The sequence below is a fragment of the Gavia stellata genome, chromosome 13 (assembly GCF_030936135.1).
Source record: "Gavia stellata isolate bGavSte3 chromosome 13, bGavSte3.hap2, whole genome shotgun sequence".
NCBI classification, from domain to species: domain Eukaryota; kingdom Metazoa; phylum Chordata; class Aves; order Gaviiformes; family Gaviidae; genus Gavia; species Gavia stellata.
The window spans coordinates 10,726,494-10,797,425 of record NC_082606.1 but is presented as its reverse complement, the minus strand read 5'-3'; the positions used below and the strand labels follow the sequence as shown (position 1 = coordinate 10,797,425).

Here is a 70,932-nt window from a genome sequence, read left to right as displayed (position 1 = left end):
AATATTGTGAATGAAATACACAGTAAACATTAAAAATGCCAAAGGAGTAGCTATGATTATTGATGTTTACTGTGTGGTAGTTTAAGTATAATTTGTCATTGAAAGAAGACAAAAATAGGAAAAAACATTAAGTTCAGTCAGGACGTAGTGTTCAGAAATATAGGCAGGAAATGAGGTTTAACAATAACTACCAGTGAAGAGCTGCATATTTTCAGTCATTTGTTTTTTATCTGGGGAGACAGTTTGAAGCAATACTTTTTCACTCACTTTTGGCAAAGGAGCGGGCATTACAGTATACTTGTATTTCAATGCATAAAAAGACAGGGTTAAAAATGTCTAAAATACTCATGTTAGCTGTACTGATGCCAGGGAAGCTTAAGGAAAATACGTGTTGCTTGAGATACCCTGTCCTGAACAGTATTTTCAACATGTATAAATACAGAATCACAATTAGAGGGTTGTTCTAAATTATAATCTGTATTTTCCAAAAATAAACCCTACCCTAACCTCTCCCATGATGGCTTCACTTGCAGGCCTCTCCTTGGCAGTGGCTCCCTTGACTTCACTTAACTCTGGCTGGCTGTGAGCTCGGTTCCAGATTCTTTTCAATCCAGTCAAGAAAATTTGAAATAAGAGAACAGTGTTAGAGTACAGTTATGCTAACTTATTCAGGACCAGAAAAACTGAAAAATTAATAGCAAAGGATATAAAAAAGCATGAGGAATAAAAAAATACATTATGGAGAAACAGCCCTTTTCCCGTTGCTGCTCTGAAGTCATACGCGTGCACGTTTTTGCACTAAAACACCTTAAAACCACTGACTTTTCCACCTTTTCAGATTTGGATTTGTCATCAGGTGTTTGCAGATTACACGGAGCACAAGCCTTCTAAACAGCCTCTTTTGGTTTATATACATTAATTGCTCCTGCTGTCAGCCAGAGGGAGATGTATCACCAGTAGGATAATATATAAAGTTAAGTGCTTTCTTGCCAGGGAGTGTAGAATAATATTCTAATTTTTATAGCACCTTTTCCCTAAGGCCCACAAGGCACTTTACAAGTAAGATTGAATTAAGCTTGTCAGCACTCTGTATGGGAAGTAAATATTTCTTTCTCTATGTTGGAGAAGGGAAACGGAGGCATTAATATTAAGTCCCCAGCAAAGCATTTGGCTGCATGCTTTCAAGCCCTTTAAACTTCTCACATGATTTAATTAAGCACATACTCAAGTGTTTTGCTGGAATACTGCCTAAGAAAGATGCTACAGCCAAGCTGCCAATTTAGTCTGCAGCTGGGAAAACACGACAGGGTCCCCATCACTCACACTTTAACAAGAACTTTTTTTTAATCCACTGTTTTCCCTAGAAATAAGATCACATCTTTCAAGTCTCACCTGTGTTGTACGTTGTCACCTGAGCCTGGATGAGTCCTGGGAGGTGATGTCCCGGCAGGAAACCTGGTCTGCAGGACTACACAGGGCACCGGCCTCTGCGACTCTGCTGCCTGTCAGCATGCTGTGGTGGAGAAACCCGGTTTACTGTTGGACAGTTTGGTGTTCAAAGTGCCAGGTTGCGTTGTTTTGATTAAGCACATCGATATGAAATTCTTCAACACTTCGGTATGGAGCGGTATTTCTGGTCTGTGAACATTTTTGATGATTCAGGTTTCTGTCTCTGGTTAAAACCCTGTGCAGCAGGGCTCTGAACACAGCTCAGCTCTGTTTAGATCTAATCACAAACCTGCCCTGCCTTCCTACCGCAGCTCAGAGGCAGCCATTGCGTCTCAGACCTGCTCTTTGCTGTCTCTCTTCCATCCTGTTTTTCTCAGGTCTGCCTGGCTTACCTCTGATCACACAGATGTGCATTTCCATCTCCAGTTTGGAGCCCAGAAGGCTCACGGCAGCTCTCTGAGGGGCGACATACCCTCTCCATAAAGGTGCTTCTGGGCTGAAATCCTTAACAAACTGGCAGTAAACCTCCATGCAGGTACCATGTATGTTCTATTTGCTCTCTCTTTACTAAGGTGTCTGATGGCTATTTGCAGGCAGCCTGGTGGGACCATGGAGATGCTGCTGTTCACAGCTGTGTATTAATGGAGACTGGAATGGGCTCTGGTTTTTTGTTACTACACCAGGCTATGAACAGCACAGACTCAGGAGTGGCTACACTTGGATGGGAAGGAGATAACTGCTGGTCTGTTCAGGTCATGAGTGGGAGTCCTAAGGCTCTCTGACTGGGGGACACAGCGGCCACTGGTGTCACCACCCCTGCGGCCCAGTTCACCAGTCAGTGTCCAGGAGGTTCTCAGTAGACACTGGCTGTCAGACCCTCCTCCAGATGTGCCCTTGAATAACCATATTATTGCAATTCTGAACACATGTGCCCAGGCAGCCTCTCAGAGCACAGCAGGCTGCAAACCCCTCCGGGGTGCCCAGCTGTGTCAGTGCAGGCAGCAAGGACAGGGCCACCCCCTTCTTGCACCCCTGGGCTGTGCACACTGCCCCAGGCACCCAGCACCCCCACAGCACCCAGCCTGTGCCAAGGGCTAGGGGACTCTTTCGGGAGAGCCCAGAAGGGTTGGCTTTTCAGACAGGCCTTCTGGAGGCAGCCAGATTCAGCTTCCAGCATAACGTTGCTCTTGTCCTAGAAATACCTAGAAACCTCTGCCCAAGCTGGGGATTTATTCCGCTGGCACACGCAGGGCTGCCCCAGCCCCAGAGAAGCGCCTGTCTGGGAGGCACCTCCCAAAGGACCTGCACTCCCCCAGCGGGGCCTGCCTGGACCAGAGGCAGCATTTTTCTTGCCAGATGCGGTGAGGCTACAGCAAACGATGTGTGAGCAATCCCTGTGCTCCCAAATCAATACTGAGCTCGAGAAAAAAGGACCACATGCTAAAGTGATGCCAGCAGAGGAATACATGAGCACATGTTCCTGAGCTGAGGGAGCCTATCCCTAGGTGAAAGCCAAGGGTCCCCTCCAGCATTTCAGATGCTGTCATTCTCATCTTCATCATGCCAATGACCGTACTAACAGCCAAGTAAAGTGAACTTGTTTCTGTCCTTATTGCACATGACTTCCTGCAATTTAGTGTTTGCCAAGTGAGGCGCAATGTAAAAAAATAAGTGAAACATAAGAAAGGAGCAATCTAAAGCACTTCTAAGGTCAAGTGCTTTGAAAAAGCAGGGCTGTACAACTCTTCAGGGATTTTAAATCTCTTTTTAATGCATATCCTCATACTGATGACCCTACATAAGCAAGCCTGACATCGAAACAACCCTTTTAAATTAATATATAGATAATACAGCATTACTAACATTATATATACACTGTAATTAAAAAGATAAGGAACATGCAATTTCTATTAGTTGTGAATGACACTTCTCATGAGCTAATTGCTCTAGGTAGGCCTCCTTTAAAAGCAAGTGGAGCTGAAAAAGCCACCAACACCCAGCTGCTGCAAGGCCCACTAAAGTTAGTTGAAAGCCTAATTGTTCACAGTCAGCCTTGCACTGGCCACTAATTTCCCCCTCCAGAGGTGCATGCAAACCTCCACTGACTTGAGAAAACTATTACTAATCCCAAATGTTAAGATCATGAAGTAAACCCTCAAAACTCATGGCACTGATTTTCAATTAATAAGAATTACAGCTGATATAATTTGGCATGTCTTATACGCCTTCTGTTTCTGAAGTTTTTAGGGATTACCATCATAACATTTTCCGATTTTCACAATAAACACGACAGCTCGAAGCATCCTGCCAAGTGAAAGTTACAGTTCTCACTTATGTGCTTCTAGCCGGTGAGGCTTTAGGGAAAGGCTATTTTTCAGGGGACTTCTGATAAAACTGGGACCAGGCACTCACATAAATCTGAAGGCAAGCTATTCCTGTGGGCATCCAAAAAGGTCTTCCATGGAGCAGGACAGGTCTGGGAACAGACGAGGGGCTGGGGTCAGCCCAGCACCTCATAAGGTTGCTTTTCAGCCAGGCTTGTACTTTAGTCTTTAAAACCCCTATAAATAAAATATATGCTCATCGTTAGGGATCTAAACTCATTGCAAAAGTTTCCATATCTGAATCAGAGGAGTTTGGATCATACCAGCTGTACTAAGAGAAGCCTGCTAAAACATCTGATCCCCACCCAACTCCTTTTCTGAGCTTGCTGGCAGAGCTGGGGCTGTGGGTGCAGCCCATCCCTTGCATCTTCCACTTGTGAATCACCACCTATTCAAGCCGTTCTCGGAGGGATGCTGCCCTAGCTGCACTCCAGACCCAGCAGAGCCATCTCCTCCATGCAGCCCTTTGCCTTCCCAGGAGGAGCCAGCGTCCGGCTGGGAAGCAAGGCTGGTAGGTGGACCTGCTCCTGGGACAGGGGGCCAGGACCGCTTCAGCCTCCAGGGCAGCTGCTGAGCTGGCATCCCCCTTGGCATCCCCAAGCACAGAAGCCTTTCCTGCTTGGAGACTGCTGTTTGCAGCCGTGTAGCAGCCTTCCAAGCAGGGGGCCTGGCTCCCACCCACTCCCAGCGTGCTTATTTCCTTTCCTGAGAAATGGCTTTAAGGCTTAGTCATCTCCAGCCTGGCTGCAAGGGGCAGACAGGAGCTGGGTGCTTGCATGTCCTTTCCCGTGTGCCAAGGGCCTGATCCACAGCCCAGCAAAGCCGTGGGAGCTCCTCTGTGGGTGCAGAGACCCAGGCTCCTTCTGCAGTCCTTCTGCCTAACTCCAGTGTGAATCAGGCTCCAAAGTGTCTCACTTCGCCCCCGTACTCCAAGTATTTGTGCTTTCCCCATGATGCCTTTGCTGTTTCTACCTCCCTCATTGCCTGCACCTCCTCATCTGCGTATTCCTATTCAAAATAAATATGCAAAGTCTCCCTGCGCCTTTGCAAAGCACAGGGGCGAGGTCTGCACAAAAAGAAAAGACGATGGCTTTTCCTTCTTGTGTAAAGGAACATTTTCAGCCACACTTTTCCTTTGGGCTTTCATCCAGAATATTTCCTAAGCAGATTTCTTATCTTGTTTACTCACTTTGGGGCTCCAGTGATCCAGGCAAGTTGGGTAATGAGAAATCAGTCCTGCTGGGAACTCCACACTGCCTTACCACAGCGTGTAATCCTCCAAGGACAAGGGGACAGGTCACCAGAAACCACTTGTACATCAGGCAACCCAAGCCTGGCTCTCAGGGAAGTCCTGAGAAGCCCCCCAGGTTGTGATGCCCTGAGGATGAACCAGGGGCTTGGGGTGATGACTCCATATACTTTTCAGCGTGACACTAACCCCCACATGCATTATTTGGGGGCCACGCTCTTCTGCAAAAATCCAGATACTTTTACTTTGTATATCCACTCCTTACCAGGAGCGCCCGGGCCCCGGCGCTGGGGTGCGTGCTGGGCAGAGCAGCAGACAGGGCTGTGGAGGGTTGCCCCCAGGCACCTCAAGCCCTCTCCAGCAGGGCCGCCACATGCACCCCGGGGTGCCTGCCCACTCCCAGGCTCTGCCAGGGCTTCGCCCTGTCCAGGCTGCTGAGCTCGGCAGCGGAAACAACTGGTGTTTTCCTATGTGAATCACAACAGCTCATTTTCTATTTTCAGTGACTGCTAAGAATATGACAAATTTTCTCTTATTCCTGCAAAGCCAGCAACCACACTGTCTTTCACTACCATGAACAGTAAAGAAATGTCTAATCCAGGATTTAAATTAGATCCAGGAAACCTCTGCTGTTTTTTCCTGTATGAAAGAGGTTTTTTAAATAAAAGGCAGTTTGAACATGGCTTTACAGTCCCAAACTGCAGCCCTAGGTCTGTCATTAGGAGAAGTGTCAAATATCATGGAGGTTTGTTTAAAAGAGAATTACTGAAGCTACTACTTACACATTTTATAAGGAGTTAGAGGTCAAAGTGTAGACAAACGGAGACCTACATGGAGCCAGGATTTGTCCCAGTGGGTCAAAGTGAAAGGGTTGCAGCGAGGCAGGAGAGGGGTCCCTCTGGGCTGCAGGCAGAGCTCTGCCCTGCCTGCCTCGGCTGCTGCCCGAGGGAACAGCAGGGGATTGAGAAGAGAAGATGAGGGCTTGGGGGTTCGGTAATACAGGTGGAAGGTTTTGCCGCTGGCTGAGGCTCATCCTCACTCATCTGGTTTGAGCCCTTCACTTTATGTAATTTGGAGAGCCTTCCCTCAGCAGATTTTGACCTGTACACTTTGCAATAAGGCTGGGAGGTGCGATGCATATTGGGGCGGTCTAGCAATACCACCCCCCAGTCTCAAGGCTTGAGGTTCTGGTCTTTTTCCTCCCTTTCCCCTGACACCCTGGGATGTTTCCCGGTGTGTGGCACACTGGGATGGCGTTGCTGTTCATCCTGTGTGGCACGCTTAAGAGTGCGCTGAACTGCTGAGGTGGCTATACTCTGAATTCAGCACAGAAAAGCCCCCCAAATCCACATGGACAATGTTTCCAGAAGGCTGAAGGAGAGGAGGACTCAGCAAGCAACCTGCAACAAACCAAAGATCCTTGATAACCATCAGAGACACCTCCTTCCTACCTGTTAGGGGCAGGACTGCTCCCAGGGGCTGAGCCCACATCCTCTGTGGCTGCAGGGCAGGCAGACAAGGTTGAAAGAAGCCAACAAGGTAGCATCAAGGGCATCCTGGCTGCAGAGGAAATGGAAGAGCATGAAGAGACCACACAGCAGAAATGGCCCTGGACACATCAGAGTTGGAGGGAATAAAAGGTGCTTTGGGTAAGACCCGTGAACTTACCTAGAGAATGCAGCAGCAAAGCTGCAGCTCCTACCAGTCAGTGTTAAAAACCCAGAGCTAGGAGCAATGCAGTTGCGGTAATGGAGAATCTTGCACACAGTGGGATGCTTACATGTAAGTATGCCATAATCAAGGCCTCCGTATCTGTACTTCCCAGGTGTAATCGGAGATTAAGTCCATCCAGGGGAAAAAGTTAAGAAACTGCAACTAGTAATATATCAGAGGTCAGAGCTCACTTGACAGTATTTGGAAAAAGGATTGGCGTTAGTACATAGCAGTGGTGAGCAGGAGTGGATGCACGTCAAGCATATAATGAGTGTTCCCTCCGCAATGCTGTCACACCAGCACTTGGAAAAAAGGCAGACTTGATTTTCTTCCAACCTTAGTAAGGGAAAGATTGTGAAAATAGTCCAGGGAGTGCGGGCAATGAGCATGGCTGCAGCCAGCCTGGGAAAGGAAGCATAGGCGACAAGAGCCCAACCTTACCGTTTCACTAAGAGCTATTCAGAAGTGTAACAGGGACTAACGCAGGACCCAGGTACAGCATGGTGCGGGCAGGGACACCTAACCTCAGGGGCTGCATGAAGTGAAAACCACTTTTGGGCACAGCCCTATTTGGTGTCCAGTCTTGTCCGTCTGGGTAGGAAAGAGCTGTGGGGCAGCAAGACAGTTCTGCTGGCTGGCTGCTACTTCATCTTCCTCTTAATATGTAATTTCTTTCTGTTGGTGATGTGTAAACATTTTTCTGAGAGGAAAAACAGAAGATGGTCAGTGAGCTGGGGAACGTTCAAGACTTCTCCTTCCCACTACACTGGCAAGCTCCTTCACAGTTCGCTTGGCAGAAAAAACTGCTTTGCCTAAATAGATGCTGCTTTACCCCTAGCTTGGAAAACTGGGGACTTCTGCAGGCTTACACTTGCTAAACCTGAGCCTGAAATAATACTGCAGCTTGTTGTGGCTGCTTTCATGTTCCTGCAAATGATTTAATATTTTGCCAACGCAGTAAATCAGAAAACCTTACTATTGTGCATGTTCATCTGATCTAGTGCTCACCTGACAGCAGCACTTGTTCTCATTCTTAAACCTTTGCAAACCAATGATTTTGCTTGTAACATTTTTCCAATACACTCCGAGATATTTTAATTACTTTATTTGATACTAAAACTGTTCGACAAGTGATTGGGAAAGAAGAATTCAGCAACAGCATCCAAAATCTATATTAAAATAGCAAACTCCCTTGTAGTCTCTAAAGCACTTGGAGACAATCTAAGGTTTCCGGAGCCTGCATAGTAGCATGTGCTTGTTCTTACATGGAATTTCCATAATTCCTCAATCAATTACCTGGAAAAAGCAGCTATTTTAGTCAAAACCCTAAGGGTAGATGAAATCATGAGAAAACACAAGCTTTATTGCAATGGATATTGACTGTAACTCATTAAGATGTTAAGGTATTGACATCCCATTTGATGAGAAAAATGTCTGATAGCAAGTGTACATAACTGTGTTACAGAGGATGCCAGTATCAACACATCATAATGAGTAACTAATGATGTCTGTGGCCTAACGAGGTGATTAAAGCAGTATCCTTTGATCTATGTCACTGACTTGATTTAATGCCATGCCAAGATTGAATCTCTGTGCACCACTGGGGAGATTCAAGTAATTTGAGTAATTCACTAGCCTTGTCCCCACATCACTGGGGCTATTTGCAATGAACACAGTTGCTTCCATAGCCAAGTCACCCAGGGGCAGCACACGCTGTCAGGGCAGAAGCCGCTGCTCCCTGCCTGCCTGCAGCCCCTTGTAGGAGTCTCACCGCTGCAGGGCAGGGGTCTCGCACAGCCTCCTGCCGCAGCCACGAGCCTTCCTTTTGCCTTATAGTCCCCACTCCTTACAGGCCAACACCACTGGCAAGTTTTGGAAGCATCCTCTGCCAAGAGAAGCTCATAGGAAAATGCCTTGCTACCTGTCACCCAAACCCTTCGTGCCAAGCACAGCAGGGGAGAGTCACACTACACTGAACCACGGGGCTTTGTGCCTGTCATGCACTAAGCATTTGTTCAAACCACTGTGCTCATCCAGCAGGAAAAAAGCTTAAGTGCCAGTTCTCTGGGACAGCAACAAGAGTGCCAGGAGCCCCAGCCTGCAGGTGACACCAGAGATGTAAAAGCTTTGGCCACGGTCACGTAAAGTGATGTAGCCTGGCCACTGGCTACTAGCTTGTATCCTGCTTCCACTTTCAAACATCCAAAAACCTTTTCACCCTTACCAGGGGAGGGCTTGTTAACCCTTTCATATACATCACAGCAGCTCTTTCAAGCAGCCCTGCCTACCTGTGCAGACAGACCTTGCCTAAGCAGTGTTGCTCTGGGGGCACAGTTGCCAAGTTTCGGGTTGTATTTTGTTCATAAGGGTACCAGAACATAAGTAACAGTGCCCTGGCTCCCAGATGCATGGGTGTGATACTGCTGTCCTCATCCAAGCAGCAATCATCTCACAGGGAGAATAACAGCCCAGCTGCCTCAGCACCCACCAGCCCCCTCTCCCCCCAGCAGTGCTCATAGTGACCTAACGGGGAGCAAGTGGCTCAGGGCTGTCCCTCTCTCCAGGCAGCCCCAGCACAGCCACCCCTCCGTACCTGCCGCCGACCTCCCTGCCCCTGCCATAGAGGTGCCCTGCCGCGGGTCCCAGCCCTGCGGCAGCGCATCCCTCCACCCCTGTCCCCCACCTCGCTAGCCCTCCCCCATGCCCCCGCTTTAGGCTTTCAGCACTTACTGCTAATTTATTAGGCTGACAGCAGCACCGTCCCACCCCACCCAGGGCAGCTGAGCCACCGCCACCACCCCACCGATGAAAACACAAAGCCCCGAAGAGCTTAAATCTGAGCAGAAAGCAGCCCATATCTCCCCCCAAACATACCGGATCCCCTTACCGGGCCCAGCTCCTCCGGCTAAGAGAGCGGGCCCAGCCTGGGCGGCCTTTATTGGCCTGGGTTAATCACATGCAAACGGGCTGCAGCCGCTGCGTCACCTGTGCTGCCGGCGCTGCCACCAAGAGTGGCCTCGTGCCACGTAGGGTGGGTGAAGGCAGCACCCAGCCGCCGCTGCTCTCCTTGTCCCTGGGAGGGTCTAGGTGGAACAGAGGCAAGAGCAACTTCTTCACCTGTGCTGGGGAGCTGTTTCGCACCGCTCTGCTTGCTGTCCCTGTTCCTCGGTTTCTGCTAGTGCTCAGAAAACACAGTTTGTGAAGCTCATTTTGGCGTTTGGGTTTTGGGCACCTGTGGTAAGCCCAGCTGGCCCCCCTGAGCACGCTGAGATAAAGAGTGCGTGCAGCAGAGTTAACTATAACTCCAATATAAGTATAAGGCTCTAATACAGTGACCTAACTGGGGAGCTGTGCAGGCTCCCGGGCACCCCAGCCGTCCCCGCTGCTGCTGGCAGCTGGCCTGTCCCTGCAGCACGGGCTGTCCCTGCAGCACGGGCCGGGAGCCGCTGCCTGGGATGGGAACATCCCAGGGGCCACCCTCCAGTGCCTGCGGCCAGGGAGATTAATGGCCAAAATGATTCATGTGAGAGGGAGGTGTGGGACCGGAGGTGTAGGGAGAGGTCACGGCGAGGGGACCTGCTGCAGCTGCGCTGGGTTTTGCCCGCATGCTGCCTGTCATCCTGCCCTGGCCTGTGGGATGAGAACCTCGGAGACGGTCCCTGCAGCTGCCGGATGCGCTTCAACCCCTGTGCCATCTCCAGATTATCTTTTCTAGAAAAAGCATTTTTCTGTGTCCCTGGAGGTGTTTTTCTCTTCCAGGTGAGGGTGCTGCACACAGCAGGGTATGCTGGAGTCCTCACTTTGCACCACAGCCCTGGCCAGCACCATCCCAGAGCTACTGACCTGAGTCAGCGCCGAGTTATCCCAGGCCTGGCCAGCACGATGCTGCGGAGAGCAAATCCCATGGGCTCTCATTCTGGGGACGGAGGATATTTCCATCTTCCCATGTCCCCTTTGCCTTTGCGCTTGCCCTGGACGTGGGTTGCTGGTGATGCTTTGGTTTCTGGCATTGACTTGGGATACCAAGCCCGAGGGGAGCCCTCCGAACGGATGTGCTCAGTGCCTCTCTCGCCTTAGCAGTAAAAAGAAATTGCACATCAGGGCACAGGCTGCAGGCGCTTCCAGAGATAAAATATTGTCAGTAGGTCCAGACCATTCATCAGAATAAATGTAGCTGATGCCATGATTTATGGGACAAAGATGAAGGTTTAATCCTCCTCTCAGCAGCGCAACCCGATTTGCCACAAAACCGTGTTAAATTTTGTGGCACACGCTTCATCACTTCATTAGGAGATAGAGAGAAAATGGTTCAATGCATTGCTGAATCTTTTATGGCCGGGGACTCTCCTCCCACCACTCCCGAGTGATGGGTAATCTCTCTGATCAGATCCCCGGGAAAAGACCCCATGGGATTACAGAGCGTGGAGGCATTAACAACAGTGACAGGAAAGGAATACAATATCCCTTTAAACAATTAAATATTGATCCTGCGGGCCTGAGGTGGACTCCATCACACAAAAGGAAACACCTCTGTGAATTAGTTTGGTGATATCCATACCCTTAGATGATACAAAGGAAACCAAGATTATTTGCTTCACTTATTTTCCTAATGTTTTTTTCCTCAATTAGAGAAATGCATCTGCTACGAACCGCACTCGCCTTCCAGACACGCAGCACTCGCCTCCCCTGGAGCCCACCCCGCCGGGCACCGTGGTGGGAGCTGGGATGGGGACGGGGAACCCGGGCGGCCGCGGGTGGGCGCGGGGGGCTTTGCTGGGGGGTGCAGACCTCGGCGCGGGTGGAGGGAAGAAGACACAGCGCCGTGAAGCCCGAGGTGCCATTTCGCGTCCCGCCCCGTGGATGTCCCTCCCGTGACGCAGCCGAGCGCTGCCCGCCCAGTGGGAGAGCTGGGGCCACCCCGGGGCTCCCCCGCTGCCCTCGGCTCAGCCTGGTGCCTGGTGGCTGCACACGGAGAAACAAAAGAAGGCAAGAAATGTCTAAATTTAAAGTGCTGGAAAATCCAACCTTTTATTTACTACATTTTTGTGACTACATAAACGCTGAAACATTGTAACACTGAAAAGCATGATGACATCATCACTTGCTCTTTTTTCTTTTTTTTTTCTTTTTCTTTTTTTTTTTTTTTGCTTAGCAAACACAGCAGATGATATTGCACGGCATAAAGTGAGAACAGTAGCAAAGCTTAAAAAAAGTAACTTAAGGAAATCTTAACGCAGTACAGGAGATACTCATAACCAAACCAGAATAATGCCTAGCGCATTACACTTGTCGTCGCTACACACAAAAATACAGAAGAAGAAGCGCTTGACTAAGAGAGAGATTGAGGAAATATTCGCAATCAACCGTAATTAGGTACAATAATCACTTAGTCTGAAATGCAGATGCAACGCATAAACTACTACTGCTTCCTAATGGGCAAACTAAAAATGACAGCAAAGTTGTCCTTTATCAGAATCTTCGCTTTGTTTTCTTTTTTTTCCCTTTTTTTTTGGTTTGGTTTCATTGCTCTGGGAGAACTCCCTCTCGCTCTCGGAAGATTTCCTACCTCTAGGGACCTGGGACCTGTGATTGTCTCTGGCGGCCTCTTTGCGCGGCGGCGGCTGGAGCTGACGGGCGGGTGGCGGGGCGACGCGGGGCGCGGAGCCCGGCGGGGCGGGGGGGCGGCGGGGCGGGGGGCCCGGCTGGCCCAGGCTGCGGCTGGGCTGGGGCTGGACAGCGGGCAGGGGGTTGCGAAGACAGCTACCAAAGCAGGGAAAAGACAACGCTTCAACGTCTGTTTTCATCTAACGCTGTTGTTCGGTTCAGACTGCAAAACTAACGCGGTGCCACAGCGAGGATGCGATAAATGCAGACCAGACCGTGAGAAATCGAACTACGGGAACAAGAAAAGAAACCGTGTCTTCCTAAGTACCGTTCTGCCCAGTGCTCGATGGCTCACGCTGGACTCGTAGACGAATACTTTGTCTCCCCTCTCCATGTGAAGCGTCACTCATTGCACGGCGTTAGTTTATGTATTGAAAGCAGACATTTAGCCAATGCTTACCAAGAGACCATTTAATGATCCTGCATTTCAGAGCGTCTTTATTGCCCCGTTTCAATACTTGAAGTATAAAAATGTACCTAGAAAGTGTAACTTCTGACCAAAAGCTCAAACCCTGTCCTTGTCCTTCCCTCCCTCAACCCCTCCGCTATCCCCCCAAAGGAAAACAAGGTACACCTGGAGCTCAGCTACTGTGCGGGGAAAGGAAATATTTACAGCCATCACAAACCATGTCAGTACACAACATTTAGTTGAAACAGAATCTATTCTCCACGCAAAATAAAATACAGGTGAGTGGCATCCTATTTTCTGTGCCGTGATGCCATCATCAGCTTTGCAGAATTACCATTGTCACTACTCCTTTTTTCGCTTTTCAACTCAAAATGCTTTTTCCTCCCTAGAGCTGCAGGGGGGCCGGGGTAGTCGCAGCGCCCAGTCCCCTCGGAGGGATGCTGCACGGGTCCCTCCCCGGCCGGCCGCAGCCGGGGCGCGGCGCTTCTGCCACGGTCCCTCAGCCTGGATGCGGCCGCAGCTCTGGGGGGACGTGGCTGCGCCCCGCAGCCCCCGACCCCTCCCCGCCCCAGGGCCCTGGCTGCAGGGCAGGTGGCCCGGCGCTGGCCCACGGGTGGCCCAAGCCCTGGCGCGCTCTCCGAGCCAGGCTGGCCCGCACCGTCCCGGCCACTGGCCACCCTTGGGCCGTCCCCTGCCTGTGCCGGGGAAGACAACCCCGGTGGGTGCGTGGGGGGGCTGGCGAAGGCCTTCCCATGAGCAAGGTTTCCACACTCAAGTGAGCTTTTCTCCCAAGGCTGACGCCCGCTACGTGCGCTACCCGTGTGAATGGCGAAGGAAAACAAAAACTCAGCAAAGTCTCTCACAAATGCCAGTGCTTTTAAACATTAAACAACTTCTAAACTCTTTGGGTGTGTGGGTCTCACCCACAAAGCAACCTTTCTAGAAAAAGACAAATAAATTAAAGGAAAAACACACTAATAATGCCTTTCTGCTTTCTAAGTGACAAAAGTACTACCTTGAAACACTCATTTTGGCATGTACAAGTTGGGGGGAAGGGAGGCCCGGGGGGATAACCTGGCAGTGTTTGTAACACGGGTGGAAGTGCATGCCAAGACGAGGCTGAAGATACACCCTGCAGTCAAGAGAAGCACTCTCCTTCAGTTCATCTCGGCATCAAGAATGAAAAGATTGTAACATAAAGCTTTGGCCATTTTTGAATCTACTATATACAGTTTTTCTTTTTAAACTACATAGTCATAAATTAAAGCAGTGATTAAATAAGCGTATACAAAATGTAATTAAATTAAAAATCACAGCACATTATAGAGAAAAAATAGGAACCATTTATCACAGCAGAGCATATTTCTTTTTTTACCCTGTGAAAAGAACATCGACTAGCGAACACAAAGCATCCTAGTTGAAACAAGAGAAATCAAAGCCACGTTTCCCCTTCTTGCATTCATTGCAAACAGCGATCTTTACCCACTTTGAAACATTCCCAGGAATAAGATCTTCCTTGAGTACAACAGGGAAGTTCTGCCAAAAAAAAAGGAAAAAAAGAAGAAACCCAAACCCAAACCAAACGATATAAAAGGAATATACAAACAAAACAACCCCTACAAAATAAATAAGAATTATAAAGCTTTTTTTAAGTAACCTTAACAATTATCAAACTAGTAAGTTCTGCCTTATCACATAGACTCTCTATACAACATAACCCTAAAGATTTATTACTATGAGGTATTTGGAGGAATTGGTAAAAGCGATGCACGGCCTGTCTGGGCTGAGGGACTCAAGCTGCTCTGGGGCAAAGAAGAGGGAACCTTTGGTTTGTCAGCAAGAAAGTGGAAAAAAACATTTTCCTTTGGTATCAAAGAAAGTTTCATTGCATGGTTGCACGGCAAAAAGCACCACGGTGAAGAATTATTCCTTTTTTCATTAGTGGCCTTTCTAACAGGCTGAGGTATTCAAAGAGTATAAGGTGAGAGATAAAGAGGTCAACAGCGGTTTAACACTTTGGTTCAAGCAAGGCACTCGTCCTATGAGTTTACAAAGTTTGCAACATGTTTGCCTAGAGCTTTATTATTATTATTATTAATTATTATTATTATTATTATTATCCTTATCATCGTCAGTAGTAGCAGTTGTAGCAAGAGCAGTATTCGAAAGGTTATTAGCATTACCATTAAGAATGAAGACAAGGTTACACACTGAGTGAAGGTGAGGAAGGGGGATCGGGGGGAGGGGGGTAAGAAGGAGGATGAGTTCCCTTTCCAGACCGAGGCCGTGCATGAAAAATCTTTGGTATTCTTTGGTATCATCAATGTGATTAAAATCACCAATGGAAATCGAGTGAGGTAGCGTCTTTGGTTCACACTATAAATAGTAGATCTTTACACACTTTTTTTTTTCTTTTTTTTCTTTTTTTTTTTAACACATGGAAGTAGCTATTCCTTACCTTTTGCTTCTTTGTCTTTAGCAAATAGTTACCAAATGTATTGTAAAGCTAACCACACCACAATAATAAACCAGAAGGCTAAGCAAAGTCTCAAAATTAGCCCCTGGGCCTTTGAATGCACCCAAACGCAGCGAGATAGAAAAGGGTAAGTGCTTTCTCTTTGTTTGCTAAATGCATAGTTTTCATCCTTATGTACAAAGGAGGAGGAAGAGGAGGAGGATAGGAGGAAGAGTAGTAGAAAGAAGGACCATTTTGGGGGGTAAAAATGTCTTGTTTACAACTCAGGTGAGGAGAGGTGTCCTAAGACTCTTTGGTATAAGCTCAGCGGTGTTTCCGAGCCCTCCAGGCAGCGGCAGCCCCCGGGCAGCACCCGCCGCCACCGCGGCCTTATCCTGAAATCCCTCTCAGGAGAAGAGCGGTGCTCGCGGGCAGCCCTGGCGCTGGTCCCCTGCCGGGACACCAGGGCACCCCCCGGCCGCTTCGGCCCCTTGGGAATTTGCCTCTGGCATGGGTTTGGAGCAGGAGCAAATTCTCAAGCGGAAGCCCCATTGCTGGCTGGCTCGCTCTTGTTGGGTTTGCTTTACCTGAGTAAGGAGAGGAGGCTGAGGCCCCTGGAAAGCAGTGCGGGGGCTAACGGAGCGGTACGGGTCGGTCTGAATCTATTTTTTTTTTTCCTGGAAAGCTAATAATGCCATTTACAATGGGGATGGATGCGGACAGTTCACCTCTTGGCCAGCCTCCCCTCGTGGGTCACTGCGGTCAGGTTTGGATGCAGCCTACGAGCCGAATGCGCGTCCCTAACGCCCTCTCGCCTGTGGAGCCGCCTTTGGCTGAAGTCCCATCTCCTGATGCTCCCAAATTGTTTCAGGTTCTGCTCCCTCTCCTAACCCTTCCTGGCAGATTTTTAGGTCCTTTTGTTCAATTTGAAACCAATTTCCATTTTGTCAGGAATGATGTGAACCGAAAGACTATCACTAGTACGACCGAGACAGGCTTTCCTGTCCAATGTTCAGCGCAGCATTAGAAAGAAGCTCCCCTTTGAGGACGCCTTGCCAAGGAAAGGCAACGACCCGAGCCAGGGAGCACCAGGTAACCTGTCCGTGCTTCAGCCGGTGCGGCCGGCCAGTCTGCTCAGAGGTAAAACAGCTTTATAGGTAGAATGAGCAGTTCCATAGTTATTTGCTTCGTGTTTTGAAAGGAATTAAAGAAAAGTGTGTTCTTTGCCTATTCGGAGTGAGGCGCATATTGCTTATGGGAAGAGTGGTTTTGTTCCTAATGGCTTATAAAAAACCAAAAGGCTTATATATACTTAAACAGACATGTAAAAAAACCCAAAACACTTAAAATCTATAACTTGTGCATCAGTTTTAGTGTGTGTGGATGTATGTGTGCACGTGTATACATACATACACCCCCAAAAAAATGTGTGTGAGTGTATACATACACAGACCTATTCAGGGGCTTGCGTGTGTGTGTGTGTGTATCAGAGATCCTGAAATTGCATATTGGGTGCAAATTTAATGCTGGTATGAAAGTTCTCTTTGGTTTCAGCAAGTAGTCTCTAAAGACAATACAATGGAAATACTAAAAAATGCGGCAATGTACTTTGAATTTCCCTGCATTTTTAAATTCTCAAGTTTTAAATAAATAAGGCTTTCTTTTCTAACCTATAGGTACGTTACAAAGCAGTGTTTTGCTGGAAAAACCTAAAACGTTCGTTATCACTGTCCTTTATTAACCTTACACTAATGAGACTGCATTCATAAGATACTTTATATGTGAGCTTACTTATGTTTCCATGTCGATTATGTCTCCGTGGGGATGGAATACTGTAAAAGAAAGCTCGCTAAAATTTAAGGTAAGCTAGAGACTTGAAAAACTCATGGAGTAGATTACATTTTCATAGACAATTGCTTTGTCAGTCTTAAAGTGGGTTTAACGTAGGAAAATGTGGAGAAATATTCGGTGCCAAAAATCTTAGGTTTATTTTACTTTATTTTAATAAAGAGATATTTCAGTTGTATTCTAAACACTTACTGGAAGTTAACTGTATACCCTGAACCTTGACTAGACCCTGTCCTCTTGGAAATAACTGGTGCTACAAAGTTGCTTAACGTCGGTGTTGCTAGTATTTTGAGCGGGCTTCATCCCAAAACCCAGTGTCTGCTATCGTTAATGGTGGCTGGGTTCTAGTTTACCTTGAATTTTCCTTTCTCTCTTTTTTTTTTTTTTTTAAACAAAGGGTTTAAGTAAGATTACCTGTTTCTAATCCTTGCATTGGGCCTATACCTGCATATTTGGTTATTTTGGAATTTAATATACCTAGTAGAATTACTACAGTAATTTGACACACCGGTTAGAAATCTAACAGGCACATGTATGGTTTTTAAAGTCTATTTTCCCCTTACACTAACATGTAATATGCAGATGTTGCACGCTTTTCTTTTTAATTTTATGAGAGTAGGAATGGGATGATTTCTCGTCTACGGGTCTGTTAGCAACAGAGCATTTAAAGCTTTTCAGCTACAAACTTTGAACTATTTCATGCATTATCCTGATTAATAGATGAGCAAGAAAGAATGCACAGGACAAAAGCTCAGCCTGCTACACACAGATACGACGCCACAAAACATCAGGCTGTATCTCAGTCTCATGGGAATTTTGCTCTTGACTTCAGAGGCACCACGATTTGGCCTTCCGAAAGCACTACCGGAGCTCCTGTTGGAGCGCTTCCCACCAACATTAACTGATGTTGTACCCCTATTTTCAATAGGAAAAGACCACGAGCCTTCAAAGCTACTGCTATTCCTTTGCCTAGTAAAGTCAATAGGTAAAAAAAAGCTCACTAATGTCAATGAGTATTGATCAGATGCTGAGCCCTGTGGTTTTACATTTCACAGTTCTTTTCATTTTTGCATACAAAATGCCTCAGGTCTCCTGTTTGCAGGCTAGGTGGCAGAGCTGAGCTATATTTATAGACAGTGCATGCTTTGCAGAGAGCGCTGTTCAGTGGGCTTCCAGCAATATCAGCCTGGGAGAGTGTAATAAGGGGATGCACGCACGATAGCTGCCACACTACCTTACACATGGCTGTAACGGCCCCTTTTTTTGCTCCCATTGAAGTCAGCGACAAAAAGGCTGACTGACTTCAACGGAAGCAGCAGCCCATTATCAGTACCTGTGCTCCAGCTGCGATCTCCTTGGGTGACATTCTTTCTTGCCAATCATGGAAAGAAAAAATAATGTGGTTTTACTAATTGCAAATAACAGTCTTGATTACAAGTTTTATGTGTTATACAGTTAGATTAGTTTATACCTATAACTCTACATAGTATTTTGTGTAAAAATAGCTTTGGAATATTAAAATCATTGCAATAAAATACCTGCAATATAATTATTAAATGTGTTCTTTGGTAGCTAGTCGATTTATTTATGGATGGAATAGTTTTCCTTTTTTAAATCTGAACATTCCTTAACAAACAAAGAGAATGCACTGGTTTAGGTACCATTCAAAATTTCTTTGCCTAGTTTGAACTTGCTTCCAGGCGTTGCACTGGTTAAGTTCAAACCATGAAACAGCAAAAATCACACTACCGTTCAAATGAATTCAGACGACTCCACGCTTTGTCGGTCGTGCCATGGCACAACCCACTCTGAAGACCAGCCCTGACTAAGTCCCTAACCACCGGCGTGTACGCAGTACGGATACACTATACACCTTCATGGCAACGGCTGTGGAAATGAAGAGCCATATCTGAAAAGATGTCCGTTCAATGACAAGAAATCACTATGCTCCAAACCACTAAACAGCCAAGTACAGTGAAGATGATCATGGGCGAAGGTGTAAGACCAGTGGACTGTTTCTATTCTCTTTGCATTCCGTTTCATTCCCTCCATTTTGCTTTCTTCTTCCCCTCTATTTTATGCAAGTCGTCGTCCTACTAAAGTGTGTGTCTTAGAACAAAGTCATAATGCAGGTGAAGTAAGTCTTTGGTTTCTTTGGACTTATAAATAACATTTTTTTCAAATAGTTCTAAGTATAAACCTGCTATCTTGAGGTCCTGGTCTGTCTCTATTTATTTATTTATTTATTTTTAAAGCTTTTCCACCGAGGTTTAGTTCGTGGTTATTCCTTCATGCTTTGGTACAAGTGCTTGATGAAGAAGATGAGTTGCCTGAATTGGAGCTGCCCTCGTCTTGCCACTTATCCAGACTCCTCCTCCGTGCATTCATGAAAAAGTTGCTGACGGTGCTCAGCTCCAACCCGAGCTGCTGGGAAATGGTGATTTGTAATTCTTTGGACGGACGCTTATTTTCCTTGAATATTGCATGTAGAGTTCGACGCTGGACATCCGTGAAGACCAACCGAGGCTTTTTGGGTGTATTCCCTCTATCCTTCCCGTGCTCTTGTTCTTTCCTCTTGCACGCTGCAAGAAAGGGGAGGACGGTTAGCGAGGGCTGGCAGAGGAGTGCGCGGGAATGCTATACACGACAAAGTAGGGAAAAAGGACCATTCATTTCAGCTTCCAAATTTGGAGGGGATGTGTGACATGTCAATTTAATTGTCTCACTTATTATAGACTATAAAAATGTAAGGAATAGAAATTAGAAAATACCTTTATCATTGTCTGTTAAAACTCAGCAAATGCTATTATTGAGAGTTTACACGTTGATAACGCCCATTAGTGCTGAGAATTTAACTACGTAATAGCCCAACGAGGTAGAGTGGAAATTCACTGAGCTCTGAAGTCAACCTTGCCCACCTTTTTTACCTTCGTTATTTGTTGCCAATTCATTTCTGTAGCTTTTTATTGGCTGAGAAATAAGGAATTGGGAGAAACCAGGATGCTACTACAGTCTTACAGGCCAGATGATTATATACTCTGAACAAAATAAACCACGTTTTGACATGCAGAACAATGGTATAGTAAATCTTCCTCAGAGAATTTCACCTTATTTCATCAATCATCCCTTCTTTCCCTTTCAGAACGTGATTTTGCTCTACATTATTAAAGGGCACTTGCAATTTGAAATCTGCCTTGCAGATCACCTGCCAGGCAGGATCCGATGGGGCTGGGAGAGTGACTCCCGCGTCCCCCTGCCAGCCTTTGACTGTCTGCCAGCTCATCATTGCTAGCATTTCGCTAAGATGAAAGGTTTCCTTGGGAGGACAGATTGCTCTGTCTCACTTTCAAAAGAGTCTGAAGTTGTCTGTTTCCCCTTTTTTCTCTAACAATGTCCTTTAATGCTGATTTAGAGATGTATTTCTGAAGGTAATATGGATGTTCTGTCTTTGTGCCTGTCTGGTCCTGCTTTCTGTGGAGATCAGTGCTGATTATATGAAGAATTTTCTGCAGTGTCTCCACCTATTCCATGGTTATTGGAATGAAAACAGCAAATTACTTTACAAAGGTCCTTCCTATATCTTTTATTGCTACCGAGAGCCAGCCTTGGCACAAGGGTTTAATTACTCAAGGGAGGTATAAAAATAGTCATCCACCTCTGTACTTAGAGAAGCAGCAACTGCCCAGATCAGACAGCAAGATTCAGGAGACGAAAGGCAGCTTCTGCTGGCCCGGGCAGGCAGGGACCAAGACACCGGTGTTCCAGCCCCCTCGGAGGAGAAGCTTTTGAAGAGGTCCCTAACAGTATATGTTCCAGCTACACATTCTTTCATAAGCAGTAACACATCGATCAAATGGACTGGGATGCCAAACTCGTATCTTCTACAGGTATTTTTATCCGAAAACCTTTGAAGAGTGCTTTGAAGTTACATCCTGGCCTCTAAAACACTGTGGAGCTTCTGGGCTGAAAAACAGGTTTCCTCATGCAAGCGAGCCCCCACTGAAGCCAAGCTGCTGAATTCCCTGTGGGGATCAGTGCCTATCGAAAGCATTGTGCATCCCCATTGAAAGCAAACATTGATAACTCAAGGGTTAAAAACACTTTTGCAGGAATAGTCTGTTATTTACTGACAAATATTAGGAATGAGGAGCAAAGAAGATAGCAGCAGAATCTCAATCTTTTATACACGTCTAACCGTGTGACAATCAGAAGTTCCCATGAAAGCAGCTGCAGAAGCTCAGCTCTGTAACCACCTCAGCCTCCAGCTCTGACTCTGCCCCTGCTGACGGGCTCATGCACAAAAGGAGACAAACCAAGCTCAGACAATGTTTTCTGTGCCCAACACTTCATCTCTGCTCACATTTCTTTACACCTTCCTTTTTCAAAGACTACACAAATTCCAGCTTTCACATAGATACACCGTCCAGATCATCATTTGTCACAAAATCCGAACTACACCAATAGAGTGATCCAAGGCAGCACTGTACAATGCTTCAGCGGGAATCGTCACATCACAAATGACAGTCACAGCAGTCGACGATACAAAGCTATTTCAATTGGCGGTGTAAACCTCGAGGGCTTCAATCACAACCTAGTACATGAGTTCTCTGAAATCATAGAGAATAAAAAAACCCCAACCATGTATGTGAAACTAACTTGCTTAACATGTTGTCTTCCTGAGCTTGTGCTCGTCTCCTGAAATTTAATATTCCTGAATAATTATTTCCTTAGAAAACGTCACAAGAGTTACAACATGCCTTGTTCCTGAACTTCAGTAGTATCAGAGACCTCACGATTACTGCTAGTAACATCACAGGGGTAAGAAAAAAGTGCTCATTGCTGGGGAGAAAAAAAAAATTCTAGCTAGTCTATGTTACAAATAAGCCAATTTTAGTATTTTGCAAGTAAAATTTCATTTCAGTCAAGCCCATCAGAAAGCGAGCGTTGAGGTTCCCATGCTGCTCCCTGGAGAAGCTGGGAGCCATCCCTTCCTCCTGCAGCCCAGTATGGATTTTAGTTTTTAACAAACTATCGTGCAGGACTGTTGGTTTCCTAAGGCTTGGTCTGCGCTCAGCGGGAACAGGTGAAGATCTGCTCTAGTTCAGCCTATGAAATAAGACGGATCTTGTCCTCACATCCAAGTTGAAGTTCTTCTACTTTGAATTAAGGACTAATGGACTTAAGGACATTGGTTCAGAGAGAGTGAGATACTGACTCAGCTGCAATTTGGCACCTTATCTGAGACATGGAAGACTCACACACAACCGGTTCACTCCTCGTGGAACACGGCACAGCCCCACCGGGTGAAACCAAGGCACCCGCTGCCCCCAGCAGAGCAGCCCAGCCCAGCCCAGCTTGGAGCCCGCATCCTCCCGTACCCCGGTGCTGCTGGGCAGCACGCTGGCCCTGCCTCTGCCCAGCGTTGCTTGCAGAGCCTTTTTCCACCTGGGGGAGACTGGGAACACCTTCAAAATCAGGATCATTTTCAGGCAATGCAAAAGCTGTTTCCTTTTCAGCTCTACTCCTGTTAGCATTCACCAGAGACAGACTGAGGGCAAAAACTTTCCAATATGCCTAATTGTTCAAAGAGCCCTTGCAGACAGGCCTTGGGTTGTGAGCAGCCAGGGTGGATACCACCTTTCATCTTCTGCCTTGTCCAGACTCGGGAATATTAATAGCACTTAAAAATAAATAATGTTGATAATGAAAAACTGTAATAGGGTTTCCTTACGATCGTTTTCCCTGCGCTGGAGCCAATCAATTTTAATAATAAATTGTAGCTTCCAGCTTGCCAGAGAACAAATGTACAGCACCGGATAAAATCTGCTCCAATGTGAGAGTCTGTCCAGAGCAGGCACAGGGACCGGCCGGCTCACACTGCGAGGGCTGACAAATTGGGGCCATCCAGCCCGGTGACAGCTGCCTGCGCTCAGCCCTGGTCACGCTCAGACAAAGCAGCTCCGTCTGCTTGAGCCAGGCCCTCCTCTAATGCCGGCAAGGGCGTCCACTGAAGTCAGAGGCTCCAGAGACACCGGCTGAAACCCTTTTTTGGGAAACCACCCGAGCCTGTCTTCAAAACTCTTTATCACACGTCTTTATAAGGATTTTATTTTATGCAGCAGAAGGTAATCAAAATAATTTGCACTGACATCCTTCCCATGCCCCTGCCTGTGAGTGGATCCTCTCCCACGGCACAGAAGCTGAATTCAGGCGCTTTGCGGGGTGCTGTGCCCACCGGAGGTGCGCACCTCTGCCATGGCACACCTGCTCGCACGCTGCGCTCGCTCCCCCGTGCAGCCCGATGTGCTCTTTGTCTCTGGGCTGCCCCGGCTGAGTGATGCTCCTTACGACGCCGTGTGAAAAAGCCCTAAGAAAGTCTAGTTAAGAAAAAAGCAAAGCAGAGGATAAAGAAAGAGTCACTCTGACTCTGGCAACACACTTGCAGATATGACAATGTAGTATTATCAGTGCCAGAAGGAGCCTTGTAAATTCACTGCTGAACTCTGGCCTCTTCCAGTCACTTCCATCTTCCTCTGCCCTGAGCAACAGATATTTTTGACACTTGCAATTCTCCTGATACAGTCCATCAATCTATTTTTGTCTCCCTTTGTTCCGTCTAAGTCGCCCGAGGGATTTGGCCGAGTTAACTTGCCAAACCTTGTAAGGTCTGTATATCTCACTGAGGCCCGGTTGCCTGTGCGTGGTGCAGAACCGGGGTCTCACCGCTGCAGCTGCACCATCTATCGCCGCTCTTCTGCAGCGCCCGGCTGCCCCGGCTGCGTGCAGCACGGCGGGATCGGTCCTGCTCTGCCGGAGGTGTGAGCAGGATCTCGTGCCTTGTGAAAACGCACTAATTGCATCTTTAGGTTGAGATAGCGACGAGGATATTTTGCCCACCTGTGATGCGAACTACACTGTTCTCTCAGTCTAAAAGTCAAGATTACAGTAAGCTCAGGTGTTAACCCTGACACTTGATCTAGTCTTTCATCCCTAGAGGCCGGATTTACTTTTTAAAATCTAAAAAAAGAAACCCTGATTACCATAAATCAATTTTCAGGAGCACTTGGTGCGTACACGTGTGCCTAGCTGTATGTGGCAAACACTGATTTTCCTTTCTAAAAACCCGAAGCAAAGAATGAAACCAGTAAGTCTCAAGAAACCTGCTTTCTGCTGGTTTGTTTTGGGCACATGGTAAAATATCACCACAAGTTTTGCTAGCTTCTTTTCTGGAAAATTGGCAGTGGAGCAGGGGGAAGGACAACGGAAAATCCTCCTTGGGCAAACCCCGCCCCACGCCCTGTGGCCAGTTGTGAAGGCAGAGGACCACTCACTGCGAGAGGCATTGCTCAGCTGGTGGCCCACCACGCTGCCATCACTGAGCGCGCACTCTCAGACACAGGATGGAAAAGTGGCAGATGGTGAGGAAGAAGAAGGTGGATTTAAGGGGTTTCAGACCTGGCACCAAGAGAGCCGTGCCCAACACGCACATCCAACTGGCTGAGGCAGCGGCCACATGCTCTGAAGGGCCACACCAGCCACTGGCAGCAGTTCCCATAGCTCCGGGACAGGCACATGGAATGGTCACGACCGGGTTTTTGACAGTACGAAGTGGCTGAAGGGGGAGGAGAGGCACGGGGCAGCAGGAGGGGAGCGTGCCTGCCCCAGTGCACTGCAACTGCACGGCACTACAGCTCCTCTTGGAAGGGAAGTGCACGGTCCCACCAGTGCCTGGGCAGGACTCTTCTCACCCCGTGGAGGAGGAAGCCAAGGCACACAGCGGGCCTCCGTTTACAGGGAGCCCTTTTTCCCTGTTTGTACCCAGAGCGGGTCCAGACCAGCAGCTGGGAGACACGCACACGGTAACGTCTCCGGCCATGCTGAATTCAGAGCCTGGTTGACACAGAGAGGAGACCGTGTGCTGGCCACCAGCGATGGGATACGGGGCCTTTCACCCTGAGGTGACAAGTCACATTTCCAGCTCTGGCCCAGGTCACTGCTGACCACAAGCCATTATTACTTGATGGCCATCGAGTGCCCTGTATGAGATGAAGCGGTGGTCTTGGTTCAGCTCCCTGTGAGCAGGTTCACACCACGCTAATTTCCATCACATTTGACACATTATTTGACACCAATTAGTGCTGTGGCTGGAAGGTCGAGCCAGATGCTACTGACAGAGGGAGTCTGTAGGAGCCCATTTTGTAGCCGAAATGTTCATTTTGGGGAACAAAGAGGATTAGGGATCTCTCAGGACTGTGGGCTAACAGGACCTCAGCTCTGTCTGACCTGAGGAGGCACTTTCTGGTTGCTTCACATCAGGAGGTAAACTCAGCACTGAGCTCTGTGGTCTTCACTACCACCCTCACTGGACTGATTTAGTTTTCAGGACTGTCTCATCCTTACTGTTCATGAGCATTATATTTGCTTCAAACAGGTAGGAGAAAGCAACTGCGTTATGCTTCTCTCAAAGACCCCAGTGCAAGATCCCCAGAAAGCAATGAGGAGTTTACAAGCCAAGAGCTTTGTTGCTGTGGGTTCAGAGCAGTCACCCTTCCCATGAGTGGGAAAACCCCAAGAAATTATGCAGCCCAGCTCAAAGAAGTGCCAACAAAAGCCCTGCATGTGCAATAGGAGAGAGAGGAGACGTATTTTTAGATTGACTTGTGGGACTTCTCGAAAGTTTTATGATGATCATATTTTCCCCCTCCTCTTGCAAAGCCTAGTCTTTTAGCTAACCCAATCTCCTGTCTACAGGACATGTCACAGAGACTTAAAAAACCCTTTTAGAATTCTCTCCTTACATGCATTTTCTAATCTCTGTTGTGTTGGGTCTATAAAGGCTGGGACCTGCCTCAGCTACAGTCTGAACTGCGCCCACTAAGATTCTGGGAATCTCTTCCTAAAGAACCTGCTTCTAGTTTTGAAACATTGCAAAATATCCAATAACATTTCTAAAGAGTGAAAACTCTACACTGGTACAAGCTAGAGAATATCCTGGAGGATATTCTTCTGAAGGAGGCTCTACCTTTGGGTGGAAAAGGCAGCAGGATTTCCACAGGAGGTTGAAACTGCTTAAGGACTTTGGCCGGCAGAGATAGTCCTAATCACGCTGGCTACTACCGCTCAGGGGAAGCAAGTAGCCAAAAGTTTATGGTAAATTCATGGTGATGATAATACATAATAAAGTGTGATAAGCTCCACCCTTATCATGTGAATAACACCTCTGGAGCATGCAAAGAGACAGACAGATGACAGATCTTTCCTAATTGTCAAAAACCTCATATTTGGGGGAATACGAGAACAAGACAAGGGGCCTGTAAGACACATCCTACCTGCGGGCAGACTTCACCACAGGAACTAAAAGCAAGCAAATCCGTTTGGCCTGGATGAATAACCACAGCTGCTGTGTGCCATTCACTCTAACATATCGCCATTTGGTGGTCCCCTGCACTGTCCCATCCTGCTCGTCACTGCCCTGGGGCCTTCGAAGGAGCCTGGGAGACAGGATCCCTCTGGAAAGGTGCTGCACGAGGCAGAGCCTCTGCACGTCAGGGCAGTCCGTGGCCGTGGGTTCCCACTGTAGCAGGTAGCAGACAGCATTGATGCTGCAAAGAGTGCTCCCAATAGCTTCAACCCACAGTAGGATAAAGCCATTGACATGTCAGTGACGAAAGCCTGCATGGGTGACACAGTTCAATTGATTGCTCCCCAAAACTTTCCCCTTTCAACTGAAGAGAGTATGGGCTATTCTGAAATGTCTGAACCCAGACAAAATTATTTCTTATTACTCCTGGCATCGTTCAGCATCTTGCACTTGTCTCTCTAGTTATTTGTATTTGTGCTTATTTAGAGTGCGGGTGTATCCATCTACTCAGAGGTCATTTGATCTGTATCTTATTTCTCTGCCATCAAGCCCAGGCAATACTCCGCTTTTGTTTGTTGAAAAGAGACCAAACTATGTTTCTATATGGGAAGCTCACAGAATGACATCAGCCTGCCACGACATAGGTCCCAGCTGAGACTGAATGGTAAACATCTCACTCGTGTGCACTGTATTAAAATGAGTGACCTTAATCTGCTGCCCCTGGAATAATAAAGTGAATCCGACTAAGAAGGGCTGACTCAACAGTTTGGGATTCTGGGGTTTACACAAACTTACAGTGTTGATGGATCTGTAACCACCCGAGTGAGCTGACATCACCGTTACAGAACACGTTACCAAGTGGATCAATCAGGGGAAAGCACCCGATTTTGCTATGATATCATTTAAAGTAGATGTTAAATTTCTTTAGCTGGGTCTTTAGTTAACCATATTACTGTGACAAATATTTCTTTGTCTAGCATAAGTAATTAGAATTTAATCACTTTAACTGCATCTTAATTACCCCAAATGAATTGAAAGGACGTTTAATAGCAAAGATTAAATTGCCTTAATGAACGATTTTTGCGACTACATCAATATTTTAAACGTGTTATAGCCCTTCCCGGCGCCCCCCCCCCGCCGCCGCACCGGCGCAGGCAGCCCCCGGCCCCTGGGTGGCGCCCGCTCCCCGCCGCTGCCGCGGCCGCTGCCCAGCGGGGGGGGCGCGCACCGCTCCGCACCCGCGCCGCTCCGCACCCGCGCCGTCCCGCGCCGCCCCGCCGGGGAGCGCCGTCCGCTCACCTACCGCGCCGCTCTGTACCGCGCCGCTCCGCATGGCCCCGCCGGGCAGCGCCGACCGCTCCGCGCCGCTCCGCCAGAAAACGCCGCCCGCTCCGCACCCCACACCGCCCGGCCGGGCAGCGCCGGCCGCTCCGCTCCGCACCTGCCCGCTCCGCGCCGCTCACTCAGCCCGCTCCGCGCCGCTTCACACCGCGCCGCGCCGCCGGGGAGCGGCCGCTCCGCCCCGCCCCGCCCCCGGGGAGCACGGGGAGCACCGGCAGCCCCGCCCCGCCCCGCCCCGCCCGCCCGGCCAGCTCCCTCCTGCGCGGGTTTGCAGGGCACATACTGCTGCGGAGCCACGTCGGACCCGCCGGCCCCGGGCGGCGGTAGCTTCGCACCTGCACGCTGCCGCCTGCTTTGAACGCTGCGGTGGGAGTGAGCCCTCCCGTGGGGGCTTCCCAGGCGCTCGGGTGAAGGGCCCGGCGTGAGGCCCGGTTATTCCGCCCCTTTCTGCTGCCCCAGCCCGGGGCTCTGCTGCAGCCGCCGAAAATGGAGTTTCTGAGCGGTGGAAGTGACGCAATCCATTGCAAAACCGTCACTCGAACATTAAGGATCGTCGGATTTACTTAAAAACCCGGCCAGCTTCTCGGGCTCCTTTCCTACGGACCTGCCTGCCCCTTCCCGCTTCCCCTGCTCCAATTTTTAAGCCCTCGGCAATTCCGACAATGTATTCAAATAGCCAGATATGTCTCACATGAACGAGAAATGCAGCAGTGATGACATAAAGACGTTCCCACGTTTTGGGGGGCACTACGGCAGCAGTGTGGCAGCCTGCCTCTGCGGGAGGAGGGCTGCGGCCCTGCGGGGCATCTGCCCGCACTAACTGCACCGCCTGGGGGTAACTTACTACCGACAGACCTAGGATGCACGTAGCAATGTACGCAGTATTGCTGTACCTTAAAAGTATCCATAACCTTAGAGCGGGTTCACTGCAGCAGCTTCTGCACCGAAGTCGCTAAGGAGGAGCCCCCCGCGCCATCTGCTTTAATACTTTTAGCTATTAGAAGTAGCAGCCTTTCTAACTGCCCAGAAAGCACTTGCACACACCAACGCCAACGTTACGCAGTCCGCAGCAGCTTGCGATGCTGCTTGCAGACCTGAGAAACAGCAATCCATCGCGTTTTAATTGCCATTTGGGCTGTACGTAAAATGTTACCACTGAGACTTCCTACCGCCCTAAAACGGGAAAAAATCAAAACTACTGTTAGGCTAATAAATTGTCCCTATAAATTACTCTTTCAGCATCATAAACCTGACTTCCTCTTAAGCAAAATGGCTCAAGTAAGCTGCATTTCCGAAGAAAGGCGGTAAGCATCGGTCGCTTCTCTGTCGGTGTATGATTCATCCAGATAGATTTATATTTGAAATGCGAATCAACATTTATCGATTTGACCACGGAAGTACCCGACATGATGCCATGCTAGGTTCCGGCTCGGTCCTCAGGAAAAACTCCCCTCGATGCCTGTAGTTTTCAGGTTAAAGTCACCACCACGTCAGCAAAAGCTCCTGCACTTACGAGTCGCCTTAGGTCTCCCTCGAAACGAACTTGTCCCTTGTGTGGAGGTTATGGGGACCCCTCTGCTACACAGAGGACGGGTAAAGGCGGCCTGAAGCAAAGCCTGAGCTTCGGTTTAGCGCCGGTACATGCAAACACAGGCACCGATGCATTCCTGGCCTGTGCATTTCCAGGTAATTTCGTCTCGCTCTAACCACCACGCTCCTTTCCGGCGGTGGAAAGGGCAGCTCGCCCACGCCAGCACCCAGCTGCAGCCCCGGCAGCGCCCGGGCTCCCCACCGGTGGCACCTGCGGCGGGCACAGTCCCGGCGCCACGAACCTCTCCTCTCCTCCTGGGGCATCCCGACCCTCCGGCTTGCGGGGCCCGGGGCAGGGCCACGCACAGTTACGGTGCTGTGGGGAGCTCGCTTCCCCTCTGGCCGCGCACCCGTACGAGGGCACCCATCCCCACACCAGGTCCCCTCGGCGCGCACAGCCCGGCCGGGAGCCGACCCGCTGCCGCCGCCGCAGCACCGCCGCCGCCGCGGGCAGCCCGAGCACACAGCCGCGGCGGAGGGGGGGGGGGGGGGGGGGGCCGGCCCGGCCCGCAGCAGCGCAGCCCGAATGGCCGACCGCCGTTGGGTGCTCCCCATCGGATCCGGCAGCCGTGGGGCGGCTCGGCAAACCCCTGCGGCCGGGCTCCGGGCGGCCTCGGGCGGCCTCGCCCCCGAAACGGGAGGGCTGGCTTCGCCCCGGCCCGCCGCGGGGCTCAGCCGGGGGCGGGACCGCCGGGGGCGGGTCGGGACCGCCGGGCCGGGAGCGGGGCCGGGAGCGGGGCCGGGAGCGGGGCCGGGAGCGGGGCCGGGCCGCGCCGGCGGTAGCTGTCCGCGGTGCTGAAGCTGTGCCGGCCGCGCTCGCCCCGGAGGGAGCGGGGTACCGGCGGGCGGAGACAGCCCGGGCACCGCGCCTGGATGCACCCCGGCCCGCAGCGCTCGACGGAGCTGCCGCCTCCCGGCCCGGGGGAGCCGCCGCCGCCGCTGCCCGGCGCAGGCGGGGTGCCCGGGCCGGCGGGGCCGGCTCCCGCCCGCCGGCGGTCAGTAGATGGCGCAGAGCCCTCGGGAACCGAGGGGCGACGTGGAGGGCTGCGGGCGGCTCGGTGGCCCCGGCCGGTCGGGGCGGACAGACGCGGCGGGCCGGGCCGGCATCGCGGCCCCAGCCCGCCCGTGCGGCCCCTCGGGGCGGCCCCGGCAGTGCCCGCGGTCGGGAGCGGCCCCGTTTTGAGGCTATTTCATGCAAACGGCAGCGAGGGTGGGAGCGGGGCGCGACCCCCGGCGCCTCCCCGCCACGCGGCGGGTAATTAAAACAAACATGCGAACGAAGAAACAATCACGGGCCGAGCGGTGCTACCGGGATCGGGGCGCGCCCGACCCGGTGCGGAGGAACGCGGCTCGCCCCCCTCCGCCTCCCGCTGGGCAAACATTAACGAAGGGCAAACGCGGCTGTGTGCGAGCGGCTGTAAATCAATCCCCGACGCAAGGACACGGCCGGCAAACAAGCGCGGCCCCCAGCTCCCGCCCGGCTGCGCACCGGGCGCCGCGGCGGGGCACGATCGCGCCGGGGGCGGGCTGGGGGCCGATGTCCCGCTCTCCGGTCCCACCGGGCCGGGGGACCTTGCCTCGGCCCCAGCACCGCGCCGGCAGCCAGGCCCGCGCCCGTCCCCGCGGCGTCCGGGCGGCCCGCAGGGCGGGGAGGGGCTGGGCCTTTCCCCCGGGCCCGCGCCGCGCTCGGGGCGTCGGCGGTGAAGCCCCCGGTCGATGCCCTCCGCCTCCCTGATGCAAATGCCTTTATGCAAAGTCCCCGCCGGGTAAATATTAAACAGGCCCTAATGAGGCAATCGGGGCCGGGGCGCTGCTGGGGCCGGGGCGGCATCGACCTTCCCCGGCGCAGGCTGGGGCGGCCGGCGGGGCGAGAGGTGCAAACGGCGTTCATTAGATTTCATATTTAATGTGGAAAACGCTCTGATTACAGTATCGATTTCTTTACAGTTAATTTGGCGAGAATTTCGCGCCGGCTTCCCAAGGCTTCAGCTTAGCCGGGATTCACGTTGGGAGGGAGAAAGAAGAAGAGGAGGGGAGGAAAAGAGATGCAACTATGAAAAATAACAGTCAGGTCGCAGGCAAATATCGAGCAGCTCTGGAAGAACGGGCCACCCCCCGCGCCTGAGCCCCGCGGGCGAGCGCGGTTCCCCACGGCCCCCGCTGCCCCCGCCCCGGGACGGGCTCGGGAATCCCGACCGGGAAGCCGCCGCGGAGGGGCCCCGCCGGGACGAGCTCGCTCAGAGGGTGCACCTCGGCAAAGCGGACCCCCTCCTGCCGTAGAGCCAAAGGGGCCCCTGGGGTCCCTTGGGCCCCCCCCCGCCCGTTCCCGAGACGTTTCTTGGCCGCGTTTCTCCCTCGGGCGCTCCCCCCCGGGCCCGGCGGGCAGCCTGTGCGGGGCCGGCAAGCGGCCTTCAGGCAGCTGCCTTTCCGACAACAAACGGCTCGAAGCAGATTATTTTTTCCTGAACAAGACGAGTCGGGTTTTGCCTTCTTTATCCCCTCCTATCTCCCGCCCCCGCCCCCGTACGAAAATAACCTGAAATAAATAAATTCACCCTTAAATCCCAGCAGGCTGCAGAAGGGCTGTACCTTTTCTTTGAATTGTATTTATTTTTTCGGTATCCCTTCACTGCCCTCCCAAATGTCAGCGAAGGAGGGGGGAGAGGGGGAAGACTAACGGAGAGACGGCCAAATAGATAAATATTCAGTGATAGAGGGGGAGCGAGAGGGGGACAGACAAAGGAAAAGAGAACAGAGAGGAGAAGGAAGATGGGATGAATAAGATGGAGGCTGGAAGAGGTCAGCTTTGCAATTAGCGGTTCTGCTTACATTTCAAGAGACAGCCCAGGAAGTGTCAAGACCTCAATCCTGCTTCCATGTAACTACCAATTTTTCCTCTATTTGTCGGAGCTTCTGTAATCTGGGAGGTAGGAAACCCCCAGGGATGGCTGGAAGGGGCAAATACTCAAGATAAAGTGCTGGGCAAGACCGTGAGGCCTAAAATAAGCAGGCTCCATCCCCCTCGCCGCCTCCCGGCCGCTGCCTGCAGGAAATCGGAAAGGGAAGAAATGGAGGCGGCGAGAGCTCCGCTCCGGGTATTTATCTACCTGATAATTCTCTAAACGCCCGGCAGTGAGTTATAATTTGGACGTGAAATTTAATTTGCGTCGGCTGGAGTAATTTATGGTTTTCTGAATTGATGTTCATACATCAATATCAATCGGGGCAGATTTTTACCACTTAGTAAGATCATCACACATTTAAAACCTGCACAAAATAAAATCGATACTTTATGCATTTGCAGCAGCCTGCCCGCCTCGCCGCGCCTGCAGCGCGGGGCAGTCAGCGCGGAGGGGCGCGCAGGGCGGCGCTGCCCGCGCGGGGCGGGGCGGGGGCTCCAGGGCCGCCCCGATTGGCTGGGACGCAGCGCTATGCAAATGACCACGTGCTGCGGGGCTGCCGGCGCCCAGGTGGGGCAGCGCCGGGCGACGCCGCGGAGCCGCCGGCAGCGCGGGGGGAGCCCTGCGGGGCCGCGCCGCAGCCCTGCGCTGCCCGGCCCCGCTGCAGGCGAGGAGGGGGCCCTCGGGCGCCGGCGGCCCTCCCGCCCCCCGCCCCCCCGGCTGCCGGCCCAGTTTGGCCCCGGGGAGGCCGTTTCTGCAAGGTGGCGGCTTTCGGGTTTCGTCGGAAAGGGACGGCGGAATAATGAGGCTTTGCCTCCCTAACGGGATTACCGGCATCCGTTCCTGCGCGGGCAGCGCCGGGGTGGCTGGCGGAAGGGGCGGTTTGGGGGCAGAAGCGAACAATGGGTCTCTCCGGCCCCGGCGGCTGGGCAGAGCGCGGCCGTCCCCCGGCAGAAAGCGGCCGCGCCGCGGGGAGCTGCCGCCTCGCTCCTGCCCGGCCCTGCGGCCGGGGCTGGCAGAGCTCCCCGGCCGGCAGCGCCCGGGAGGGGATGCCAGCAGACTCCGAAGCGAGGGGTTGTTTCCAGTATCGATCTATGCAAATGAGCGGAGATTCAGGTCGACCGAATTGTCGTAAAAACACGCTCCAAATCGAAGGAAGTTGGCCTTAGCGATCGTTACGGGGATATTGGGAACACGAACTCCGTCCTCCTCTCCTGGGTAGCACCAGCAAGACGAGGCTTTTCTGCCGGTGGGGTGGTTGTTGAGGAAGGGAAGGCGGAAAGGGCATTTTCTGAGAGCTCGGACCTTTGAAACGGACTCTGCAGGAGTGGAAGCCGAAGAGAGCAACGTCCTCCCGCCGGCGTGCGCCGCAGGGCCGGCTGCAGCGGGGGGGAGGTCCTGCTACGGGCCCCCCTGAGCACCGCTCTGGGCTTCAGCAACGAGGAGGTTGGCCGAACCCAGGCAAGGAGCACGGTGCCGGCCCCGCCGGGTCCCCGCACGGTGGGGAAGCGCTTCCCGGCTCCCACCGCCCTGGTAGTCGAAAGCGCAGGACCATTTGTGCACGTGAAAAAGGAGAGAGATTGGGCCCTTCCCTCATTTTTGTCTGTGAAACGGATCAGTGACCCCGTCTCCAACTCGGATTGACTGTCTCGCGTTCTCCAGGGACAAATTAATGGAGAGCTATCACTTAATTAACAAACCCTCACTCGCGGCATATTAAACCCGGGCCCTGCGCTGGGAGCGCAGGCTGGCGGGTTTGGGGAGGCGGCGGAGGGGAGCGGGTACCGAACGGGACGGCAATCCCCGAGCAGACAATACGGGAGCGGCGACACGGACGGCGTCTCTCATGCAGAGGCATCCACGCGAAATCCGAACTCCACGGCCTAATGACAATCACAACCCGTTAAAAAAAAAAAAAAAGACAGCTAACGATTTTGTAGCCAACAGCATTTCTCAGCCGCCGCTCACACGCCGGGCTCGTGTGGTTTGTGGGAAAGCCCTGTCCCGGCACACCTAACCCAGCCCGAGCGGGACGCGCGGCGAACGCCGGCCCGAGCCCCGCCGAGCCCAGCGACCGGAGCCCGCCGCCCTCGGGGCCGCCGCCCCCGGCACAAAGCAGACGCACCGACTCCTCTCGGCGGCGCATTACCGGGGCTCCCCCGCACCCCGTCCGTGGGTGGTAGCGGGCTGCGTACCGGTCCCGGCCGTGCGGTGCGCGGGGCCCCGCGCACCGCACGGCCGGGACCGGTACGCAGCCGGGTACGGCCCGGCTGAGCTCAGCACGGCCCGGTGGCTCAGACAGCCGCCAGTGAAAGCATTTCCGCCTCGCCCTGCCCGCGCAGGGCAGCGCTGCCGCCGGCCGGTGCGGGTGTCGGCGGCGCCCCGTTAGCGGGCACGGTGCGCGCCGTCCCGCCGGCGACTGGCCAACCTGGCGGGTGCGGCCCGCCCGGGATAACGGGGGAAGCCGGGGCGCCGCAGCGCGCAGCCCGAGCCCCAGCTCGGCTTTGTCTGGCGGCCGGGAGCGCGGCGCGGAGGAGCCGGACGGTGCCGGTGCGCGGAGCCGGGAGAGGAGAGAAGCGGAGCGGCGGCGGGCGGCGGGGGCCGGGGCTGCTCTTCAGGGGCGGGCAGGGAGCGGGGCGGCCTGCCCAGGCCCGCGGCCCCAGCCCCGCCGCCGCCGTGCCCCGACCGCCCCGCAGCGGGCTCACCTGCCAGCCGCAGAGCAGACATCCGCTGAAACTCCGGCTCCTGGAGCCACTTCCACATCCTGCGGAAGGTCTCCCGGCCGGATTTGAGCTTGCTCCAGGGCTTGGGGTTCCTCAGCAGGTCTGAGAGGGTCCCTTGAGAGCGGCACAGCACCCTCTGGGCGAAGATAGCCTGGGGGATGCTGTACCGCTTGAGCTCGGTGGTGATCCTCTGAGCTACTTCTTTGGTATTGATTTCTTCCATTTGCCCTGAATTACTTCCACTGTTGACCTGCGAACCAGTTACAGAAGGGTTTTGCTCCCTGGCAGAGCCCAGGATCTGCCCGTGGCTCTGGGCATTCAAGTGGGCATGGGGGTGGTGTGGGATCCCGTTGATAGGCACCATGCCAGCGGAGGTGGGGGTGAGGTGTTGGTCGCCATGCCTGGCTAACATGGCAGGGTGGTGGGCTTCAAATCCGTTTGGGGTGAGCATTTTCTCGGCGGGCATGGTGGCACTGGGGTGAGCGTAGTGGGGCAGCCCTTGCTGGGAGTTGTGGATGCTCCCCAGGCCCGATCCAGACAACGGAGAGAGGCTTTGCCCCATGCCGGTAACATCCTTATGGTAGGGGGTGTAGAGATTGTTCATAGACGCCAGACCCCTCTCGTCCCGCATGAGCGTGAAGCTGCCGCTCACGTTGCCCGGTATCCGCTGGTGGGGGTGGTGGTGGTGGTGGTGGTGGTGGTGGTGGTGAGGGAACTTGTCCGAGACCGTCGAGATGGGAGGTAGAGGCTGCAGAGGGGTTAACGTGGTGTAGGTGCTGCTCATGCTCATGCCGGGGGGTGTCTCGCAGGCCATGGTCATGGTGGGGTGCAGGGGGCCCGTCAGCGCGTGGTCGGGCGGCCGGTGGTGGTGGTGGTAGTCGCCGCCGTCGAGGATGGACGCCATGCCCATGGAGCGCGGGTGGGCCGGCAGGTGGCTGCCGCGGTGGGCCACCGCGCTCCGGTGGTGGGGGCTGCCGCTCATCAGGTCGGCGGCGGCGGGCACCGGCTCATGGCTCACCCCGTGCAGATCGCCGATGTTCTCCATCGCCAGCTGCGCGTTCATCGTCGGCCGTGCGGGCGGCTGGACCGCACATCTATCTGGTGGGCGGCGGGGCGTCCCGGAGCTCTTCGCGGCGGCCGCGGGCCGGTTCCTCCCGCGGGCCGGCGGCGGCGGCGCGGGCGGGCGCTGCGGGCTGGTGGCGGTGCTGCTGCTGCCGGGCCGGCGGCTTTTCCCCTTTTTCTTTTTTTTTTGGTAATTTATTTATTTGGGGTTTTTTTGCCGTTGTTGGATGACGCCGTCGGGCCGGTTCTAGGGCCCCCGCTCCCTCAGGCCAGGCTCCGCAGCCGCGGCGGGTGTCTGGCCGCGTCCCTCGCCATCTCTAGCCATGGCTCTCACTGCGCTCCGCCGTTTGGACACCGCTCCGCTGCTGCAGCGGCGCGGCCGGCGGCCCGGCGCATGCGCGCGGCGCCCCCGCCCGCGCCGCCCCCGCCCCCCGTGACGTCACCGCCCATTAAGGAGGCGAGCCCCGCGCGGCGGCGCCCAGAGCCGGCGGTGCAGCGCTGCCCCGCGCCGCCGCCCCGGGCCCTAGCGCCCCCCTCCCCGCCGGGCACAAAGGGCCGCCCCCCCCCCCCCCCGCCTCTGTACCCCGCCTCCGCCGGGCGGGCGGCTCCCGGGTAGCAGGGCCGCCCGCCCCGCCCCTTCGGTGACTCCGCGTTTTCCGTGAGCGCGGAGCCTCCTCGCCCTCACTTCACCGGGAGCTTCCGGGGGTGAGACCGCCCTGCCTCGGGGCGCCCGCGGGCCGTGCCCGCCGTGTCCCCCCCGTACCCCCGTGGTGTCCCGCAGCCGCCGGTCCCCACACGCCCGCCCACCCGGGGATCGCTCCTCTGCGCTGCTCTACCGGGAAACTTCCCGTTACCCGGCCTGGGGATGGGCGCCGGGAGCACCACGGCGTTGCGTCCCGGGTCCGGACAGGGAGCCCCCTCCGCCTCAGCGCTCGCCCCCCCCCCCCAAAGCTCTCGTGTGCCCCCTCTCCCCGTCGCTGCGATCCCGCTGCGATGGGACCCCCCCCTCCCGCCCCCGCCTGGGACCCCGGGCGGCCCGGGGGCCGTGCCCGGCGCTGCAAGGCGAGCATATGCCCGCGCCGCCCCGCAGCCGGACATGCCGCTGGTTTTCTTTTATTTTCCCCCCCAAAAGAAAGAAAAGGAGGAGGAGGAGAAAGAAAACGCGAGCCCGCCCGCCAGCCCCCCTCGTTAGCTAAGGTGCCTTTATGCTGGAAGAAAGGGCAGATGTGCCTATTGTTCGCCCATTAACAATAACGAACCACGCCGGGCAGAGTGCAGCGTGTGCGCGGCGCCGAGCGGCGGGAGGGACGGGGCGGGCCGAGGCGCGCCGCGGGAGAGCCGCGGGGCCGCGGCCGGGAGGCACCGGGCCGGCAGCGCACAAAGGCCGCCCCGCCTCACGCCTCGGCCGCCGCCGCTTCCCCCCCGCTCCGCCGTCGGGGCCCGCGGGAGCTCTCGGGCACCCCACGGAGCCGCCTGGTCCCTCGCCCCGGCGGGGCGCGGGGCCAGCGAGCAGGTCGGCGCCGCGGCGGGGCTCACCCCCGGAGAGCCCCGTCTTTTCCGCGGGGAGGGGAGGGGGCCGGAGCACCTGCCCGGCAAAGCCCCCGCCGGCGGGACGCAAAGCGAGGGCACGCCGCCTCGCTCTGCCGCTCCCCGGCCTGACCCCTGCCGAGGTCTGTAACGGGGGGCCGTCACCCTCCCTTCGCCCTGCCGAAAGCCCCGGGACCCCTTCCCTTGTGAGGGCCAGGAGCCCGCTGCCAGCGGGCCACCAGCCCCGCGGGGCTGCTTCGGACGGCAGCAACAGAGAGTGGGGCCGGTCCCGCGGCAGCAGGCACCCCCGGGAGCCGGCTGAAACTAAACCCTGAGGTTCTCCCTCCCGGAGCTGTTGCCCTAACTTCACGGCCAAAGCCTGCGGGGGTTCCCCTGGCTGCGAGGGGGAGCGCACCGCTCGGGAGCCCGCGGGGACTCGCTGCTGCACCGGCTCCGTGAGGCAGCGAGACCGCCCGCCCCGCGCTCTGAGCCCGCAGGACCCCCAGGTCCCGCCGCGGCGGCCGAAACGGGGGGCGCGGAGGGGCCTCGGCGAGGGGCCCCCCGCCGGGGCCGGGCCTGGCCCCGCTCCTGCCCCGGCCACCCCCGCCGTAACGCCCGCGGGGACGAGGCGTCCTCCCCCCGTGGGGTGCGGGCGTGGGGACCGTGCCCGCTGCCCGGCACCCCCGCCCTGCCGCCGCCCGCCGCGAGCCCCGGGGGTGAGCGGGCGGCACCCGCTGCCTGCCTGCCTCTCGCCCAGGCACCGCGGTATGTCGCGGTCCCCCGTGGGGTGCTCACGCGGCACGGTGTCCTGGGAGCCCGGCGTGGGGGCTGCTGTCCGGGACCGGCCGTGTGCGTGACTGCGTGTGCACCGTCTGCGTGTGTGTGTGCGTGCGGTCGGTGAGCTAAAACCAGCCCCAGACGCCGGGCAGCCTCGCAGGAAACTTTCAAAATCAAAACTATCTGCTAAGCATGTCGCGTGTACGGCCCTGGAAGCGAGTGTCGTGAGGTTTTTCCCCCTGTAAATTCAGAATTTCCACAGCGGGTTTATTTATTTCCTGCAATTAGCACACGCACACACGCAGCCTTGTAAGAATTCAGCGCCACGGAACCACGTCTCCGAAGGACATCCGTTACTCACCTCCCTTCATTTTCCCGGGGTGCACGAAGCTCCTCCATGTCTCATTTTGCGCTAAAGAACACGTATAGATCCCGCACAGTTCCCACCTCTCCAGTCACTCCCCCGTCCCTAAACGCTTCCGCATCTCTCTGAATTTTGGTAACGTTAACGTTAACAGTGTCTCCATTTCTCATCGCGAGGGATGGGTAAGGAAAGGTGTATCTGCGAAAGAAGAAGAAATAGACCCGAAACCTAGTTCATGATCTCAGGAAATGTTTAGGACAAAATAAAACAAAATTATCGAGAGCACTTCGAGGCCGAAGTGAACGGCTGTGATTGTTTCCCAGGCCGACGCGAGGTGATGTCACGGATCTAATCGAAACGTTGTCAGCTTCTTCGTTATCAATATCTGTACGCAATTTACAGTTTAATTAAAAATACTTCATGTCCAGGCGTTTAGCGATTAGTTAGCAAAGCAAACATCGTAGCGAATATAAGTTACTCCCTCAAGTTTGTAGGAAATTACAGCATCAAATTTTTCTTGAAGAAAGGAGCATAAAACCAACACCAAACAATTCGGAGAGTCCTGTGACACGCCGGCCCCTGTCGGGGTTCAATTTCTAACCTCAGAAAAGGGTGGCCGCAGATTCGCACCCACATCCCCCCAGTCCTACATGCAACTTTTCTTTTTAAAATATTTTTTTCCGTCACTCTTTGGGGCGATCCCCACGACGAAGCGGCCCTGGTGCGCAAAAGCCGCCGGTGCGGGGGACCGCGCGGGAGGGCAGGACCCGCCGTGCCGCGGTTCCCCGACGGCGCCCGGGCCCCGCTCGGCCGCAGGGTGCCGCGGGACCCCCCGACGGGCTGGCGGGGGCCCGGGGCTGGGAAGGCGAGGCCGGCACACCGCCCCGCCGCCCCGGCTGCCGGTCGTCGGGCTGCCCTGCCGTGGGCTCCCGTCGGCGCGGACCGCGGCACGGTTCCCCGCGGAGCCTCCCGCCCCGCCGGCGGAGGGGGGAGCGCCGGAGAGAGATCCTTTCGGTGCGCTGATCAATTACCGCTTGTGCAGTCGAGTACCATATATTTAACAGAATAATCGTTACCGCCCTTAAGTCTTTATTTGATCAGCAGATACTCGGAGCGGACTTAAAACGCAACTTTGCTTGTTTGAATTGCGTTGCGTGTGTGTGCTTTTTAAATCCGAGATAACGACACCATGAAACGGCCGTAATCTCCCGCCTGACGCCAGCAAACTCCGCGCGGGCGCCGGGGCCCGCCCGGACGGGGCGGCCCGGCCCGGGGCAGCGCGGGGCAGCGATCACAACACGCTGGAGCGGGCCGGGCAGAGGGCTTTTTATTTTTTATTACTCGTTTCCTTTTTATTTTTGGGGTTTTTTAAATTTTTTTTGGGTGGGGGTTGGCTTCTTTTAATTGCGTGTGTGTGCGCGCGCTGCCGCCCTCCGCGCCCGCCCGTCCCTGCGCGGCTCTCCCGCGCCTCCCGCGCGGTGACAGCTTGCGGCACCCGGGTCCCCTCGCACGGGGGAGCGTGTCAAAGGTGACGCTCGAAGGCTCCCAAAGCCAGCAGCTGCCGGGGGGGATTAACTTCTCCAGACTTTCCCCTCTCGAGCTTCTTGGAAACTTGGTCGGCGACAACAACGTGCACATCTGTCGGGGGCAGGCGGAGAAAGGGCCGCACCGGCCGGGGCGGGCGGGGGAGGGCCCGGCTTTCAGGGGACGTCGCGGCGGGGCGGGGGCGGCGGGGGCCCGCTGCGGGGGCCCGCCGGGGGGGGGGGGGCGGCTCCCCCCCGCAGCCCGCGCCCCCGGGCCCGGGCTTCCGCCCGAGGGGAGCCGCAGGCAGCCCGGGCGGCGGCAGCGCGCTGGCTGGGCTTGCTCCCAGCCTGCCGGGCAGCCCCCGCCGCCCGCCCACGGGCGCTGGGCTCCCCCCCTGTTTCGCTCCGGACGCCCCCCCGGGGCGGGTGTCTGCCCGGGCCGGGGGACGCGGAGCTGGGAGCGGGGCACGGAGGGAGCCCCGCGGGCTGCAGGGCGCTGCCCGGGCCGAGCCGCCGCGCTCCCTCCTTGCAGCCGCGCTCTCCCGCACCCCCCGGAGCAAACCGCAGCGCTTGTTAATGAAGGAACTTATGGAAGATTGCAAAACACCGTAAATAATTTAGCATTGTATTTCAGGAAAAAAAAAAAAATAGCTTTCTTAAATCATCTCCTCAATATAACTTGCAGACTTACAGTATGGCCCTGGTAAGTCTAAATTTTTAAAGTAGCAATATTCAAAGAGACAGAGATGTCTGTATTAATTATTTATCCGCCGGTGCCTTCCTTCGTTTCTAACTTATTATTAATTAGGCGCCTCTAGTCTTTCGCAGAGAGCTCCACAGAGCCAGTTGCAGCTTTAAATATGAATTAAAAGCAAATCCAAGCTACTGTAATGCGAAAATTATTCCGTGTCTTCTATGGCAGAGATGAATAGCTGCGCAGATCAATACTGTGAAGCTATGCTCCAAACGACAGGGTTATTGATAGCTTATATTAATGATGTTAATGATGGAAAAAGGAAAACAAGAACCCGACCAACTTATAAACTTTTTATCTGCTGAAACCCCGCAATCAAGCGGACAGGAGCATGAATTAAGGGGGCTGGAGATAATAAGGACATTATTTATGAAACCGGATAAATGACTTCTGATAGTTTGATGCGTCTGAACTCCACACTGCCGCCTCCCCGGAGGCAGGCTGGACCGGACCGGCGCTGCCCCCCGCCGGGGCGGCCCCCCGGCCCCAGGGGGTGCGTGTCATCCACGCGCGCGATCCACGCGTGACCCACGCGGCGACGGCCGCGGCGGTCCGCAGCCTTGCGCTTCAGGTCCTGCGAGGATGCCCTGGGGAACCCGCAGGAAAACACCCCACGGGGTGCGAAGGCCCCGCTCCTCGGGGACCCCACCGCCAGCCCAGCCCGGCCGGCGGCCGGCGGAAACCTGCCCCGCGACGCCGGGGGCAGAGTTAAGGGTAGCTGGAGGGAGGGAGCGCAGCCCCGACCCGCGCTCCTCTTCCCCGGGGAGCGCACAGGGCCTGGAGCCGCCGCCCACGACGTGCCCCGGACACGCGGGGCCGAGCCGAGCCTTCCGGGCCGCGGAGCGTGTGTTTGTGGGCAGCACCTGCCGTCGGGGCGCGGGGCCCTTCCCGCGCCGGGCCGCGGCCGCCGGCTCTCCCGCCCGCCCCGCGGCCCCTCGCCCCCACGGACACGCCCTGGTACCCCTGAAACGGACCCGGTCCTTGTGCCCCGCACCAGCCGCTGCTGCGGGGACCGCCGGGTCTGTGCATTCAGACAGACGTCCGTCCACGGACGGTAGCGCAGCAGAGATCAACAGCACTTCGGTGAACGCTATCAGTCCGGTCCGTTATTTGGGGAAAGGTGCTACTAAAAAAGCCGGCGGGTGGCTCGGAGGCGATGCTCCGCCAGCGCCCAGGACGGCACCTGCCCGCGCAGGCAGCGCGGGGCCCGGGGTGCCAGTTAGGGCAGGGACACGTTTTAACCGGGCCGGGCTGCTGGCAGCGCCCCGGGGCTCCGCGCTGAGGTCCCCCCCGGTTACAGGCACGAGCGAATCCAGTCGCTCACCTTCTCCCCCTCCTCTTCCCCCGGCGCCGGGCCGGGCTCCGCGGGCTGCCCCGCACCGCCGCTGACGGGCGTTAGGCGTTTTCCGTGCGGTGCTCTCCTGCGCCTGGCTTAACGCCTTCTGCAAAACTCTTTGTCGAGGTGCCGTCTCAGGCAGGCACGGTCAAGCTCGTAGATAAAATTATTTCGTGCTTTAAAAAGCTGCTGTCTTTAAGCAGTATTGTTTGAAATTTTTTTTGTAATTATCATTTTTAAAAAGAGCTTCCGCCAGGAGAAAGTCGCGCTTGTTTCCAAAAACAATTCACAGCAGATAGTGTAGATATCACTTAATTCCTACAGAAATCAATGTGAAAATTAGATTTATTGGCTACTTACGTTGTTAAAAATGACAAAGTGCTGCCTTTTATTTTCATAAAAACACCGAGGACCGAAAATCATTTAATAAAGAATCCACCTAGTTTAATTTCACTGTAGGTCTCTTGCATCGAAACCAATTCTTCGAGCCTCTCCCTCATAAACTTGCCTTCCATTCTAGTCTTAAGGACAAAACCAATATTCTCAAAGAGAGCTAAAATTACAGCGCGTGTCGATGGCTGAAAAACCTTTCACGCCGTTAGCTGGAAGGGATGGTGTAAATGAGACAGGATCCGCCGTTTCAAACCGTGTGCAATCCCCTATTGACCCCGAAGGTTCGTTTATTTCTATTTGTATTTTTTAAGCAAAATGCCCTTTTAAAATTTTTATTTTCTTCATTTAGCGTATTGAAAACCGGCGGGGGGGGGAGGAAGAAGGGAGCCCGGGGAGAGCCTGGCTTTCCGGCGCTCCCGAGGCGGGCGGGCAGCGGGCGTGCGGCGGCCGAGGCGGTGCCGGGGCCGGCGGCGCGGCCGTTCCGCCTCCCGCTACTTGCCGGGTTTGGCTGCGAGGGAACGAAGGGGGCCGCGCAGCCCGCCCTGCCCGCGGGCCCGCTCCGCACGCCGCGGCCCCGGGCCCGGCCCTGTGCGCCCCGTCGGGCCCGGCGCAAGCCGGGGGTGCGCTGCCTTCCCCTCCCCGGAGCTGCTCGCCGCTTTTCGGCGGGGGAAGCGCGGAGGGAGGCGCGCCCGGGCCCGCCGACCGGCACCCCGGCAGCGGCCCGGGGCAGGAGGGCAGGGAGCTGCGGCCGGGCAGGGGCCCGCCGGGCTCGGGCAGCGCCCCCCCTGCGCCCCCCCACCCCCCCCCACCCCGCAGCCGCGCTGCACCGCGCCTCTCCGCTCCTAACGCCGCCGGGATTTAGGATTCGCGCCCCGACCGGGGAGAGCGTCGATAAAATTCCCCGTATCAAATGAGCAATCATTTGTTGTGGTTACGTGTTGGGTAATGAAAGATGTTAGCAGGATCAATAAAAATGAAAACACTTTTACTTACATCTTGAATTACTGTTTTAAGGGGTGAGCTGTGGTGATGCAACAAACCAGAGAAAGATCTACAACCGTCAAATGTCTTCGAATGAAATCAAAATGAACGCGTGTCACCCCGGGCTCACCCCCGGCCCCCGCCCGAAAGCTCCCCCTGCTCCCGCACCCGCGTGAGGGCCGAGCGCGTCCCGGCCGGCCGGGGCCCGGGCCCGGCTCCGCTCCGCGGGGTCACCCCCCGCTTTGGTTTACTCCTGTTCTAAAGGCAAACTCTGCCGTCCTCGGGGGTGTCTAAAGGTCAAATAACAGGTCGTAGCCCGAGGCAAAGGGGAATTTTAGAGAGGCAGGAGCCAGCCAGCTCCACGGCATCCTAAAAGCTTTCTCGTAGCTATCGCTAAATAATAAAATATCTACGTATCCCCGTCATTTGTTCCCGCGTGCAGCGACACGGCAGACAGGCGCTCAGGCATCCGTGCGACTGGTCTGTACAGCGCACCAACCTGCGGAGAAACCAGCCCGCAGCCGATCCCCCCCATCCGCAACAGCCGTAGTACCGCTCTTCGCCCGAACTGACCGAACAGCGGGGCCCTTATTAGCAGGAAATTATCGGGGTCGGTTTCGGGGACATCCACGGTGAATTTAGCAAGGAACAGCCCAAACATGGAGGCCGGCAGAGCTCCGGGACCGCTCTCGCCTCGGACGCGCCGGCGGACTGCGGCCGCAGCCTGTGCCGGGCTGCGCGCCGGCGGAGCGGGCGCGGACAGTGACACGGGGCTGGAGGGGCGGACGGCAAACGAGCCGGCTCCACGCGGCCCCACGCGCGGCCCCACGCCTGGCCCCGCGCCGGGGAGCGACCGCGGCTCCGCGGGCGCGGAGGCGCCGGACGAGGCTCCCTGCCCCGCCTGCGCGCTCCCCGCTCCGCGGGCGCGGGGGAGGCTGCGGGCGCCGCGCGGCATCCACACGGCCCCCGCTCCGCCGGCGGGGCCGCCGCCCGCCGCCGCTGCGCGCCCGCGGCCGCTGCGCGCCCCGCCCCGCCCCGCCCGCGCGGCCCTCCGCCCGCTCCGTGCCCCGCTGGGCACGCTTACCCCGCCGTCCGCCGCACGCCGCCGGGACGGGCATCCGATGCGGGCTCGCCTCCTAAATTTGCCCCCTAGGAGGAGAAAAATAAAAATAAAAAAAAATCTATCTGCATAATTTCAAATGAGAACGAGAAGAAGAAAAAGAAGAAGAAAAAAATGCAACCGCCACGGCTGCCACGCCAGTCCCGTTAAAAAATAAAGCACCAAACCCTCACAAAGGTGTAGGAGAGATCTTTTATTGGACCAACTTAAACGCAAGAATTTACAGCCAGAATTACACGTTCTTCATCAGCCCAACAGGCACCAGAGGCAGAGGCACAGGCAGCAATTTGTGTATTCCCTGGGTCTGCAGGAGCTGAGATGGTTTTGGTGGAGGAAGGGGGTGGGAGAGAGGACAGACCCTCTTTCCCCCCGAAGAGCCTCAGTTTGTGGCTCAGGTAAAAATAAAAATAGGAAAAAAGAAAAAACACCGCAACCAAAAATCTCTCCAGCGCCCCATTTTGCTCCATCTTTAAGTCCAGTCCAGGATCAGTTCTCTCCCTTACATCCCCAGTCATAAACAAACAGCTTCCAGCTAAATCTTTTAAAGGTTAAAAGGAACAAAAATAGAAATAATAATCAAGGGTTTTTTTCTTCGCCTTCTGCTTGTTGGACAGCGCATTTTGGTCAGCCTAGCCTTGCATTTAGGGATGCTACTTGCATTTGAATAGCTGCCTGGCTGTTATGGATCGGGAGGCTATGAGAGGAATCAGTATGCAAATTGTTTCAGTTACAATCGAAGGGTTCGATCTGGAGAAGGTGCCTGAGCGGAAGTCGCTGTCAGCCAGCGGTGCATTAGGCTGCCATTGCCTCCGCCGTCTGGGCCTGCTCTCCCTTCCCCTCGCCCTTTTTTATGCTTGTGTACAGGTTTCTCCGGCGGTAATTAAAACATACACACAAATCAGGGGCTGCTGCATATCACGTCGGTGCCTTTTGCAGGCTGCGGGCGCGGGGAAGGGGGGAGTGGAGAGAATATATCGCCGTGCTGCTGGGGTTATTATTATGCAGCAAGGGTGAGGCGATCAGTGAAATAAAACATTTATAAATGGTTTCGTGCTTACAGTAGGAGAGGTGGGCCGGGGGGGCCACCCGGGCGCTGATCACACAGTGCAGGCTGCAAATCGATAACCCTTTCCTTGTAATCCCAGTAATTGTGGGAATCACGGCTCTCTGTTAAAGGGACAGCGGGCTGCGGCGGGGGGCGTGGGGGCTGCGCTCCGCGTCCGGCCGGCACAGCCGCTGCCCCCGGAGGGCCCACCCCGGCTGCGGGCAGGAGGCAGGGGCAGGCTCCGGCCCTACCGAGGGCCGTTTCCACAGTCCCCTCCGCGGCCGCAGTGAGGCCCCTCCTGTCACCTGTGGCATCCCCCGCCCAGGGCAGGACGTGCCCGGCACCCGGCGGGGGGGGGGTGGGGTTGTGGGGGGGAGAGCAGCCCCTGGGGGCACAGGCAGGGGGAGGGCCCGGCGCGGCGCTGCCCCCCCTGCCCAGGCTCCCGGTGGCTGCCCCACGTCCCCACGGAGGCTCAGCCCAGCTCAGCGCCTTCCCCGGCCCCGGCACCGCCGGGCGCAGCGGGCGGCCGCCGCCGCGCCGCTCCGGGTTCCGTGGATCTGGCGGTGCTTTGCTGCGTGGCAGAGGGATGGGGCGCACTGGTGGGGTGCTGGGGTCGCGCTGGCGAGGGCTGCCCCGGGGTGCCCCGACACAGCGCGCACCCCTCGCCCACCCCTGCCCCCCGCCCCGTCTGCCCCGGGGTGCGGCGGCGGGGCCGCGGGCCGGGCAGCCTCGGGGGCGGCCGGCACAGGGGCGCGTGGGCAGGAGCGCCGGGGGCGCGGGGCCCCGCTCCTGCCCTCTCCCTGCCGCTGACCATCTGTCATTCAATTAGGGCTGGGAGGCAGCTGAGGGGCTGGGGGGAGCGGGGCTGGGGGTCAGCGACCCCGCGCACAACGGCCTGCTGCCTCGCAGACGAGAAGAAGTTCAAATGTTAAACGCTCTCCGGCCCTGGCTCATCCAGGGCACTCGCCTTTGGAGGCAGCGGAGGGGTGAAAGGCATCAGTCATTAGCACTTAGACTTCAGCTCCGAGGCTGACCCTGCCTTCTGTTGGGGGATTTCGGCCTGAAAAGCCTTAACCCTTCCAGGGCAGCCCGCACCCTCCCCGGCCCCCCCTCAGGCAGCCCCCGGCTGGCCCTGCCTGGCCAGGCTGCTCCTGGCAGCTTCCCGGCGGCCTGGAGCTGCCCCCCGGGCAGGCGGGCCTGGGGGAGAGGAGGGATCCCCGCAGCCCTGCCCCACAGCCGGCTTCTTCCCTGACCCCGCCGAAGGGGCGCGTGGGGGCAACAAGTCTCCGTGCCAGCGGGGAGCTGCTCTGTGGACCCGGGATGGAGGCAGCACATGTGCCCTGCCCACCCACGGCTGCATCTCCTGCGGGGTGCCTGACACCCCCTCCCCTTCTTACAAACAGACCAGAACAAATTGATGAATTGAGCTTTCACTATGCTGATTTGGACGTTATAAATATTTAACTATCAACCCTAGCAGCCAGCCAGAGAGGGACCCTCTCTCCTTTACATGCCGCTTAAAGTAAACGTTTGCCCCAGAAGTGGCTGGGGCAATCTGAGCATCCCATTGCCCGCCCTTTCCTCCCTCAGGGGAGCTGGGCAGGTCCAAAAGGGGGATCTTGTCACGTCTGACTCATTTCCAAGAGCCGCCCTCATGGCCTCCTCGATTTTGGTGTGCTAAGAGGCTAAGCTGAGGCAGAGACACAGCACTGCTTCGACTAGGAGGATGCTAACACACCGTTGCTCTGCCTGGGAGAGGGTCTCTGGCCACATCACCCAACACCAAGGCTGCTCTACCTCGAGAAGATTTCACACGTATTCAGAGAGGGAGCGATTCCTGACTTGGGATCAAAGCAATAAGGAATGAGTTTCCACCCTCTTTCAACGGCAACTAGCTCCTCTGCCTCATGTAAGCCCACGACGTTTACCCCTCCAGTGGGACTGTACCTAGCAAGAGAACTCCGTGGCCTTCATTTAGAGGACAGATTGTACATCTTTCATCACATCAGTATTTGATAGATTTGATAGATTTTCTTGTTTGATATACTTGCCGTTTGCTGCTGAAGGGGAGTAGTTTTCTCTTTCAATGAGGTAGCACATCACAAGTATTTGTTAATGATTGCAGAGCTTTGGTTTTTCTGAAGGGCTTGAGTAGCTGTTTGATACCCTTAGCTGTAACCGTTTTACAAGGCATTCACCTTAGAGGCTGTAGAAGTGAAAGAAAACATCATTCAGAGTGGTGCAGGGGTCTGTGGGGCTTCAAACAGCTCAGCCGGGGCTTGCTCGGGCAGTTTTAAAGCATTTGTGTGGCAGCTCTGCCACTCACCCAAAGCAGCAGGTCTTGGGAAGCTGCCTTTCTGTTTACGAGCTCTCTTAATTTGTTAATGAGAAGCTTATGGTATCTCTTACTTATTCTGACTCTGTCTCTCACATGCTAGCAAAAAGTGAAGTCCTCCTCTAAGGAAGAGTGCCCTGGCATTTTGGTTCCCAGCTGGGGCAGGCACCACGTGCCACCGCACAGCCAGGGCTCACAGCCCCCCGCGGCAGCCCCCTGCCCAAGTGCAGAGTGTGCCACGATAAGATGAAGGCTCATAATGTGCTGGGTGTGTCAAGGAAGGATGGGAATAACTGTGGGTTGTCATTACCTGAGCACACACAGGGACTTCACATCAATCCCTACATTAAAATACACACGAGAACAGGAAACGATATCCTGGAGTGATCCTGCAAATTTGGGTAGCTTCCCTCCCACCCTTATCCCCCAATTATTTAGAAACGCAGAGGATGTTGCTGTATTTTTGTGCTCGCTCGCTCTCCCTTGCCTGGGACAAGCTGGCAGCAGCACGGTAAGGTCCCGGGGGAAGGGAGGATCCAGCCCCGGAGACTGCCCCGAGCTGAGGCTGCAAAAGAGGGGTGGATGCTGCACCGGAGACATGAAGCACTAGTTACTTTGTTATAGGGTCAGATATTGGATTATCAACAAAAGTTAATCCCAGTCACATGACAGATCTTACATTTGCTGTCATAAAATCTATCATTATTTAATAGGCATGGAAATCAAGTTCTTTTGTGGACTATGAAGCAGGAATCTTTTAAAAATGTCCGTTTACCACGACAGACAACATATCGATCATTAGTTTTGAGACCTCACAGACAATTTGGAGATGAGTGTGAACAGAGTGTGAATACAGCTAGCTTTGCTGTATTCATTGTCCAAAATCAAACCCCACCAAGTGGCTGCAAGTCCAGCTTTCCAAGCAGGTAGATTTTAATTTCTTTACTTTAAAGACTACAGTTTTGTTGAAGACAAATAACAAGGAAATTATACGGCATCAACCCGCATTCAGTGATGCTGCTGTTTGCAGTGAGGCTCACAGGTATACACAGTGAGGAGATGCACTCCTGCCTTTTGCCACAGCAGAAAAGCTGCCTTCTCTGGACGCAGCTGACCTGGTATTTACCACTGCGAACAGCCTCATTTATTCCAGCAGCACGAAGGGGCTGATCCCATCTCGACTGGAGTCAATGCAAATTGTTTCCCTGGTATTAGGGGCACTGGGCTGGGTGGAAGGTGGACCAGGTTGCTTTTTTGCTTTGCAAAGGCTACAAATGCCACATTTTTTCCCCCTTCACAATTATTGACTGTTTCCGTCCCTCAGTCTCCCCATTTCTGCCACGGGATCCTGCATGGGAGCTGCGGGATGAAATTGAAAGGAAAAGTTGCAATGCTGATGCAGGGCATGTGGGAGCTCTGGCGTCTTACAGCACCATCCTGGCACCCGGGCTCCCCCAGCGTGTGACAAAGGGGTGTTCGTCCTTCCTCTGTGCCACGGCGAGCTAGTTCAAGGCATGACAAAGAGCTCTTCTGGGTAAGGCCCATTAACTGCAGGTGATCTGTGATTTGCACCAGATTTCCTGATGGAGACGCTAAGCCATTTCACATGGATTGCGATAGAGCATTTACAAACGTGGTTTTCCCAGTCCCCTTTTGTGGATACCTCGGGGCACTCCACGGGCTGCCACGGCTCCACAGTCCCCAGGCTGAGCCTGCTCTGCCCCTGCCAGCCCGCGGCACTGCTGTGACACCCTGGCACTGAGGAGAGTGGATGGGTGCGAGCGCTTTAGAATTAGCACGGTCTTTAATCTCCACATATTTTAAAGTGTGGGGATCCCATAAATCCTTCCACATCTGGGATCGCTTGTAATGGCCAGTGTCAGGAGTTTACAGAGGAGCTTTCCTAAGATCTAGCGCCCAGAATCAATAGCAGCTGCAATTCCAGGCAGGGGGATAGGCTGAATCCCGATTTGATTCTCAGGTGTTTTCAATTGTATTGCCAGCAAAAAATTATTGTTGTTAAGCGAGTCCGCTGGTCTGCTTGTGCCTTTTGAAGTTGCCTTTATTTCTTTGAGCTCAGATTCCTTGAGATCTTCTCGCTGCTCCGTCCCCAAGCCCGTATGTATCTAATAAAGCTGACAGCTTCCCAGCAGATGTCTCCATCTTCTCCATTTTCTCCTTTATTGAGGAGACAGACTCCACTGGAGAGTGCATCTTAGCATGTGGGGCCAACGCAGGCTCTTCAGAGAGCTCCCGGAGGCCCAACTCATCTGCTCCAGCCGTGGAGAAGCAAGCAGACATTGCCTGGCCAGGCAAGGCTTGAAACGCCCAGCGGCTCACACTCCCTTCATTTTCCATTTTCCCGCTTGCCCTTGCACAGTGCGTCTGACAACATCAGCTCCCATCTGCCTGGAAGCATGCAGGCTGCTCTGGGCTGAATTTTCGGAGGTTTCAGCCAACCCACCTCCCTGCAGGGACTGCCCCTCATCATTAACATCGCTCCCCTTTCTGTCTGTGCAGAGCGCTGCCAGGGAGCACCAGAAAATGGAGCCTGGAGAAAAGGGCTCTGTCGTGCAGCGTGCCTTTGGCCTGGGTCACAGCGTGCTGGCTGGGATTGCTGGCCGGACTCTGCCCTCTCCGCGCGGGCCTTCCTCTGGGTCTGTGCTAAACCACAGGCAAGCCGGGGCCAGGCTCCCTTGGCAGTCCCAGTTTGCTCTGAAGTGCCTACATCTGAATTCCTTGCGAGTGGAAGAAAGGAACATGGAGGTGATGGGCAGCATCTGTAATAGGAAATTGCTGTCTGCAGATGTGTGTGTGAAGGAAAGCCTGTGTCAGACAACGGTATCAAGGGATAAATTCCACAAGTGAGTGAATCCATCTGAGTGTAAGACACAGGTTGTGCATTTTCCTCAAGGAGGAGCTGAACAGCTCCAAGGACATCAATCCGCTTTATGAATGACATGGTTTCCCTAGCGTTGTCCATGCTTACTCAGTAGGAGAGAAGACAACAGGGGAATAAACAGATGTTTGGCTCATCTTGGACCAGGTTTTGAATCCTTACTCCCTTTGCACTTAGGTGAAGCTATGCTGGGAGTTTTGCTTGAATGAGGAGCTTGATCGCATTGCTCTTTCGAAGGAGCGATGCAATAGTGACCAAGCTGAAACACCTTCTGGGAAGTGCAGCCTTCTCTCCTGGCTTGCTCGGCAGGTGGGTGGTGTGCAGGGTAGATGCTCCAGCTCTTTCAGAGCAAAGCTGTGCCCAGTGAGTGCAATGGAAAGCACCTTGTTACCACCTCTAAGTATGGAAATTTCTCCTGCCTTTGCTCTGAACAAATGGAAATCTGATTGCTCCTTCTAATCTTCCCCTGTACACCTGGTGTTGCAGGGACCAGCGACAACCTGGCCCTGATAAAGACTTCAAGAGTGGACCTATTATCTATATCCCAGAAACACTCTGATCATGTGGGAATAGTTAAAGGTAAGAAAATATATAACAGGTCATCTGTCTTTCAGCTATAGTCAGCTCAGAGGTGGAAGCAGATTGACACAGCTGGGTGCAGCCATCACGCTGGAGCCTGCAAATGCCGGTCAGCAGAGCTGCAGCAGGCACATGGCGGAGCCTCTGTGTTTCCCTTGAAAGCCGTTTGTCTGCAGGGGGTTTGGCCGCCAGCTTTGGAGATCCCAGCTAAAGCACTGAAGTTGCTTTCTGCCGAGCCTGCTCCGACGAGTTAGCAAGGCCTAAGACCAGGTTTGGTTCTCTGTCCTGTAGGCACGTGGGGTGACGTGACCTTTTCTTGATCCAGCAGCTGCTGCAGAGCCCCTGGCACTGCACTGAGGCCAGTGATTGCTGGCAGAGGCAGGGATCCGGCTGGTGCCTGCGGGCAAGGGCTCTTGGGCATGTCAGGCAATGCAGACCCTCCCTGCCACCTGGCCCTGATGCTGCGGAAAGCGTCGCGCCAGGGAAGCAGCTGGATGCCTGAGAGGTGCAAGCCTTCATCTGTACACTGCTCTCTGGGTATTTGCTCGTGCATGGTATCGTTGAGGGCAGGGTGTAACCCCTGGCCTCCAGTGCAGATGGCTGCATGAAAACAATTAATCTTTCGGAGAGTAGCGAATGGAAACATTAGTGCTTCGACCCCTAACACAGGTGAGAGTCACTGCCCTATGCAAAGGCTTGTGTGCACAGGGGAGCTTTTGCTGACTGGTAGCTTTTGGAGGCTTGTGGGTCTCTAAGGAAAGGCAGAGAAGTCTGGAGAAATGGATATAGGGAAGCAGAGAAGCATTGCATTCGTCCTAGGCAAGCACTGGGGCAGGAGCCTCGAGGAAAGCCAGGGAGCCCTGCTGGGTGCGGGCTGGCCGTGGGGCTGGGAGAGGCAGGCAGCGAATACCCCTCGCTCTGATTCCTGCTGCTGAAAAGGCAGCACGACATGGCTGTTTGCTCCTGGCAGATAACCTGGAAGCCATCTAACAAATACCCCAGCTTCACCTATTTCTCATCCCAGGGGGAATCAACCATCTGCAGTTTTGCTAGCTGTGCTGGGCAGGAAGGGATAGTTCATTAGCAACGTATACATTTGGTTTGCCTTCTAAAATGGATCCTTCCCACAGCAGGGATATGTGATTTCCCCGTTGAGATGCTCCTGCTTTCACAGCAGTGACTCCCAAGCAATCTCTCCCAGTTTGAGCTGAAGTTACCAGCGTATGTAAATGACGTAAATAAGCTACAGGAGCAGGGTCACGTAACCGTTTTGTTAGGTTCTGCCCTGTCAGTCCTATTTCATGGATTCTGACAGAATATTAACAAGTTTGCATATGTAAATGTGTTAAAGAGGGCTTCAGCTGAGGGAATACATTAAACTCAGTCGTCCTTCCAAGTTGATTTAATCTGACAGCACCTCCATTAAAAAAATAAAAAGCATCAGTTTTCCCTTTGTGACTTGATGTACAGTAATTAGCTTGTTAGAGCAGGAAACACCTCCTTTCATAATTGATTTTGCACCCCTTTTACTTGGATATCTCTGACAAGCTGTTTCTAGTTCCCCAAGGACACCATCAGTACTTCCCATGTGTTTGGAATTTCATGAATGTGAATAATGAATATGATTTATCCCTCCCACACTCCCATGCATGGATAATATATGTAGGCAATTTGTGAACTGGACCTTGCATCAGAAAGATCGGTGTCAAAGTATTAATAGTGTAGTGACCAACCGTGTACAGGAATTAGGGCACGGCTAAGCAGTTATTTTCTGGGCATTAGCAAGATAGGAACAGGTTGCACCATGTGTTTTTCCACCGGGGAGGAAAAAAATGGAGGAAGATTTTCTGAATGGTCTTGTGTATCTAAGTTAGCATGCCAAATTGGTTGCTTATTACAGCTGGCACAGTGCCTTAGTGGGCTAATGTGTTAATAATGTGTAATGTTTCTCTTAGGCAATGGCACCACTCTTCATTAGCGCTTCTCAAGCCCTGTCACTGTTGCTTAGCTCGACATTTTGTTGCTGATGTTCGAGTGAGGGTATTTGAAATCAGGATTTCAGATCTGCTAATACATGTCACACACTCTTTAAAAATGGATTTTAAAAGGGCCTTGATAATTTTATGGCTACTAATAACATTTGTAGCTATGTGAGCTAAGCTAATGATAAGAGTAATCAAATTTCATGTTTCACGGCATAAAATGAGCAACTGTAGGGGTCAGGAAGGTATTCACTCCCTGCCCTCCTCCCCTGGGAACCACTGTCTTTTCCAGTTGGTTCAGTAGATGAGCAGTGTTTGGGATGTGAAATAGTACAGTGCTGCAGGTAAGTTCAGGGTCTTGCACCGTACAGAGCAAGGATCTTATTTATAAGCATAGGGATTCTGGTTTCGGCTGGCAAATGGAGTGAAACATTTGAACGATGCATTTGTTTCACACCGATTACCTCCCACAATGTCGGCATCAAATACACAGGGCTTATTCTCCCCCTTTTTGTGGCTGTTTGCTCAAGCCCCCTGAACTCAGACATATAAGCCTCACGTTTCTGAGCAGCCCTAGCACAGCCACGTAACTCACATCCTAATTTTTCCATCAAAGAAGGTGCTCGCTTAGACTTTCCTCGCATTTCTGTGTTTTCACTCACTGTATTAGCAAGTCTGTTTTGAGCATTTCTTTAACACTGAGAATAACTGCAAGAGGCGGCCGAGGGAGCCTGGAGCCACCAGCAAACGCCTTCCTTGGCAGCCGCCGCTGCAGCACCGCAGTGGGGAGAAGTGTCGGTGCTGCTGCTGGTTCGGGAGCGAGGCCATGGGGTCACCCACAGATGAGTGCAGGCAGGTTAACCTTCCCATGCCTGTGGCATGGCTACAATTTGCTCCCGGTGTGCTCTGGCAAGGGTGTGCTCTGCCCGTGGCGGCTGTGCCCACTCCCGGCACGCTGTGTTATGTGGCCATGCACCCCTCGGCAGCGATCACCCAGTGTTGAACGGCCGGGCCAGAGGCAGGAGGCTGGGATTTGGCAAGGCAGCAACCTGTTTAACTGATGTCTGGTTTTGATAAACACTTCCAGTCCCGTGTTTTGCCATATAGAGCCTAGAGCATTTTCTAGCACCCATACTTTTAGTGTGATGTGTTTTCTAAAGCCTTTTAGTGCATTGTACCAGTGATGTACCAGTGAATCTAAAAGGACTCACTTAACACAACATGTAATAAAGTAGACAGGAGATGTGCTGAGTAAAAAAAATCCAGCAGAGACAGTCAAAAAGCTCTCTGTACTTTTTAAAGAGGGAAATAGCTTTTATTTTTTAAAAAAGATCTTTTCTGGAAAATGTCTTCTTTTTCTTCTAAATGTAGATATTAATTTAAATGTGTAAGTAATTCGAGAAGTTTTTTTCTTCAACTACATTTAACCTGAGATCTTTTGATTCCTGAAGCGTAGTTTTCAGGAGTTCGGTATTATCTTACAAAAATGCAAAAAACCTTAAAAAGCATCTAAAATAGTTTCAGTTTCAAAACCATTTTCTGTAGAAAAAGTGCTCTCAGTGAACTCCGTCTAACCCGAGGTAATTTGTCTTTGGGCCGTGTTTCCAGGCAGAGGTCCAGCAGCCAGCCGGGAAGGTGCGGGGGGCCCATGCACAGCAGGGGAGCAGCCCAGGGCAGATGCTGCCCCACAAACTGCCAGTGTGGGCTCTGCAGGGCTGCCCAGGGCTTGCTAATATTAGCAAAGAGCATGCAAACCCACAAACAGAAAAAAGAATGTTTATAGAGGCATCCTTGAAGATAATCAAATTAAAGACAGAGATCAGAAGAGTGCTCTAGAAAACATTATTGCTTAGCACAGTTTGACAATTCGAGCTGAGGACAAGGTAACGTGAGACACTAATAAGGAGCCAGATCTCGCACAGCAAAGGAAGTCCTGGTCCATTCAGGTTTCCCAAGTGCTGCTCCTGTGGCCGAGCTGGGGCAGCGCTGGGGATTTCTTCCCACTGCCTCTGACTGGGGCCAGGCTGTGTCCCTTCCTGGGGACAAAATCCCCACCTGCCAGCAAGCGTTGCCTGGTCCCGTCCCACGGGTGCGTGGCCCTTATGGCCAAGAAACACAGGGTTAAAGTTCTGCAATCCCGGCTAGAAACAAGGCCACAGAAACTCCCCTGGTTTTGCTTCCCCTCTCCTTGTCGCTCTCGCGTTGGGTTTTCTTGGAGGCTGAAGAGAAGCCGTCCCCTCCTGCCCATGCCCCTGCTCACGCGCGTCTGCAGGCAGCCAGCGCGGGTCGTTACACCCCAGCCCGCCGAGGGGCCCTCCGGCTGCTGCTGCCTGCACCGTGCCCCTTCCCATGCGCCTCCCAGCTTTTCTGCCAGTGGTGCCCGGGGCTGCCCACAGAGCCGCTCGGCTCGGGGGGCCTGCAGGAGATGTGGGGTGGTGGGTGATGCCGAGGTGCCCACTCCTCCCTGCGCCGGCTTGGGCAGCTCGTTCATCCCTGGGGAAGGGGACGGCTGAGGGAGGGCTAAAGCTTGGCTGAGCAGCATTGGGTGCCGCCAAGAGCATTTTTTTGAGGCTCAGAGTGGGCTGCCACAAGGAGGGGGCTTCCTGGTATGTCAGGGAACATAATGGGAAAGGCTGGAGCTAAAGACCCTTTAATTGAGGCCTTCAGAACGGTAAGTATAACACTGCATCGTTCTGTTTAGGGGATTTTGCGTATCTCTACCATCAAGGCTACATTTGTCTGTAGGATTAATCACTTTTTGATCCAGAGGGTTTAAGACAGACAGCTTACTAGGAATGTGCCGCATGGCTCTCCCAGGCTGGCAATTAGCTTTGTTTCTTCATATTGTCTTGTTTATTATGTCCTTCTCCATCTCTTTTTTTCTGACCAGCATGTTAATACACTAATTCATTTTTTATCCATTTTTAACTGTGCTTTTAGGAGACTTTTTAACAGAGGATTTTTAGTAAAAGCTCTATGTCCAATACAGAAAATGAAAAACTCCTGCTGCTGAGCAGAGAACAGGTTTGTATATAGATGACACTGTAAAGAAATTCTTGGAGAAACTCAAAGACATAATTTTGCTCTCTTTTAGGGCTTTATCTCTAGACTTGCTGGGGTTCTCCTACTTGCCAGAAGGTCATCAAGAACCTGAATTATACCCATTGTCATTTAACTTGAATGCAAACAGTTTTCTTTGGGACATTATTTGTACCTCACATGAAAGAAAAAATATGTCCCGGGAGTTGTATGCGTGCACGTGCACCCAGTTCCCTTCAGATGCTAAGAAGCTATCTCCTGCTCTTGACAGGCTGTTTTCTCCTCCATATCACTGGCTCTGAACGGCAGAGAAAGGTCATGCCTCTGTGTCCTGTCATGCAGCCTTTCCTCCCATACTCCTAGTCCTTTGCTGGCTAGCACAGAAGATGGACGACGTCTTTACCTCCTTCTCATGTGTGCTGTTTGAATGGAGAGGAGAAGCAAGAAACTGTCCTTGAGCTCTAGACCAAAAATGTCCACCGAGGCTGTAGCTGGGAGGTATCCATGTGCAGTTCTCGCATGGGATCACACACGTATGGGACCTGTGAGCTGCCAGCAAATAACACCACACTTGGAAAAGCCCCTCCAGACCTGGCAGCTTGCTTTGTGGCTGGAACCAACCCAAACACACTTAAACGCTACCTAAGGGCTCAGAGCTTTTCTGTTTCCAGATGTGGCTTTGCCTTGAATCTTCTGGGTGACCTCGGTCAAGCAAGTTCCCTGCTCTGCATGCATTTCTTGCTCGGTAACCTGCAGGAATGATGCTGACCACCTTTATACAGCATTTTGGTATGCCCTAAGGACAAGGACAACCTAAGGGCTGAATATTGCTGTGTAGAACAGCACATGGTTGGTGTAACCACGGCGTACCAAGCCAAAGCTTACTGAAATACATGGGAGATTTGCATTGACTTCAGTCAGTTTTGGATCAGATTGGATCAAAGCTGTAAAATTTTTTTGGCCTTCTGACATCCCCAGTGTGAAGTTACTGGCACAGGCGGAGCTGAATGCAGCACAAGCCACACTTTTCTGTCACAGGCAGTTTGTCTTCCTTTTTCTTGGCTCTTCTTTTAATAAATGTAACCTTTTCTCCTATGGCTCAGGCACTGTGTTGAACCACCCCGACAAATGTTCTCAGGTTTTTAAAATATTTGGTATTAAAGAGATCAGGCCAGATGTGTTCTGCTGCCTTCATTGCTCTATGTTGTGTACTCTGTGTTGAAATGATTATTGTCATCACCCGGTGAAAGGCAGCTGATGAAAGACTCTCTCTCCCTCTGATGAGCTATGCATCCACCCATGCCCGGTTGCAGAGTGCACAGGTTTTGTTTTTGAATGATATATTGCTGTGTCAAAGTGGCTTATGTGCTGCTTAAACTTACGCTGGTAAAAGACAGAGAGCATGTATTAAACAATCTCATTGCAACGGGAGGTGTATTTTCTCATCTCCAGCTTTGGGAGCACCACAGCAACCCCCCCACCATGAGCCCGTCAGGGGCTCCTGGAGCAGGGTGTCTGGGTATGTCTGCGTTCACGTTTGGGTGATCACACTGGACATTTTTAAAGAAATGCGATTGGATACCAACCATTTCAAGTCTTTCTAGAAGACACGACTGTTCTTTCTGCCCACCCTATTTTGTTGACGAAGGAAACTGTTTTACATAACACATTTTGAAATGTTTTGGGTTTGGATGTATTTCCCCTAAAATCTTTTCTGTTCTCAAGTAGCGTAGCTTTTGTTTTCCCACTTGTCCCCCTTTTACTCCACTTTATTCCTCTTTTTTTCAATCCTTTGCAAGGCTCAGCAACAACAGCTAAGAAGGGACAGAAGAAGGGGAAGCTGTAATGTTTCCATTTTGGGTCTATTGCCAGTCTCCCAAACAACCTCCAAAGGAAGCATCTGATGAGCAAAACATATTAAAAACACTACTTTGCCTTGAAAAATGTTTTGAATGGAAAATTCAGTTCTCAAAGCCTGCCACACTTTCACAGTCCTTCAGTGCACCTGGTGAATTCCAGCATTGCTGAGTAGAGCCCAGAACATGAATAAGACCTTTCCAAACAACAGAATAATTAAAAAAAAACAAGACATAGACTTTTTCTCTGTGTAGTGACACAATCAAATACTTAATCAAAAATAATGTAATGAAAAGTCTAGGTCACAAAATGGAGTACCGCAGCCTGGAAAAATAGTTTTCTGACCTTCTGGATTTCCTCTATTACAGGACTACTGTGCAGTGAGCAAACCCTATTTCTTACAATAAAGAAATTTAGCAATCTGTGAGGCTATGTCACCTTGCTGGCAGAAACACTGAGCGGCAATAGTGCTGAAAGTCAACACTAATAGCTGACACCAAATTAAACTGCCAGAGTGTGTGTGATGTAGTTGTGCCACCCTTTGACACATTTGATGTGAATTCAGAGGCTTCTTCTGTAAACTCATCAGCAGAGCTCATGACGCATCATCTTTACATATCTGTCCATCCACATTTGTCAGCAACCCGTGCGCCTCAAATGACTCCAGCGATTGGGATATAGATTGCTTTACCTTCACATATAGTAAATAGAGTGTTTTAACACTTGTGATGCCCTCAGCTCTAGGTTTTAAGTGACAAAGTCTTGTTAGCTGCACTTCAGCCTTTCTGCGTCCACGCTGAATGCGGTGATTGATGAGGGCTGATTATGGCAGTGAGGTGGCCCATCCCTTCTTAATCTGTGGCTCAAATCATCTCCAGTTTGCCCATGCAGAAGAGCAGCAAGCGCACTCCTAAGTGTCTTCATGAAGTGCCTGATTGAAAGGCCACAGCCAATTAGGCTGAGCTGAAACGGACGCTTGCAGGATGTCTTTGCCGCTCAATTCCCCATGCGGTGCCTGCAGAGAGCAGGCGCTAAACAATCACAGACAGCCCTCACATCTGCTTGCGCGCACCCAGCGGCTCGCAAACCCGGGGGCTGGTGTCTCAGCCCAGGAAACATGTCAGGGTGGCTGCGCCCTCGCTTCGCGGCCCTGGACTAGGAACGGCCCCAGCAAGCGCCGGGGGTCGGATCCTGATGCAGTAAACAGGGCTCACAAATGGAAGTCACTCTGCCGAGGCAGTTGTTCACCCGTGATGAATATATAATCTCCCCTCAAAATAACATGGCATTTCAAAACACAAACAAGTCCCCCCACCTTTTCTCCCTGGGCAATCTGAAAGGGTTTTCTAATATTTATTTTTTCTCTAAACCAGGTCGTCTTATTGTAGTTTCAGATTGATGCCTTTTGGTTATCAGCTCCTAATTTTCCTGTTAATTACGGACTTACTGAAGTAATGAAAGCAGGTCCCCTCAGACGACAGCAAATCCCTGCTGGGGTGCGTGTGAGCGCTGGAGTTGATGCGATGCTCTGAGCGATGCTGAAGAGAGACTCCACAGATCTGCACCATGCTTGTGTCTCCCCTACAGACCAGAAAGGAAAAGGGCCTGCAGCTTCTGTTTATGTCTCCATGGTATTTAACGTACTAGCATCTTATTTGTCACGCATTGCCCTAGAATATTTAATATTTTGAGTCTTTTTCTTCCGCCGACTAGCTTTGCTATCAGTGTAAATTACTATGGAGAGAAGGCTGTATGTAGGCACACAGGAGGAACAAACAGAACAGGAACGAGAAATCAGATTTTTTTAAATTAGGATTTTTTTTATAAGTCTATTTTATAAGTCTATTTTAACATATGGCTTAAAATACTAGCCTCATAAGGTAGTATGCATCAAGTCATATTTATTCAAGTGTGAGCTATAACAGAATGGGAATAGAAACATGATGTCCTACAAGAAAGGCCACTCTCTTTTCACCCTGTATCTCCAAATCTTCTGCTTATATTATACTGGCATAAAAACATTGCGTAGTGTCCCATGTTCCAATAACCCTTTACACAACTAGACTTATCTCCAAAAAATGGTAATAGAAGATTTCCACCTTTGGAAGAAGACTGTGAATCTTGTGCCAGGTCAGAGGGTGGGGGAGAGCAGTTCAGACTGAACCAGGCAACATCTTTTTCCTATAAAGTATTAATGTGTGTCAATAATAAAACTGTCTGACAAAAAGCAGGGAAAAAAGTTTGCTGATTTTTTTACATTTGCTCTTAAAAATTATAAACTAGAAAACTTTGCAAAAAATCGGAAAAAAAAGTAAAAGCTTTAAAAATATTTCCCAGCAACTTCCATTGCTGCTTTGTGACCTGCTTTGTTTGGAATCTGCTGCACAGTGCCACTCGGCTTGTGTGAAGGAAGCAGTTTGAGCTCTCAGACCCAGCACCTGAGATTTAATTTGACGTCCTAAATGTCATACTCTTGTCCTCCAGAAATGTCTTTCCTTGTCATAATGCGTTTCAAGGTCTGCAAGACCTGCATATATCATTAGAAGACAATTTGGAACAGCTTATTCTCTCCCTGCCCCAGCGCAGAGCGACTCCCGTAGCGGGTGCGTTAGGAACACCTGGGTGGCCAGGGAGGACCCCGGGCGGCCGAATCCGTGCAGCTGAGACACGCACCCGCAGTCTGCGTGCAGCCTCCAGCCCACCGCGTCTTCAGGCATCTGAGGCCCACTCTATGCACAAAGGGGATTGTAATGGAAACGCTGACAGCTCCTAATAATTATGACGCTCCCAGACATCTCTGTAATTACTGTACAGAGGCTTCTGGCATGCAAACAATATTAGGGTACATCTTGTGCCTGACTTGTTTTATCTGTCTGTGTGGCAAAGCTCCTGAGGACAGGAAACCATAGCTTCTCCTTGCGCTTTTAGAACACTAGTTGCTCTCTCAGCAGTTTACAGTTACTTACTAACAGCAGCGGCAATTGGGCTAATTCAATGCTTATTTTGATGCCCAGAATTCCTGTTAATAGACTGTAGAGCCAAGATGCCCAGTGCAAGGTGCTCGATGGACTAGAGTTTTTTCTGCAGTGTCCCAGGGAGGAGAAACATGAAGCCTGTGCCTGCAGAGACTATTTATAAACGCACCTGACTTCGGCTTTTGTGTCATGTCATCACTGGGACCGGGGCTGTTTGTCCTTTCTTGAACCATCCTGGTTGGCAGCAGGGAAAGGTAATTCCCCATCTGCAAAGGGGCTTGTCCCACCCTCCTGTATTTGGCACTTTCTGAAGTAATGAACAATATAAGTCTTATGATTACATTTTATGGCACTCCTGGTCAGGTGAAGGTTTAAATTAGACAGGTTAAAATGGATCATGAGAGGCAAAGCAGCCATCTCTGATATTATCTGGACTACAGCCAGTACACCACAGCATTCCTGCAACTGCACTGCTTGTATGAGGAATAATTACCTGGAGATAATGCTACATGCAAGCAAAAATAGAGCAACTAAGCAGCAGTCCCCTGCCTCCCCTTAAACCTTGCCTCCAAATGCTGAAACCATCGGTGCAGTAAAGGGTACAACTCGTGTAAAGCAGGCGGCGGTGACCGGGGAAGTGATGGGGCCCGGGGAGGTGTTTTCCACATAGCCTACAGCTCTCAGCGTGGTAACTTTATCCTGCATTTTCTTCTCCTTGGACGCAGTCTCCAAAGCAAACCGCATTAGCTCAGTAACACCTGGCACACCGCTGGGGTCCCACCGACCCCTGAGGTAACTGAATTTAGACCAGTGCCCAGTCAGGAGCAGTTGGGCTGTGTGCGTGACAGCTGGAGGGCTTCGCAGCCCCGCCAGAGAAATATTTAAATAAAGTTATTTAAATAAGTTCTCTGGATAATTAGAGATTGTAGCACCCTCTTCTGGCTTCCTGCATTCCCTGGGTTGTCACCATCTCTCCCCTTTGAGACCATTCGGTTCACAGGGGTTTGCTGGTTACGGTTTTAGAGCCGCGTCAGTCCTGATGCTCTCCCCCTTTCTACAACCTCGTGGCTTTCTAGGAGAACCACTTCTCAAACTCGTATTTCCCACGCTGAGTCCCTTCACAATTAACCTTTCTGGGCAGCCTTTTTAGAGAAAAATCCCTTTTCTTAGTTTTTTAGTTGGTGATAATGGAAAAAAACCCTGACTTTGCACATTTTATATGGTTCTAACTGTACAGCTACAGAGAGGGTTATGGCAAACCGATGAAATCGGAGGGAGGGATCCTGCGCGAGGAGCAGGGACTGCCGCAGCTCACAGCGGCTCGAGGGACACGGTGGCCTCAGGGAGCAGCGGAGTGGGGAGGGCCCCCTGCACCCGCAGTGCTGCCGCTAAGGCAGCCGGAGGCCTTTGTACAGGTTTTGGGGGCTGCTGCTTCCCCCCTGATGTCCTCATTGTGAACCCAGAAACAGGCAATTATAACTCATAATGTGGGTGTGCAAAATTCCCTCTAAGAGCCAATTAACTGTGAGGACTAATATTTCTGTTTTAGGGTCCACAAATGTCATTATACCATTATAAAATAAACTCTTGAAAAATAATTCACTTTTAAAATAATGCATTGCTTTCCTTTTATCCAATAGGTTAAAGTACTTTGTTCCTTGGTACCAGCTTTAAATTTTTCATGTCAGGGTGAAAAGCAATTTTTTAATTATAATTTTAATGCATCTGACCATATTTCGTGATGATGCATTTTGAACCCGACTTGTAAAGGTGTCAGAAGAAAATATGACTATTCCATAGAAATATCTGAACCATAAGAACACAGTTGAAATAACATAGTGCTTTTAAAAGTGCCAATTATTTATTTTAACTGGGATATTACATCTGTCATTAGCACCATGTGAAATATTTGATGTGTTATCAGGGAAGTTTCAAACTCACCGGTTTCAACGCTCACAGAATGGGCAGGAGCACAAGGTACCAGGTTACGGCTCCTCCGAAGCAGGTCTGGTGGCAAAAATCAGCCTTAAATCCATTTTAACTAGTTTCCCTTGCTTACCCCCTTCAGGTGACAAAGCCATCCCCCCCTGCCCTGCACCGCCCCACATCCTTTGCTTTATTCCCTCGGGGCCCCGGGCAGGTCAAACACTGTGTAAGCGAAAGGGGATTATCTTTGCTTTGCAGGCTTAGTAGATGAAGAGCGGGAATCATCACCGTGTCCTGCTAGCAGCAAGCCAGGAGAGGGGCTGGGAGCTGCAGGAGGAAGGTGCTATCAGCACCCAAGGCAGCAGCGGGGCTGGCCGAGGGGCCCCCGCTCGCACGGGTGCGTTGTGGCCTCCCCGGCACCCACAAAGCAGCTGTGTCCCCGGGCGCTGCTGCTGTGCGTTGGTGTGCCCTGAGCCTGACAAGGTCACGGACCTCCTCCCCGGGCCTTGGGTTCACCGACTGTCATTTTTAGTGCCAAGATCGTGTGTGGGCAAGGAGCACAGCAGCAGGCTCGGCTGCGGCTGAGGACTTTTCCAAAGCCCATCGCGGTGGCTGGCGGCTCTGCCGCACCGCCCCTGCCGGCACGCACCTTGCTCCATCACGGTCTGCAGGTCGGGCTGCCTACGTGGAGCTGGGAACACTTGGCAAATGTTACCTGTACTAAACTCTGCTGATTTTTTGAGGCTGCAGCTTCATTTTGTTTGTCTCGGCCTCATTTCCATAGGCGTGACCCATGTCTCTCCTTGCTCTCTCCTTGCAAAGGCAACAGAACTCTTGGAGTTATTTTTTTCCATTTCAGCTGCCTGAAAAGCAGGGGCTTTTTTTCTGAAAAGCTATGGGGCTTTAAAAACCACTTAAATCACAACATACTCATAGATCAGTGATAGGAGTACCACTGCTCTGACAGCAACAGGAGATTGCAGTGAGCGTTCCGAGGGGACACTCGTGCAGCACCCAAGAAAAATGTATTCCTACCAGCGGGATCCTCTGAAGCCGTGAATGAAAATGCAGCTTCATCACTCTCCTGAGTACAATCAGTGGGAAAAACTACTTAGATGCTTGGCAGTCAGACAGGAAAATGAGTGCCTCTTGGAGAACAAAAGAGGAGAGCACCAGGATGGAGTACGATGAGGTTTTGCTCAGCACAAGCAAAACATTATCAGTAGCTTCTTCAGCTATGGGAAAGAAGAGGATTGCAGAGGATATTACAGATTTAGATCTTCCTTTGTTGTTTATACCCTGAAACTTGGACCTACCTCAACCCTAAGCTAAATCAGAAGTCTCTGGTACTTTGTATTTCCTTAACACTTTCTGTGCCCAGCTTCTCAAGGCTCTTAAAAACATCTCTTTGAAGTAGGACTCAGAGGTAGTACTTACTCAGACCTTTGGCTCGGTACTGATGCTCACTCAGCACAAATCACTCATCAGCCCTGTTTGGTGACTGCTTTTTGGCATATCATGCTGATTACTCAGTATAGCTTATACACATGATATGCCTAATCAGGGTGCTCTTCCCACCTGTCTCCCTCGAGAGGGTTTGGTGCAGACCTATTTTGGCATTTCTGACTCAAATTTTCCCCTCGATCCTTATACCGCTCAGTATACCTCCTTGTTGGGTGTTTAAGCCCCGCAAGCCAGTGCTGGAGGAGCACCAGCTGACCAGGAGGCTGCCACATAAATAAAAGCAGCAACAGCCTCCAGAAGCATGATACTTTCTCCCTTTCAGACAAACACCTCTTTCCCCATTTGTGATGGACCAAAGGTCGAAGATAGCTGCTCTACCACTTCCACGGATCTGCTGAAATTTTATGCCCTGGAATTGCTGTCAAGTTTAATGTTCTCATTTTATATAATGAAACAGCAATTGTTCCAGCTCTGCAGCCTGAATGAATTCACACTGGAAAAGATTGAAAATTTTAGGTGAAATTTCACAAACTGCTCAGACCTTCAGCCAGTGATCTTACACTGGATTAAAAGCAGAGATAAGCAGTACTTACTTGGAAAACTGAGCACCAGACATACCTGGAGAATTCTTTCTGAATCTAATATCAATGCATTTGAGAGGAAACCATCAGAATATTTACCCTTTTGTACAGCTTCATTGACCTTTTCTTACAACCTCTTGTTAGCTTTTCCCTCTACAGGTTTTTGGTATAGATCCTTGGTTATAAACCTATGCTTCTCTGACATGTTCTTGCTTTGTACAAAGCATAGGCTTTGTTTTACACTTTTAAAATACAAAACCTCAAAACGATTGCTTCTTCAGTAGTATTTTTACATAAGCAAGGTCCCATTGACAAAACTCCCATTGACTTTGATGGGTACAAAACCCACGGTTGAACTTTAAGGAGAAAACATTATTATGCCTTAAAGGTGACAGTCTGATGTTCACAGTACCTTCAAATCTGGTAGAGACGGTGGTTTACCTAAATGCCAAACACACATCCCTTACAGTAAGGAGTCACAAGGGGGGGCTGCCTGGAGGCCACTCTGAAACACCCGAGGACAATTTCCAGCACTTACAAAGCAAACTGAGAGCTACTGAGTTACTCCAGAAGTTTTCCACCTGGTTAATTTTGTAATTGCTGTGAACAACCCCAGAGAAGCCTGCTCTTCACCCCGGTGGGGGAAGCAGCACCCTAAGGTTTAGCTACATTTCCACAACTTGACATTTTTCTTCAGTCCTCTCCTAGCAAGTGGAAACTGAGCTAAGTCTAACGGCACAAGGTGTAGCTGTGATGCTGAAGCAGAGCCAATGAGCAGAAAACACAGTGCCCCAGAGTTACCTTTGGTCCCTCTGAATTTACTTGCATGTCCACAGCAGTGCTGGGGTCACAGGTTCACCTCCGTGGCACCAAACCCGCTGCAGAGCTGTGCCTAAGCCCGTCCCTGGGGTGTCAAAGTAGCTTATGCTGTGCTAGGAAGAGAAGAAGAAAAATGTCTCCGTGACTAGTAACTCTAAAATCTGTATTATTGTCAAAGAAACAATAGCGGCATCAGCTGCTGCTGCTGCCCAGGAGAGGAGCAGCGTCATTAGTGGTGCAGGGCAGGGTACCTCCAGGGGAGGCAGGGATGCCTCCGGCACTGCGTCCCTTCTCCTCCGCAGCCTTGGGAGGCAGCGGCAGCGGCAGCCGAGCTTGTGGGGCAGAGGCATGGGAGAAACCAGTCGGTGGGAAATGCTTTTTCCACCATGAACAAACTCATTGCTGGCCACTCTGGAAAACACAGCAGGACATGATGCTCCTCTAGCTCTTATTTAGCTGGCAATTTGCCTTATGCTTTTCAGAAGACTGTTAGTGGCCATATTTCCAAGTGGTCCCGTGCTGCTGATTGCTGCTGCCATGCTTCAAACATGTTTGAAATGTCCTTATTTGAATTATGACTCGCAACAGCTGTATTTAAAATCGTATACTTCACCTTCACTTTCCACGATCAATATTGTTAACAGGGATAAAGCTATGGAGGGATAATAGAAAATATTTACTCGTTTCTCGCTCTGCAGTCTTCCCCAGCCCTCCATTACCACATTCCTGCTCTCACTCACCCTCCACTGAGGGATGCATCTCCTTGCTGGCCGTGGGCACCGTGTGGTGCTGCCTCTGGCAGCAGGAGCCCGGCAGCAGCCGGAGGCGCTGGCAGCAATGCACTCAAAGCAGCTGGGAGAGATGTTCCCAAAGGACCAGTATCTTCCCCTCACACGCTGCCCCTGGCCATGGGCCCTCACATCTTCCCTTACACCTTACAGGAGGGCTCGCCAAAAAGCACCACTGATCTTCCTGTGCCTCCGGGTGCTGGTGGGCACTGCTGTGGGGGGCTGAGCAGAGGGCAGTGGCTCACCCACGGAGGGGTGCTGCTCACTGGGCTGATGTTTGGTGCCACCTCCTCTGCCACGTGCCAGGGGACGGCTCAGCCCACTGCACATCTGGCTGCACCGCCCTGTATAAGTGTGCTGCGTAAAGGCCATGCGAGTCCTTCCCAGATACTCTGGTAGGGCTTTGAAGATGGACTTATCTGATGTAAACTGATGCAGCTCCAACAAGTCAATGGGGTGATGTCGTCGTATAGTAGCTAAAGCCTTCATTGTTAGTTTTTATAATTGAATATACAACTCATCCAATTTCAGGTAACGGACACCTCCATTTCCACATTGGCAAGGGGTTGATTTACTCCAATAAATATTGACCTGCTGTGATGAAGTGCTCTTATTATCAGGATGTATTGGTATAGCCCAGATATATCGATAGGTTTTCAGCTCAATGTTGTATAAACATTTTACCATGACATATTCTGAACTTACACTGACATGCTTCTGAAAATATTTGTGCTGGCGAGGAAGTTGTGAGCTCACTCGGTTATCTCTGACATGGCAAGGGCTGGGAGGATGACCAAAGATTCACTAGAGTTTCAGGCTGTTATCAGTTGTTTTGCATGTACAAGCCCAACCACGGGTCAGGAGTCTGTTTGCAGTGGGGACCCACTTTCAAAATTTGCCCCATAAATCATCCTTCATTCTATCCATTGATAAATAATGAGTTACTGAAGCCTAAAATTCTCACATTGATCTGTACAGAAAGGTTGTTTTATTTGCTTTTCAGAAATTTCAGTATTTGTATTTTGCTCCTCCCACGGGCTGCGTGGGGGAGCCGGGGACCCACGCCTCCTGCCCACGAGCGGTCTGCTATTTCAGTTCCAAAGCACACTGCTAAGATAGCCTTCTCCCCCCTTGTAGTTGTGAAATAAAATCCATGAAGTTGCAGCGTAAAAGCACTCTGAGGTGACAAGCAGAATGGTATGTAGAGTAAAATATGGGACCTAAATTGGTTCAAGCATTTTTTTTCCTGAGAGAAAGATACATTTCTTTTTCTTAAAGTGACCAGCTAAGCTACCAACCCCTTACTGAGCAGGAGCACTTTCACAAAAGTCACCAGCCTGGACAAGGCATTGGCGAGAACCTCTGGCTCTGTCTGTCACACTAAGCAAGTGCACTAAATACTGGAGGAGGAACAGCCTATTTTTAAATCGCCATAATGGGTGAATTTTAGCTGCTCATTGGCGAGAGGCAATTCTCTAGTCCCAGAAGAACCAGTATCATTTGAGCTGTCAACAACTGGCAGGCGGGATGGATTGTGCCTCCGGCTGTCAGGCAGCACTGCAAACCTTGCGGTGGACTTTCCTCCGTGATGGCACGTTGGCATGCAGGATCCCCAAACTTTTCTGAACTTGTTTGGTTTATCTTGATTAATAAGCTCAAGTATTCGTAAAGATGAGGCCTGCCATTAAGGAGGCGATAAGCCATAATTTGTAATAAAAGAGCTACCTTTTCCAATTGTCTTCAGCTGAAGCGGAGAGTCCCTGTAATGATTTATTGCCTTACTGCCAGGCTCTTGATAAGTGGACACCAAATGGCTCCTCATTACTCAAAAGCTCCTCTGATTTCTTGAACCAAAGTCCTTTCCAAGCTCCACTTAGTCCACTTTCTTTCCAAAGAAAATGAATCAAGGCCCTTCTCTCAGTAGCCTATAAACTATTTTAGCATAAAAAATATCATAAATGAGAAAGGAGAAAATCTTGTTTGCTAAAGGGCTGCTGGATGAACTGCCTCTTGCCCTTTTGATAGCATCTTTGAAATGGAAATGGCCAGCTGCCTGACCTTCTGTTCAATGACCCTTTTTGTACAAAGTCAAATTGCAGTGGCTTCACAGCAGCAATTCACCTATGGACATAAACTAGATTTCAGGGGGTATGGAAGAGGAGGCTTCTATCTGCAGTTTCTTTAGAATATTTCTTCCATGTTAGTATTTCCTACATACACATCAAGAATCAAGCTTATAAAATAAATTACTGTTCATAAAAGGTATTTAGAATTTTACTTCAGTAGCTTACATCTCCCTACTTTTTTACATTATGGATGTAAGAAGCGTTCTTTAAAAATCATTAATCAGAAAGATTTAGTAGGTGAACAGTGCTATACGCAATTTTGGAAAAAAATTCTATAATCAGTTATTGGACTGTGGCATTAATTATTTAACTCATTTTATTAGAACTCAAGGAAAAATATAATTCTAAGCAGGATGAAAGATCAGCAAAACCAAAAGAACAGAAGAAATACCGCATTTTTAAATGTGTTGAGACTTAGGCACCCAAATTTAGAAATTGGCTGCCCATGCAAGATGTCCAAGTACTGTGAAAACGGGCTTCCTGTCCAATTTATGCCCTTGCAGCTTAGTTTATCCTGTGATACAATTGCTTTTTAAGAGCAGCCATTCTTTGTTACATGTATTTGCCAAATTCAAACCCAGTCTTCCAGCTGGGATAAATCACTCGTGCTCTATTATACCAGCTGAGAAGCTGTCCAAGGATGTTTCCCAGATATTCATAGAAACATCAGACTCAGGGTGCTTGTTGGCAGGAGCCAGGGCCAGCAAGGGCCATGGCAGGGTTTCCCCAACTGGAAATCCAGTCCTTTGCCTTGCACCACCATCACAGCGGCTCATCCTTTATCTTTCGGCTCCACGTCTGCCCCTCTGCCAACTCCAAACATCATCCGGCCAAAAAGAAAAAGAGGGGGGATGTGTTTTTCTAAGCAGCACATTTAGCAGTATTGCAACTTAGTCTAAAATTATGCCTGCGCCTTGTAAGCATAAGCAATCACTCATAGCTGTCAAAAACATTAGACCCTTTAGGTAGCTAGTACATTTTCTGATTAAAGAGCAGCCCTGATTGTTGTTTTACAGCTAACAGCTGGTATGTTAAAGCTAAAATCTGAGTGTCAATTAATTCTGTATCAGATCAGCTGAGAAAGACAACTGTGCACAAGCATATGGTCATTGCAGGAATAAGGCTGCTGAAAGCTGAGGGTGTTTGATGGTTTCAGCCTGTCGCTCTTCACTTATGATATTGTAAATGGGGCTAAAACAGTTTAATTCGTGTAACTGGCAGTCAGAAGGAGTGTTTAATTGAGGGAGGGGGGAGGGCTGGCAGCACTGGCAGGTTCTCCTGCGGTTGCTTGATGCGCAGTGGATTGTGCCCAGTGGCAAGTTGCCCAGTCTTGTAGCACACACAAAACCAGTTCATAATTACACCATAATTCAATCTGAAGTCTTGTTTCCAATAAATCCCTCATGAAATTAGTATGCTACCCAGCAGCAGCCCAGGCAGCTGCCAGCCCTGCCCTGGACGTGGAATGGGGGGGACCCCACAGCCTGGATGAGTGCCCGTCACTCTTGGCAAGAGCGTGGTGGTGGCCAAGGGGAAAGACCACTGGCCGGGACACCGATGTGCTGCCATTGTGCCCTGTCCTCCTGCTCTTTGG

At 52.3% G+C, this 70,932-nt stretch overlaps 1 protein-coding gene across 1 annotated transcript; it reads right to left on the bottom strand.

Annotated features, from left to right (window-relative positions):
* Positions 1–19,460: 19,460 nt before the first annotated feature.
* Positions 19,461–36,149, bottom strand: ONECUT1 (one cut homeobox 1). The gene is made up of 2 exons (XM_059824113.1): positions 35,069–36,149; positions 19,461–19,753 (listed from the first exon to the last, which is right to left on the bottom strand). The coding sequence occupies exons 1-2, from the start codon at positions 36,147–36,149 to the stop codon at positions 19,461–19,463; spliced, it is 1,374 nt and encodes a 457-aa protein (XP_059680096.1).
* Between the last annotated feature and the right edge of the window lie 34,783 nt (positions 36,150–70,932).

Excerpts from the sequence above, each read along its gene's own strand:
- ONECUT1 (XM_059824113.1), bottom strand. The coding sequence starts at position 36,149 with ATGAACGCGCAGCTGGCGATGGAGAACATCGGCGATCTGCACGGGGTG. Across the intron at positions 19,754-35,068 it reads GTCTGCTCTGCGGCTGGCAG|CGTGCAAGAGGAAAGAACAA; the intron begins GTGAGCCCGCTG and ends CCTTTCTTGCAG.